Raw genomic sequence first — 72,089 nt, 5'->3', positions numbered from 1 at the left:
CTGTGCATGGACCCCCTAGTCCAACTCAGAGGCCTCTTTGGGGTTTCCGAGGGGGGTCCAATTCAGTTTGGACTGATTCAAGGTGCCCCCCGACTCGTTTTGGCCTACGAAGCCAAGGTGGGATTTGGACATCCGAATTCCACTTTGCCCCCCCCCACATGCTGCCCAGCCCCCAGCTCCTTATCTGGGCCCTTGTTCCATAAGGGGGGGCTGTCACCATCAGGGGAGTTACTGCCATGGGAGTCACTGCTGCTGGGGGGCGCTACTGCCACCACTGCCACCAGGGAAGCCACTGCTGCTGCCAGCTCCTAGGCCCTCTGGACACACGGCAGCAGCCATCTTGTTGTTCTGGAGGGGGAACCTCTCCAAAAAAAAATGGCTTCCCCTCCTCCAGAACAACAAGATGGCTGCCAGCTTGCATCCAGAGGGTCCAGGTAAGGAGCTGGAGGCTGGGCAGCGGCAGCATAGCGGCTGGGCTTCCAGGTTGCTCCGAAGTGCACTGAAGCTCTTCAGACTGACCCGCTTCACTTTGGGCTGCTTTGGGCCCTCTCTGCTTCACCTCGGAGATGGCCCAAAGCACCCCGCTTTGACTCGGAGCTTGGGCTTCAGGCAGAAGCAGTGCACAGCCCTAGAGAAAATATTTTGGGCCGGCTTTTATACTGAATACTCACACTTTTGGGCTTTAACTTTCTATTTACACTATTTCTGTTATGTTTCTCATGCTCTTTCTTCTGAAGCTATTCATATCACCAAAGAAAAAGAAAATGCATCACCCCCACCCCACACAAAAGTGGATACCAATTTGCATAAAATATGTACATGCAAATTCATATGCATTGATGCAAATTTTGAAATTTCCATGAAAAACCCATTGTGCCAGCTAGGGATACTGGAAAAGTATGTGATGGATTCAAATGAATTTCGGACTTCTATGAATCCAACCTGCGGATTCCACAGCAGACTGTTTTTTCCCCAAGTCACACAAATTCCATGGACCTGCGATTGCGAACCGGTTTTTCATTTTGGGGGTGGGGATTTGCACTAATTCACATTAGCACTAGTGACCACTAGTGTTAATTTGCATCAACTAATGCACATTAGCACATTTGCGAATTAGCTCAAGTAGAACAAAATTCTAGTTTAAAAGATCTGATTCTGTCAATGAGTGGAAAACAGAACAAAAGACACCTGACAATCCATGAAACACAAATGGAACAGATTTAACAAAATCTGTACATCCTAGTGCAAGGAGGTGCTATTTGGTGTTGTGCTAGAAGAGAGAGGATGCCTTCAAATAGAGGACTGTCCTCTGTAAAGTAGGATGCATGGCTATCCTAGAATGCCTTCAAATAGAGGACTGTCCTCTGTAAAGTAGGATGCATGGCTATCCTAGAAGGAAGGAATTATTTTGCAAAAATCAATAGACAGTCTTTTAGAGCACAATCCTATGGCTGCTAGTCAGCGGCTAGATGGCTATAAGATAGGTTGGTTCCTGGGAACCGACCTCAGAACCCGCACTTCAGGGTCGGTTCCCTGAGAACCAACCTCCACCCCCTCCCGCGATGCCTCCTAGCAGCACAGATTGGCCCCGCACTCCATGCTCAGAAGAGGAGTGTGGAGTGGTGAAAACAGGTCGTTCCTGCGGGTGGAGCAGGGCGGAGGGGGCAGAAGTGCCATTCCAACATTTCCTATATGTTGTCCAGCGTCCCCCTGCCCCCCACTCTGCCTTCCTGTGGCTAGACAGCCCAAATCAGCTGTCTAGCTGCAAATGCAGAGCGGCTGAAGCGCAGAGGGGACGATCCCCTCCGTGCTGCTCTGGCCCTGCATTGGATAGGGGGTCATCTCCGAGTCTGGAGGCAGCTGCCTATCCCGATAGGATTGCACCCTTATTTATTTATTTATTTATGGAAATTAAAAGGGAAAAAAGGCAATGATTGTTGGTGTCACAATATTAATCACTTGTCAGGAAACCTAACATTGGCATGCAGGGCTGTCTTTCCATGACTCGCCATAATCATTCCTATAATAATTGGCTGCCCTTGAATGCTTTGAAGGATGGCTTTTCAATGCAGTACTACATCACTAGTGATTTATGTTCATCTTTAATGTAAGGATACTGTAGGGAGAAATAATAGTTAAGCCGTCATGGAGAAAAAAATAGATACTACTTAATTGCAAGAACTTTTCCCAACCACTTTATTAAAAATTAAGGAGTGGGAATACAATAATGAATCATTTTAATCAGTCGCACTTATGGCGCTCATATACCAAATGACCATGGCAACTTCTAATCAACAGATTTATGTATTAACCCCCTGGTAACTGTAAACTACCTTGCTTTGTTGGTGGTGGTGGTGGTTTTAGACTGCTGGTCCGAATGCGGATGTTGTGAAGAAGCACCCGGGGTTTTTGTCAACCAGTGGCACTTTGGCAGAGAGGCTAAGATACAGCCCTGCTGCTAAAGAGGCTGTTTATCCTTTCTGTTCTTCCCCTGTCACCAGTCTCTAAGGCAGCAGAGAATCACCTTTGTTGCGCATGTGCATCCATTCTGCACGGGAGCTGGAGAACACGACAGAAATTGAAGCATCTTCGCTCAGGGTGAATGGAATTGCATAAACTCTGCTGTTAGGAATGTCTGTCTGAGGGCTCAGTCCTATGCATGTTTAGACAGAAAAAGGTTCTGCAACTTCCCAGCATAGCTGGCTGGGGAATTCTGGGAGTTGCAGGACTTTTTTCCGTCTGAACTTGCATAGGATTGTGCCCTGAATCATCAACACACTCTGGTGGGTGGGGTGGCAGGTCCAGAGAGGAGGATAAGTGAATGTATTCTGCTTTTGCCAAGCAAATAAGGTGGTTACAAGTGAGTTTCTATGGAAAGCATGAGAAGCCAATCTGCTTTTATAAGCTGAACAAATTTGTTTGAGTGGCTCAAACCTGTTCCCTGAAGAAACAAAATTGTTTTTTTTCATGGATATTAGCTAATGGCTTGGAGAGAAGCTAATGCAAGAATTTAACCTGGTTTTGCCCATATGAACCCACTCGCCACTTACAGGAAAACAGCCCTGCTATCTGAGCCATCCAAACAACTGGCTCAGAGTGGTGGTTATTAGGGGTCAAGCTTTTTCGGCAATAGCTCCAAACCTTTGGAACCACCTTTCAGAAGACAGGAAGTTTCCTCTCTATTTTCCCTTCAAAAAGGTTGCATAAGACCTTTTTGCCTCAAGAGTTTGAGTAGACCAGGCTTCTCCAACCTGGTGCCTTCCAGATGTGTTGCACTGCAATTCCCATAATTCCCAGCCAGCATGGCCATACTGGTTGCGAATTATGAAAGTTGAAGTCCAACACATCTGGACAGCGTCAGAAGAAGCATGGAGTAGACTATATTTTTTGTGGTGTTTCCATTTAATTGTTTGGTAATATTGTGGTTTGAAACATTTTCCTTCTGGGGTGGGTTTGGGGGGGGCATTGTTTGTTTGGCTGTACGGCTCTTTTGGGGGGAGAAGTGGTATAGAAAATGTTTAATTAATCTATTTAATAAATTAACAAATTGTGGCTTGGATCCTTTAATAATCTGATCATTGTAAGCATGGCCCATCCTGAGAAAATCATGCTCAACCCCTATCCATATACTGTGGCATGGATTTGCCATTCTCTCTAGCCCTATTTGGGCATTTAATTCAGGTGATGAATGATCATGTGGAGCAGGAGATTGGGGCCTGGGTATTTCACTCTCACAGTAATGTCAGATTCCAGAGGGGCAGCCATGTTACTCTGTCCCAGTCAAAAATCACAACGAGTCTTGTGGTACCTTAACATCTAACGGTTTTGTTGTTGTTCAGTCGTTAAGTCGTGTCTGACTCTTCGTGACCCCATGGACCATAGCACGCCAAGCCTTCCTGTCCTGCGCTCTCTCCCGGAGCGTGCTCAAGTCCATATTCATTGCATCGGTGATGCTATCTGGCCACCTCATCCTCTGCTGTCCCCTTCTCCTTTTGCCTTCAGTCCTTCCCAGCATCAGGGTCTTTTCCAGAGAGTTTTCTCTTCACATTAGGTGGCCAAAATATTTCAGCTTCAGCTTCAGTATCTGTAGTATATGCTTTCATATGCCTCTGATGAAGAAGACTCTAGTCCACAAAAGCTTTGTTGTTTATTTGCTCAGTTACTTCCGACCCTTCGTGACTTCATGGACCAGCCCACGCCAGAGCTTCCTGTCGGCCGTTGCCACTCCCAGCTCCCCCAAGTTCAAGACCGTCACCCACAGAATATCATCCATCCATCTTGCCCTTGGTCGGCCCCTCTTCCTTTTGCCTTCCACTTTCCCTAGCATCAGGATCTCCTCCAGGATATCCTGTCTTCTCATTATGTGGCCAAAGGACTTCAGTTTTGCCTTTAATATCCTTCCCTCAAGTGAGCAGTCTGGCTTTATTTCCTGGAGTATGGACTGGTTTGATCTTCTTGCAGTCCAAGGCACTCTCAGAATTTTCCTCCAACACCACAGTTCAAAAGCATCTATCTTCCTTCGCTCAGCCTTCCTTATGGTCCAGCTCTTGCAGCCATAGGTTACTACGGGGAATACCATTGCTTGAACTATGCGGACCTTTGTTGTCAGCGTGATGTCTCTACTCTTCACTATTTTATCAAGATTTGTCATTGCTCTCTTCCCAAGAAGTAAATGTCTTCTGATTTCCTGGCTGCAGTCAGTGTCTGCAGTAATCTTTGCACCTAGAAATACAAAGTCTGTCGTTGCCTCCACGTTTTCTCCCTCTATTTGCCAGTTATCAATCAAGCTGGTTGCCATAATCTTGGGTTTTTTTAGGTTTAACTGCAACCCAGCTTTTGCACTTTCTTCTTTCACCTTCATCATAAGGTTCCTCAGCTCCTCCTCACTATCAGCCATCAAAGTGGTATCATCTGCATATCTGAGATTGTTACTGTTTCTTCTAGCGATTTTAACTCCAGCCTTGGCTTCATCAAGCTCATCACGTCGCATGATGTGTTCTGCGTACAGGTTGAATAGGTAGGGTGAGAGTATACAACCCTGCCGTACTCCTTTCCCAATCTTAAACCAGTCCGTTGTTCCGTGGTCTGTTCTTACCGTTGCTACTTGGTCGTTATACAGATTCCTCAGGAGGCATACAAGTTGATTTGGTATCCCCATACCACCAAGAACTTGCCACAATTTGTTATGATCCACACATAAGCTTATATCACAATAAATCTGTTAGCCTTTAAGGTCCTGCAAGACTTGCTGTTTTTTACAGTTTTCTGGTGGCTCTCCAGTGATAATTGCCAAATTAATAGGGTGATAACAAAACATACTGCTAAAAATGAGATGGTACTGCTTTTGTCAATTTCTCCCACTGAAGAGAGGATGTAGAAGAAATTCTCCATGCAGTATGTAACACCTGACATTCCAGTTTCTAATCAATATCGGTACAACATGATGCTCCTAACCTTTTGGCATTACGTAGTTCTTTGTCAAAATCACAAATATTAAAAGAATGGAAGAAAAAGAGCTGCCACCTCTCTTATCAGGAGCTGAAACCAAATGGCTTTCAGATAAGATTTCTAGAGTACAATGCTTTTTCTGTCTTTTTTAAAAGAACGCCAGTTCACACATCAAGACGGATCTGTTCAGTCAGCTGGAACAAGAAATATTCTGTCTTTCCCCGCCTTTGCCAATGCTCTTTTGATCATATTCTGCTCCAAAAGGAGCAATATTGCTATTACAGGATAGACTGAGTGCATTTCCACTAAGGCTGCTAAGTGGTAGATTAATCAACTAAGCTTTTATTGATTAATTGTTGAGAGCCATTTTTAATTTGTGAGAGAAAATTGCATCACAGAAGGTAAGCAGTGGGGCTGAAAGTTAAAGGCATTCTAAATAAGAAGAAGAAGGAGAGAGAAGGAAAAGAGGCCATGGAACAAGGGCATTGCTAAGCTTGAGCCCATGGGGCCCGCAGTCCCATATTTATTTCCCTTGGCCCCAAATCTATTCCACAGAGCCTTGCGTGTTTAGTGGAAGGTTTTTCTTCTCAGCCTAATTTCCATGCAGGGGGCAATTTTCAAGGGGGATTACACTGGGGGAGGGAAGGGTTAACCATCCCCTCCCCACATGGTGGAACAAGCCCCCCCATGGCAATTAAACTTAGAGAAAATCACTTCTTTTGGTGTTAAGTGACACTTTTCTTCTAAGCTTAATTGCATGAGGTGAGGGCAGTTTTTCTCCAGGAGCGAGGAGAGAGAGAGAAGTCAGGGAAGAGACAGCAAGATCAGATGGCACTGCCATCTGTGAAATTTAAATAAATACTAGTAATTATTTCTTTATCTGCATATATAAATTAGCATATGAAAATTTTATACATATTTGGGTCCTATGGGCCTGGATCCCAAATCTTTTAAGTGCCTAGCAACGCCACTACCATTGAATGAGGTCCTCTGCATCTTGCAGGTGTTAGAACCGCAACCAATCAAAGCTGTCTTGTATTGAGGCAAGGGGGTAAACAGGGAAGCCAGCAATGGTCAGTCTGCATAACTGGAATGAACTGGGTTTGATGGCTTATGATATCATTAAAGCAGGATTCTCATTCAGAGGCTTCTTGGGAAACAGGAAGCTCTTCTGTTCACAAAACTGTAATTTCCAAGCCTCTCCGAGCTTTTGGGTTTCTGCTTACTGTGAACTCACAGCCTGAAAACACACACCTTGTGTCTTGGCTTGAGCTTCCCCGTCACCGGGGAATTCCTTCATCATCCCATTAGTTTATTGGAGGAAAAACAACAGAGTGCCTTGTGGCACCTTAAAGAGTAATCAGTGTATTCTAGCTCATCTTCCAATCTGATATATTTCACCTTCTGTCAGCAGTGTTCTCCTGCATTCTACATAGGGCAAGCAGGCCAGTCTCTGCCAGTGTGGTGTAGTGGCTAGAGTGTTGGACTGGGAGCCAGGAGATCCGGGTTCTAGTCCCCACTTGGCCATGGAAGCTCACTGGGTGACTTTGGGCCAGTCACTGACTCTCAGCCCAGCCCACCTCACAGGGTTGTTGTGAGGATAAAATGGAGAGGAGGAGGACGATGACCACGTAAGCCCCCTTGGGTTCCTTGCAAGAGGAAAAAAAGGTGGGATATAAATGTAATAAATAAATAAATAAATAAAATAGACACAACTGTGACCTCAGTAACAACAGTATTCAGAAATCAGTGGGAGAACACGCCAGCCTCCGAGGACACTTGGTCACTGACAAGTGGCTATTGTGGAGCAACAAAACTTCCAAAGGAGGTTAGAAGGAGACACTCCTGAGTTAGAATCCATCAACAGGTTCTCTTCTATTGTCAGAGCTTTGAACTGGGATAAAGGATTTTTATCGCACTGCATGTGTTAATTAGCTTACCTCCTACCGGGATGTTTGTGTTATCAGCAACAGCTGCACTGTAAATGACCACTGTTAATAATGGGATTGTCACCAGCAATACTTTCTGCACTGATTTTCCTTCTGACCTCACTGTTTACAATTCTCCTCCCCACCTCCCGCCTCCATCATATGGGGCATCCTGCTCCAAAATGGTGATGAAACTTCTGGAATGTATAAATGTATATAGTACATTTCTGTGAACTGCCCAGAGAGCTTCGGCTATTGGGTGGTATAGAAATGTAATAAATAAATAAACAAACCTGAAACTCTCAATAATACTCCATCCATCTGATGAAGTGGGCTATAGTCCACAAAAGCTTATGCCAGAATACATTTGTTAGTCTTTAAGGTGCCACAAGACCCTCTATTATTTTTGACCATCCTGGTATCTTGTCGAGCAATTTCCTGCTGATATCCATGCTTCCTGGGAAAAAACTAATGAAAAGATCAGCCATCTGGTGAACCACTGACAGTCTCCAAGCTCTCACCAGTACTTGGGCCTCCCTGCTCAGGGCTGTGTTTCCACCAGCGATTTACTCTAACTTGGCTGTGTGGTGAGGTCTCTGTGTTTCCATGACATTGTGACCATTCAGCACCAGCACCACATTTTATCACTGAAAAACCATTTCTTCTGAGACTGCTTATAGTCCAACATTTCCAGCTTACCACAGCTCCATTACTGACCTGTTTCCACAATCACACTGGGTCCGGTATTGTCAAGATTGATTCTGGGCGCAGGGAGATAGTTAGCAGCTCAGATTAAGAAGAGGAGCCGCCAGAACTGGGGGAGGCATTTTCACAAGCCGTTTCAGGTATGGGTAAGCATGCTTCTCAGGTTATCAACTCCCAGATGTCCGGGCATAAAGCTTCCTCCTCATCTCCCTCTGTGAGAAGCAGTGAGCAGGAGGAGGAGGGGCTTGAGGACTGTGACCTAAGAGATGTGAAGTGGCGACACAGAGCTAAGAGGGAAGCATCAGGGCGGAGCTTAGACAGTCAAACCGGTTAGCGATGTGTGAGAGGTTATGCAGGGAAGCAGCACGCAAGGGGCAGGACCTCCCTCCCTAAGTTAGCCTAGCCAGATAGCCACCCTTTCAAACCGCGGACAACTTTCAGTGATCCCATTTGAATCCCCTGGAGGTAATCCTTTGTGGCCAGAGAGTCTTCGAGGATTTGCATCTGTAATGAACCTGTGAATAATGAATTAAAGGCGTGAGACTGAAGCCTCTCATTTTGTGTGTGAGTGCTTAAGGAAAGAGGGGCCCAAGGGATTTGTGACAGGTATCATAGTCCTGCCCATGGGGTGTGTAGCCCAGCCTTTATGGGTGTGTCACTCTGACCTCAGTGACCCAACCCTTTCCCTCCCTGTTTTCCGGAAGTTTCATCGCCATTTTGGAACAGGATGCCGAGGGACCAGCTTTCAAAACATCATCGAAAATAAGCACTAGAACACAGCCCATGAAGCCAGTGAAGGGGTTTTTTCTCCCATTGTGCTGAATAAGGCTTGCCCTCTCAATGACCACAGAAATAACAGAGACGCCCTTCAATTGACATGGCACGTATCAAAGCCCAATTCCTTAAATGCAATTAAGTCTAGGGATGGCGGAGAAATCTGCCATGGACTCCAATGAGGCCGGATTCTTAGAATCCAGCCCCCAGGAGTCCGTGGCGGAACAGACTACCCCCCCCACCCCCCAAAATCCCCCTGGGACAGACCCTATCTGGCGAAGGCTGGTCCGGGTTGTCATCTTCATTCTGCAGCCATCCGCTGCCAGGCCGTGGAACAAAATGGCGTCCAGCGTAGCGGATGCCATTTGTGTCCCTGCCCTTGACCGTGATTGGCTACATAAATATTTATGTAGCCTATCACGGCAAAGAGCAGGGACGCAAATGGCGTAGTGGATGCCATTTGCGTCCCTGCCCTTGGCTGTGACTGGTTACGTATTTACATAGCCAATCACGGTCAAGGGCGGGGACGCAGATGGCGTCCACTACGCCATTTGCGTCCCTGCTCTTTGCTGTGATAGGCTATGTAAATATGTACATAGCTAATCATAGCAAAGGGTGGGGACACAAATGGCGCCCCCTACGCTGGATGCCATTTGCGGCTGCAGCCCGGCAGCGAATGGAAGTCCGGCTGCAGGTGGCCCTGGCTGGTGGCTCTGCGGACCTGCTGCAGAGCGGAGCCAGTCAGGCAGGATTCCAGGGGGAGGGATGGATCACCCCCACCCGCAGACGCCCGGACCAGAACAGGGTATTCCGTACACCCCTAATTAAGCGCCATCTTGAGGCTTCGGTCCATTGCCTTAGGATGTAATTCCTTCACAGCTTCCATATAGAGATCCTGTGTGTTAAAATAGGGGCTGGTTTCGGTCTCTTTCCCACAACAAACCCATTACTATCTCCTCAGAAGTAACTCCCATTGCAGTGGATGAGGCTGAGATTCCCCGTCAAATGAAATGGCATGCATTAAAGCTCAATTGCTGGCTCCAATGAATTGCCTTAGGAAGAAAGTACTTTGCAGCTCCGTTATTGCTATCCTGTGGGTTACAACGGGGGCTGGATTCCCTTGTGTTCGCTAGTATCTTTCCCACAACAAGCCATTAGTGTCACCTCAGAAGTAACTTCCATTGTGCTGAATGAGGCTTGCCTTTGAATGCCTACATAAGAACTTACAGAGATTCCGCCTCAACTGAAATGGCACACTTTTAAGCCCAATTCCTGAAATGCGATTAAGCGCAATCTCGAGGCTTTGGTCCATGGCCTTAGGACGTAACTCATTCACAGCTTCCACACAGAGATCCTGTGTGTCAAAATGGGGGCTGGTTTTGCTCTCTTTCCCACAACAAACCCATTACTGTCTTATCAGAAGTAACTCTCATTGTAGTCAATGAGGTCCTCTGGGTTAAAATGGGGGCTAGTTCCCTCTTTGTGTTCTCCCCCCCTTTCCCAGCACAAGCATATGTGTGTCTACTCAGACGTAACTCCCATTGTGCTCATTGAGGCTTGCTCCTGAAATGCAGGTGCATCTGGACTTTCAGGGGAAAGGAGGAAGAGGGGGAGAAGGGGAAAGCCTTTTTAAAAATCCCATACTTCTCCGTTAACTTCTCCTTCCGTTGTCCTGGAAACACGGCCGAGGAGGCAGGAACACTGATGAGGGAATCAGACCCAACCAGACACCACTCAGACTCCACCTGACCATCAAGAAAATAATTCGATTAGAGCTCAGTGGAAACAGCACAAAGCCCCAGGCTACAGCGATGATAAGCCAGGACTTAAAGCACTGTGGAAACTGGAAAAGGAGAAGATGCAATTGGAGAAACATTGCAACCAAGTAGCAAACAAAGTGAAGCCGATAGCATGGAAACACGCCCCAGGTATGGTTCCTGCAAAGTTGACTGTTCACATCCCACTAAGCTGTAAACATCCCTTACTACTTGTTATCCACAAAAGGACACTCCCATTTTATGTCATGAGCAATTAGGTCTTTGAAAGAGGCTTTGATAATGGAAAACCAACCACTGTTATAGCAGCAGGATAACATTCATACATATTAGTTGACCTTTTCAACATTCTGAAGTGTTATGGGAGGCATTAATTTGTTTTTCAAATTTCCATATTGACTGTTGCTCATTTACTGGAGCCTTTTCCAGAAGCCAGATTGAAGGGGGAGAAACATGGAGACCTGATCATGCCAATAAGAGAAGGGACCCTTCTAGTTGGCGGATTCTGCTCTGTTCTCCTCCCTGTCAACCTTTCTGCTTTCCTTCTAGGTCAGGGGTCAAGAGGTCCAGGTCCAATTTTCCACCCCTGGAACCCCCCCCACACACACACCTGTGGCCAACATTGCCACCACTGAATTGTCACTGAAATTCGGCAGCGATACAGTGGGGGCAACAACCACAACAAACGCCAGGAAGCTCCAAGGAAGTATGCCTCATTTAAAAGTGAAAATGCATTTTTTTTTTTTTGCCATCACTGCTGCGCTGCCAAAAATTCAGCAGCAATTCAGCAACAGTGAGTTGGGGGTGGTGAGGGTGCAAGAAAGTCCAGGGAGGTGCATGCACCCATAGGCTGCATGTTAACCACCTCTGTTCTAGGCAGTGCTTAACTGAGAAGTGTCATAGCTCACGTCTCCCTGAAAATTATAATGGTTGACTTGGGAGCTCTTCCAATGAATAGAATAGGGATGTACGAAAGTCACTTACCTTTTCGAAGGGGGACATTTGCAGTGGGGGGGAGGCGCTCCATCCCTCCCCCCGAAATTCTCTCTGGCCAGCTCTGCTCTGTGGAGATTCCGTGAAGCCGCCGGCTGGGGTCACCCGCAGCCAGACATCCGGCCGCTGGGCAGTCTGCAGGGACGCAAATGGCAGCTGCTGTAGCCGCCGCCATTTGCGTCCCTGTATTTTGCCTGGATAGGCTACGTAAATATTTACGTAGCCTATTATGGGGGGGGGAAAGGGAACGCAAATGGCGGCCACTATGCCATTTGTGCCTCTCATTTGCCGCATATATATTGTAAATATTTACATAGGCTATTATGGCAAAAAAAAAAGGGGGAACGCAAATGGTGGCCGCCGTAGCCACCGCCATTTGCGTTCCCTTTTTTTTGCCATGATAGGGTACGTAAATACTTACACAGCCTATCACGGCTTCCACAGGGACGCAAATGGCATCCCTGCATTAGCCGTGATAGGCTACATAAGTACTTACGTACCCTATCACGGCTATAGTGATGAAGCGAATGGCGGACGCAGCAGCAGGTAGGTGTCCCATTTCGCATGCCTTTCGTGGGGCAGGGGGGCTTCGTTCCGCCACGGATTTTGGGGGGCCGAATGCCAGTGCAGAATCCGAGATCCATGGCGGAATTCTCTGACATCCCTAGAATAGAAGAGTTATATGACTACTGATTGTGGCTACTCAGTGGGAAAACCACTCTGCTGAAATCTGTAATGATCTGGCTTAGGATATCCATTTGTCCAGCTCATAATGCTCATCTGTAAGGTGAACTGAGTGCCTCCTATACACACACACACACACATACACACACACACTTTTCAGCAGAGAATGTTGTGATATAGTGAACACACTTACACCTCTTCCAGCCCCACAGGCCTTAGCACTAAACACAGGTGCCTGTAGGCTTGGGGACATTGGGAGCATGTGCACCCTCACCACCACCACACACATTTTTAACTCTCACATGCCTAGGCTGAACACCTGCATAGGGCTTCTGGGTATATGTTGGACATGTGGAAGCCTGCAAAATCTGCTTGGGTTTACTACCAGAAGGTTATGTTTCCATGTGTGGTCTTAATAAAGAAACACAAAAAGAGGAAACTGTTTATCATCTTGCCCGAGTCTGCTGAGACTTGACACTAGAACCTACTGGGGGATGGAAACTTGAATAAATACTCCACCCCGGGACTCACTGGCAAAGAGGAAATATTATGAATGTGAAACAATGAATGTGTGATCAGTGTTCAGCAAACTAGGTGCCCAAATCCAGAGACTCTGTAGGCAAGTGTGTTGAACATTAACTCCTTACTCTTAATTAAGCCCTCATTAGTTGCAATGCTACGAACTACATGATCAGACTACGAAGTAGGGACTAAAGGAGTAATAAAAGAGGAGGCAGCAGCCAGTTCCTAAAACCAGCACCACACATCAGGTGGGGGGGGGCAATCCTACTGCCCTCATCAGTAAACCAAGTTCCAGTCCCCAGGACCAATTTTTGAAGCAGCAGTGGCTACCACCACATCTGGCTCTATGCACAACTGTCTGTTTATATCCATTTATCTACTCAGCCCAGCTGAGCTGGATCAGAAACTCTAGCTCATTTTGCCTTGCTGATCTGACCTAGTTTTGCACCAGCTGATTGTTCCTCTTAGCCTGGTGTTGCTGTAATAAATGTAGCTGCAGGTACTGCATTACTGCTTCCATCCTCTCCAACTTCTTCCCACTGCAGGGATATACTCGCAAAGTTCATGCATTTAATTAAAGGTACCCTTTTGTCTCCCATACATTTAAATGCTGAGAATGTTTTCAGACTCATACCAGTTCTGCTGCTGCCTGAGTTATCTAGACTTAATGTCCTTAATAATCTTTTATTAGATATTGTTCTAAGTGTGTTCCTGACTTCTGTTTCACTTTCAGTCACTTACATTAACTGTGTTGTCTGGACTAAACTGCCAGTCTGGGAAAACAGGAAGGATAGCATTTTTATCTCCAGTTTCTAAGAAAGCAACACCATTTATACCAGCTGGTGTTTATTACTACCTTCCCTCTCCATAATCAGAAAAACTATGATCTCAGTAGTAACTCCATGTACTCATATCAGTTTAAAGACAATACTGGACAAAATGGCCTTGATCTAGCTTGTTGTAAATTGGGTTTGGACATGTTTTTACATAACTTTGCCACTGTGGGAATAGGTTAGTATAGATACACTGTTATTATCCCTTCCATCATTCTTTGAATCTAAATTTGACTCTGTGGATTTTTTATGGACCAGACATGATTGATGCCAAAGATTTATGCTGGTCCCAATTCTCATTAATATTCAAACCATTTCACTGAAATTAATGGAATTTATGGCCATGTAACAGCTGCTATCCAGTTCTTAGTGCACATAAAGTAACAAGTACAATGGGAAGGATTTCTCAGTATATCAGTTTGTTCTGGAATTGTACCTGAAAGCTACTCAATGGTGAAGACTATATCTACCTATAAGAATGGAATAAAAGTGAGATAAATAACTAGGGCTGATCCAGAAATTTGCAAAGGTTGAAAATCATGTCAAAATGTGGGCTTTCAATGACAAACTTTTTTCACTAAAACAGAGTTTGCCATTTCAGCAACCACATTCCAAATCTTGTTTTCCTCAGGTAACTGGGAGCACAACAATGGAAAATGGTGAGGGGAAATCAGCCTTTCAAAACATTCAACCATTAATCATCAGCTGCATGGATAACCAAAATATCCTTTAGTTTGTTTGTTATGTGAGTCCCTTGATGTGCCCTGTAGGCTTAGTATAGGCTAAAAAAAGAAAAGAATCATTAAGGGAGCAATCCTATGGCCACTAGACAGTGGCTAGATGGCCATAGGATATCTGGTTTTCCTGGAACTGACCTTGGAGCCTGCACTCCGAGGTCGGTTCCTGGAGAACCGACCTCCCCCACTTCTGCGCTGCCTCCAAGGCAGCGTGTAACAGCCCCATGCTCTGCGCTCACAAGAGGAGTGCACAGCGGCCAAAAAGGGGTGTTCCGGGGCAGGGTGGGCAGAAATGCCTGTATGACACATCCAATGTGCCATACAGTAGCCTCCTTCCCCTCTCAGCCCTCCCATGGCTAGACAGCTGCAATCAGCTGTCTAGCCAAAAATGCAGGGCAAGAGAAGTGTGGAGGGAACAATCCCCTCCATGCTTCTCCTGCCCTGCATTGGATGGGCAGTTGCCTCCGAGTTTGGAGGCAGCTGCCTATCTGAATAGGATTGTGCCCTCAAGGTATGAAAGATAATGATAAACATAAAGTTTATTACAGTACAGTTTATTGCGCTGATAGTGATAAGTTACTTTCCCCCCCTGCAAGTTATCAGGAAGGTCATGGTTAAATTGGAATAGAACCTAGAGAAGCATACCAAAACTATTTTCTCTTATTCCAAATTAATTAGAAAGAATCACTATTTCCATCTGAATCTCCATTCAAAGTTACTAGCAGCAGCACTTAAAACACTCTCTACCATTAAGTGTACATTGAAAAAATGTGGAAATACAGCCCTTTGACGGCTTGTGTGAAGGAGTGTGACTGCTTGTGCCTGCTGTCTTGAAGGAGGGAGTACCTCCTTCATCGCTCCTGGAGAAGCTCTCCCTAGACCCAAGGATTTGTGATAGCTATCACCCGGTTGTGAACACCCCATTTTTAGGGATGGTGATTGAGAGGGTTGTAGCTGGGCAACTGCAGCAACATGCTAGAGCCATATGTAAGATTTATAAGCTGCTTACCAAATGGCTTGGCCCAGTCATGAGGGGAGTGTTCACACTAGTGAGTATACTGTCATGTTTCAAGTCATAATTTCCTTAGGATTCTTGGGACAAGCTATCCCTTCATAGTAATGAGAATACCTTTGACTTTGCATGCTCCACGCTGGCATATTTTTGGACTGCTGCTTAAATCACAAAATGCTCTTTAGGAAAGCAGACATGTCAAGAGAAAGTTTATGAGACCCGAGGCAAAAAAAATGGTTATTTGTAGTCTGATTTAACTAATGTCTTTTGGGATGAGAGCTTTTCCAAGATGGTAAATTAGTCAGAGGGAGCCCTCAGGAGAAAAATGACTCTATCATCAACATAAAGGTGACTATCACATCAAGGTAGATTTATTTAGATACTCTGTTCAGGCAGAAGAACAATTGCAGCCATTACAAACTAGTACTCTCCAGATTGTTTGCCAATCATGCCTGGCTTTCACCTTAATTTGGTAACCATTCTGCTACAAGAAAATAATTTTTAATGACTTTTGGATATTCCACCTGTGGTCTTCCCAAGGGCTTCCCGGAGGGCAGGTACCTATTAATCTGGCATCACCCAAGGACGGCAGATTAAATACTTCGATGGTCCCTTAAGAGGTAATTAAAAACACAAATTTCCCACAGATTTGAAGGGATTATGTGGAAGAGAGATCTCTCCACAGAATGCAGCTGAGCCTGCAGATAAGAGCACAACAACGGTAATGATCAATGCATGCAGGGCTTGTCTGTGAAGGAAAATCAGAAATATACTATGACAAAGAACTGTCCAGTCAGAATGTAACATTGCTGAATGAAATATCTACTTCACAGTTAACCAGGGGTGGGGGTGGGGAGTAGACAGGCCAGGTAGTAGCAGGACATGAAAGAATGCACATAAATTGGGTAGGTTCAGATTGGATAATCCATCTGCCAACCTTCTTGTGGCACCACAAACTTGGTTTAACGTACATTGACTAATGTGATAAATTGTGATAATGCACAGCCAGGAGATAGAGAGCGATAGAGGAGATGGAGATAGAGGAGAGAGGAGACAGGAGAGAGATAAAGGATAGATTGTAGGAGACAGAGGAGACAGAGGCTTTAGATAATTTGTCCCGGTTGGGCAGAATACAGCTTGAGAGCAAAAGGTTGATCCAACTTATTTTTATGGTAGAATATTTTAATATTATCTCCATACTTCAACTTTATTTAGGATGCAATCCTATGCAGGTTCAGATAGAAAAAAAGTCCTACAACTCCCAACATTCCCCAGCCAGTCAGGCTAGCTGGAGAATGCTGGGAGTTGCAGGACATTTTTCTATCTAAACATGCATAGGATTGTGACCTTACTTATGTTTCTCAGCAAAGTCACTGGCTCAATTTAGGTGATCCTCCAAACCACGGGAATGTGCCACAGACTCACATGAACCTCCTCCATTATACAGAGATTCTCCCCCCATCCCAAGTCCTGGTTTCCTCTCTAAACATAGTATATTGTGATGAATTAATCAGCCAGCTATGCTTAGTTCTAATCTCCAAACCATGGTTTGCAAACTCATTTCTTTTTTAAAAATGTGCATATTGTATTTTAATGTTTTAACCTTTGTAAACTGCCCAGAGAGCTTTGGCTATGGGGCAGTGTAGAACGGTAGATGATGATGATGATGGTTTCAAACCATGGTTTTAAATCCTGGGTTGGAGGTTAATGCTAACTATAGTTTGCCCATTTTGGATGTCACTGCAAACTATGGCTTGAGGAGACTAGGAAATGAAAGAGGGAACTGGTGCATGAGAGGCGGAGATCAGGGAAGGGAGAGTGTAAGCCTGCAGCACATTTTGAATCCACCAAACTTTGGTTTGGAGGATTGGAATATGGTGTCTGAAATGGATCATTAAGGCTGCAATCCTATATACATTTACCTGGGATAAGTCCCATTGAACGCCATTGGATTTACTTCTGAGTAGACATGCTTAGGATTGTACTATAAGGGTGTAATCCTATGGGGATTAGGCAGCCACCTCCAAACTCAGAGGTGACCGTCTATCCAATGCAGGGCAGAAGCATGGAGGGGATCATTCTCTCTGTGCTTCTCCTGCCCTGCATTTGCTGCTAGACAGCCGATTACAGCTGTCTAGCCACGGGAAGGCTGAGCAGGGGAGGAGGCTGCTGGATGTGTCCAGCACTGGACACATCCAGCATACATACATTGGATGTGTCGTACAGGCATTTCCGCCCTCCCTGCCCCTGAACGCCCCTTTTCAGCCGCTCCGCACTCCTCTTGCGAGCGTGGATCACAGGGTTGTTCCACACTGCCTCAGAGGCAGTGCAGAAGTGGGGGGAGGTCAGTTCTCCGGGAACCGACCTCAGAGTGCAGGCTCTGAGGTCAGTTCCTGGAAACCCACATATCCTATGGCTGTCTAGCTGCTGACTAGCGGCCATAGGATTGCTCCCTCTGTAAGTCAGTAACAATGTAATCCTATCTATCTTTACTCAGAAGTAAGTCATACTGTTTTCAGTGGGGCTTACTCCCTGATATGTTTAGAATTGTAGCCTGAGTAACAAGTGATAAGCATGCAGGTGTGAATCTGTCCTGACCCCTAAGTAAAAAGCAGAAATGCCCAGACAGCAGGCCTGCCACTGGCTTTGACAAAGGGCTTAGGTAAAGAGGCAGAACAGAAGGGAAAGTTATATATGAAATGCCTGGCTGTATACAGCTCAGCTGAACAGTTTGATTTCTGATCATTCTTCAGATTTCTTAACTCAAAAGAAAAAAGTAAGTTTGGATATCTCCTTTCACTAATGTTAAGGAAACAATATTTTATACAAGAAGAAATATGACAAGGAAACGTGATGAGATGTTCAGTTTTATTAATGTTATTATTAATGGATGACAGGTGAGATGCCTGGAGATTTGTTTCTGTTTATGTACTGGCTAGACAAAGTGCTGTGACAGAAGGTACATCTTTGGAATTACATTATATGTAAGATTTCTATAGATTGTATAAAATATAAATAATAGAGTGGATAGCTTACCAATATAATAATGTGTGATGTAATAAACTTAATTTGGCTTCTCTACAATATTCCTTGGAGGAAGAGATGCCCTAAGGCAGGAAATCTTATGAGCTGATTGTGTCCTTCGTTTCCGGGTTTCCCTACATACACACCCCATGGCAGCAAAAATATAACCTAAATAATTCACAATTTGCTACCTTTTAATTGCAGAACCCAAATCTGCCACCTGAAGTGTGTTGCCTTGCACAGCCTACTTTGATGCTACTTGTTCTCTTTCAAGCAATCTCTCTGCTTCCAGTTGGGCAACAGAGATTTGGCTACAATTTTGCTCCCTAAGAATTCCAAATTAATATTCAATAGTCAACCCTGACTGCTCATTGGAAGGACAGATACTGAAACTGAAGCTCAAATATTTTGGCCACCTAATGCGGAGAGAAAACTCACTGGAAAAGACCCTGATACTGGGAAAGATTGAAGGCAAAAGGAGAAGGGGACGGCAGAGGATGAGATGGCTAGATAGCATCACTGATGCAATGCATATGAACTTGAGCACGCTCCGGGAGAGAGCGCAGGACAGGAAGGCCTGGTGTGCTATGGTCCACGGGGTCACGAAGAGTCGGACACGACTCAACGACTGAACAAAAACAATGATAATTAATTAATTAATTATTCTTATTCTCCATTATAGCCCCATACAGCATGGGCAAGAAAGTGCAACTCCCCCCACCCCACCCGTCCCTGGATTCCAGTCATGACGTCATTCTGAGAGCAGCAACAGCGGCTGTGCTGTGCCTGCCCTGTCTATCTCTATTTTCAGTTTCCAACCACATGGGCAAGGCCCAGGACAGAACAGATCAGCAAATAAAACATGGGAGGGGAGGGGGGTGCCCTCGAGTTTAACCAGCGCTGCAGGAGCATCTCCTCGTAAGGCAAAGCGGTAGTACTTCCTCCATGCTGAAGTAGCTCCATTCTGAGAGTGGCAACAGCACCTTGTGCTGTCCATGCCTATTCCGTCTCCTCTCCAGTTCCCCACAACACGGGAGGGTGAGGCCAGCCAGGGAAGGTCAGTAAATTAAACCTAGAGTTGGCAGGCAGGGATTCCATCGAGCTAAGTTGAGTGGCTGTAATGCAAATGGTGGAACGTGGACCTGGAAAGGGCAGTGAGCGGGCTTTCTGGCAGGCCCAGCCAAGGAGCCATGGCCTGCTATGCCCTTGGTTTAGTAACCTGTGGGAGCATCTACCTTGTAAAGCAAACAGCATTAGTTTGACAGGGTCCCTTGCTGACTGTGAATCACTGGCTTCCCATCCAGTTCCACCTGGCATGGGCCCCTGGCTGATTTCACATTAATTTAAAATCAACTAATGAGTAACTTTCCAGCCCACAGGTGAGGTGAGGGGAAGTGTGGGGAGAACACATCACCCATTTGGGAAGTGTGTGTGTGGGTCTTGCTTGTAAGGACAATCCCTGCCAGTTCTGGAATCACAAGGGAAGATGCACTCCTTATGTACACTGGCTTTTGTGGCTTAACTCCCCCCACCCCCAGTAGACATGCATAGGATTGGGCTGTTAATGTCGGTATGTGAAAGCACCTTAAAACCCTACACTTTCACCGACAAAGGCTGGGAAAGGGTTGAAAGAGAAGAACATAAGGGAAAGGGAGAGATGGCTAACTGTCACATTATGAGGACAGCCATTGCAAATTTCATCCAATGCTCATGGACATCCACAGGTAGGGGCAAGGAAGGGCAATTGATGCCCTGGGAATAAGCCATAATCTCCAGATTCCCAGGTGTTTTTTTTTTAAAGCAAGTCTCTAGCTCTCATAGAACTTGAGGTACAAGGCAAAATGTGCACCCACTATTCATTTTGTGAGAAACTAGCCTGCTCCCGGGGAGGGTGTGTGTGTTAGCTGATGAATGGAGTCACAGCAATGGTAACATTAACAAACCCACTATCTGGGTGGGTTAAATCTTCTGGGTGTGTTAAACCTTTTTGTGGTCTTCCCCGTAATTGCTGTTGGCAGGACTAGGGCCATGGGTCACTTAACCTGAACTTGAAGGATTAATATGTACCTGAGTGAGATGGGAGGGGATCCCTGGAAGGTCCTTCTGCCTTTTTCCTTGTCTCGTCCCTCTACTTTTCTATCTTCTTCCTCCTGCAAGTGATGCTGACCTCAGCCAACTTACCTTGAGATGTAAGTTTGTTATATGTCCAGTAAAAGTCTGTCCTTAACCCACCACTCGAGTATGTTTTGTCTACATCCGTGGCTACTCACAGGGAGCTGATTCGGACTTCAGTTGCAGCCTCATAAAAATACAATTTAAAAATCCAAGAGTTTCCTGTAGCTGGATTTGGGCAGTAGAGTGCCTACCAAAAAACAAAAGGTAGCAGCAAAGACATACGTTCATGATCTTTCTAACTCAGATCTTGTTAATATATTTGTATGAGTTTATAAACATTTAAAAATTACCTTGACATTGTGTACAGATAAAGTTCATCATTATAATACCCATATTGCAGGAGGCAGGGCTGTGGCTGAGAAAGTGTGAGTTACAGAAGTCCTACAAGTAGCCCAGTGTTGTGGAGGGGTGTGTGTTAGAGTAGTGTATGACAACTCTGCAGTTGTCCAGTGCTGTTGGTGTTTTAGGGAAATGCAGATGGGACTGTGAAATTGACTGTAGCAGCAGTGCAATTCATTAAGGGTTAGAATGGCTTGGGGTATGTGTGTGTGTCAGAGAGAGAGAGAGAGAGAGAGGTTTTCTTTAAGGAAACCTGCCATTTTTTGCTCTCACAGGAGGCCCAAGTGGAACCCCTCCCCATCTCTCTCTTAGTGTTGGCCTTGCAGCTGAGACAGTGTGCCATGTAGCTCCACAGAAGTTAGTGTTTTCTCATGCAGAAATAAAGAAACCTCTTGTGAAGGTACCTGAATCAATTGTGCATTCCCTTTAGAGCAGAACCTAGCACTAGGCTGCAAGCTGAGCGAGTCATCCCCTCCTCCGCACCCCCACATCCCAATATTGACCATGTCCTTCAACCTTGTAATGGCCTCTAGCTGAAAGGGCCATTACAGAGGTGAAGCAAGTCATGGAAAGAACTGAGGGTTTCAGCTATGGGTGGAAAGCCATTACATGAGAACATAAGAAGAGCTATGCTCGATCATACCAAGGGTCCATCTAGTCCAGCATTCTGATCACACAGTGACCAACCAGCTGTCAACCGGGAACCCACAAGCAGGACACAAGCGCAACAGAACCCTCCCATCCATGTTCCCCAGCAACTGGTGTACAGAGGCATGCTGCCTCTGGTACTAGAGGTAGCAAATAGTCATCAGACTAGTAGCCACTGATAGCCTTCTCCTCCATAAATTTGTCTAACCCCCTTTTAAAGCCATCCAAATTGGCAGCCATCACTACATCTTGTGGTAGCGGATTCCATAGTTTAACTATGTGCTGTGTGAAGAAGTACTTTTATCTATCCTGAAATCTTTTACCAATCAGCTTCATGGGATGGCCCCTGGTTCTAGCATTATGAGAGAGAGAGAGAGAGAGAGAGAGAGAGAGAAATGTCTCCCTATCCACATTCTGAATACCATGCATAATTTTGTGCACCTCTACCATGTCTCCCCTTACCCTCCCTTTTTCCAAGAAATGGACATTGTCTGGACACAAGCTCTACCCATTGAGGGCTTCTCAACACCAAGTTTTTTATCCCACAATTTCACCAGGGTCTCTGCTTCCAGATTCTTTGTGAGATTACGATTGGCTCATTTACACACACCTCCTCATTTTTTCCCCCCTAGGTTGTCTTATCTGCAAATTTTATATGTTTCATTATACAGCCACTAGATGGTGCTACTGTTATAGCACAACTCTCTCTTTACACAGACATTAATTTTTTTATTACCTCATTATCTCTGTTTCAAATAAAGCCACGGAAATGGTTGGAAAGCACAGGAGAGGTGCTGCAGGTTGATGATGTCATGTAAGGGACCCACAAACCTCCATGAGTAACCAATCTCAGTTGCAGGATAAAAGCCCTGTGTGGAGAAGCCCTGAGAAACAACAGAGGGTTGACCTGGTATACAAATCTCTCAGAGGCTAGATCTACCTGTCTTGGTAGACCTGGTACCCAGGCCTTATCGCTGCTCAGTCACCAGATCTACCAGAAATAGACCTGTTCTCTGATGCTATTAGGGCTTTTTAATTCAAGGAAAAATATGCAATTCCAAAAGAACTTTAGTTCAAAATTCAGGCCATGCAAAAGTTGTATTGTTAACTGATATAAAAAGTGGCTGATAACAATGTGAAAACTAGTAAAGTGAGTAGTCCAGGCTCCACTAGAACCCTACACCCTGATAAAAGTATACACATACTTCCACTGCTAAAGACATTCCCCACAGACCCCACCGCTATTCTTTAGAGCTGCCTTCCCCAATGTTTAGGACTTCAATCATCCCCAGCCAGCATGGCCAATGGTCCAGAATGTTGGGGTTACAGTCCAAAACATCTGAAGGGCGCCAGGTTGAGGAAGACTGTTTGAGAGAGTGTTCATCACTGTTTCATAGAAATCATTCTAGGATGATTCATATGAAGTTGTTAATGTTATAAGAGCAATGATGCCATACAATATATAATATGATATTCTTAAGATAGCTGTACTCTGTGCATTTGGGTTTTTTTTTTCTCTTGTTCCTACGTGTGTATTTTTTCATCTCTCACTCCAAATGAAGTTTTGTTGAAGTTCATGGTGCTTCTTGAATATCACTCTCTTCTGCATTAGTGCTGTTCAGTTCCCAGGATCTTCTACTATTCTGTGTAGGCTTCTAAGTCTCATGGGATGTGATGCTAAGCAACAAAGAGAACACACAAAGTACACAGGTGTGTTGTAGCAGTGTGCACGCTATGTGTGCCAATTACAACCACAAACTGCTCTGCAGCTTTGCCCTCCCCCCTAGAAAAATTCCAGCTGAGAGGCCCATGCTATAGAGCATGACTGATGTCCTTCTTCCACCACATCCCCAACTGTGAGACAGTCATTAGAGTTCTGTATTGTCCGTTCCTAAAACAAACAGCCCAATAAAATATAAACCTTAACCTTGAAGGGCTTCTACCCTTACAGGTGGTGTAAAACTAATTTTAAAGAAAATCAAACAAATACATACATACATAGACAGACTTGTGATTCATGGTTTTTTTCCCCTCCCATATTCACCAGGCGTGTGGTGGTAGTGCCAGGCAGGAACTTTCCCCCAGTTTAGGACATTCTAGGTATACAACCTGCTTGGCTATACTTAATTTATTGCTGTTGTGGTAGAACAGCAACTAAAATTCCAATAAACAGCTTATATCAGAGCTATGTCGGAATCTCACATCAGACACATAAGGGGCTCCATAAGTTGACTGAACAGTGAGATGGGAAAAGCACTCTGCACGTGCTCTGCCCCCACCTTTCTACCCAACCTGCAGGTAAACAAGCTAACTGTCTTACACGTTTCCCCCTCACATACCCTGGTGCCGAGCTCGGGCCTGGAAAATAGATTCCGGGGCTGAGGCCAGACCTGTGGCCTGGCTTTCCTCCCCGCTCTGCACCCTCGGGGCGAGCGGGGGCGAGCTGGGCACGGACACGCACCCGCCCCCTAGCCCCAGAACCCCGAGGCGCCGGCCTCGCCCGCGTTCCCTCCTCAGTGTCGGCAGCGAGGCTGGAAGCCGCTGGAGGCCGCACTCGAGCGCAGGAGGCGGCCGATGCCGGGTCTCCTCGTCGCCGTGCTGGCGGAAGTGTGGCGCGCGTACATTTTGTGTCAGCCTAACCTGAGGAGGAGCCGGCGGAGACGTGGCTGACGGGGGCTGCCGCCCGCCCGCCCGCCATGGAGACGTGGAATATGAACCTGCCCCGGGGACCCGAGAACCTGTGCTTCGACAAGGACGAGTTCATGAAGGTGCGGGGGCCGCCCCACAGGAGGGCATAAGCGGCGGGGTCTCAGTGTCCGCGGGGGTCTGGGCCGCGGTCGACCCTGAAGGAGGCTGCGGAGCGGCGGCGGCGGCAGCAGCGGGGCTGCTCTGTGGGGCAGGGAGCGACGAAAATTATTTGAGGGGGTGTGGAGGAGACTGACTGAGCTGGAGTGAATTTTGCAGGCCTAACAGACCTAGGCGGAAGCTTGCCAGGCTCTCTCTCATCCTTCTGATCCCCTCCCTACAAAGCAAAGTAGCGGTATAACTCCTTTTTGTCCTTGGTGGGGTTCAGGTTGTAAGGTGAACATTGCATATGTCGTTGTTTCTGTTCAGCCTCCCCACCCCCCCTTTCTGGTAGTGAGGAGTGCAAGTAGGTAAATATTTGCACACATTATCGAATTCCTACAAGGAAATCACTTTGGTTGAGGGCAGCCTTCCCCAACCTGGTGCCCTCCAGATGTATTGGGTGCAAGTGCACCAGGTTGGGGAGGGCTGGTCACTGAAATCATGTAGTTCTAGCATGTTAATGTGTGATGATCTTCTTATGTATGTGTAAATCGCTGTAAATATACAGTAAGTATATAAGTGTGCCATGTTATGATGTAGATGCCAGAATCAGGGTATTTTCTATATGGATCTGATGCAACCATACAGTAGTGTTTTTATTTTTGAGTGCGGGTGGAAAGGATGATACACAAAGCTTTTGGTGATATGTTGCAGTTTACTTGTTAGCTTCTCATATTCCACTTGCCACAGTCATACTGTCATACCTGGAAAGTGGATCTTGCAATCATACTAACAGGCACTGCATCATGAAATTCTGGACATGTCAGTGTTCTTGATGAGCTACAATTCAGATAATGCATCATTATCTAATTACAAAAAAGTTGGTCTAAGTAAATACACAATTTTTCAAGAATTCTTTGTTTGCCACCAGACCGCATAAAAGTAGCTTGGTCATTTGACTTGACTTCTGCCATACTATGCATTTCCCGTTCACTGGATGTAAAACAAGTATACCTTTTAAAAATGCTGGAGGGGATTTGATGGTAGGCATCTGACAAAAGGACCACTTATTATGGCCTTAGATACTATCATATCTAGGGAAAGGGATATTCTTTCAAAAGGTCATCTAGCCACTCATACAGAGTAGTGGATACAGTGTAAAATAATTGCGATATGAAAGGAGATGATCAGAAAAAGGGAAGAGTGGCTCTTTGGATGGTGTTGCAACGTGCATCATTATTGGCCTTGTTTCTGTTGCTTTAGCTCATTCTGTCAAATTAATATATTGAAGGGCTATTTTTTGCTGGTCCCAGACTTTCCATCCTCGCCTATCTGGATCTGGGCCTGAAAGACCAAGGAAAAGTATGGGTGCATGATACGTTTTAAGCAAGCACAATTTGTGATATTGCACAACATCATTACTGATTATGGGGCATGTATGTTAAGGCATCAGCCTTACACTTAAATTCAGTGTTGCGCAACCAGACTTCCCCTTACTCTCCTCCCCACTGCAATCCTCTGTGTGCCTTCCATATCTGCTCCGGATGGGTCCCCCAAACTCTGGAGCAAATTGGAGTGGGGGGGTGCAGTGGGAAGGGGGGAACTGTTCTGCATGTGGATTCTGTGAGATAGGAACATGAGTTTTCTGTAAATCTAGTCTTAAACAGGCAGAGGTTTTTTAATCATTGAATTAGAGTTGTCTGGTTCTTGGAAGATGGATCCTATCATATTATATTAAGAATATTTAGCATCTATATGGCACTTCAAAGTGTTCATAGCCTTCACACGTGTGTCAGTAGTGCTTACAACAACTACAAAAGGTAGGTCCGTATTATTCTTTCCATACGGCAAATGGGAGATTGAGGCTAAAAGAAAGTGCCTTGCTTCTAGTAAGTTCATGTCAGAAGATGTGAACTGGGGACTTTCTGGTTCACAGCTCAGTATTTTAGCCACTTTCCTAGCACTAAAGAAGGGAAGGTAGAATTAGCACCAAAAGAAAGGGCCTGTTTCGGCAGCATTTCATCCCCAGGTGAAATGTGATAGGGAGCGTGTATGCTCCGGCCATGGGCTTCCAGAATTTAGAGGTGCCGAGAAAGTGATAAGTCAGGTCCGGGTTTTCTTACAAAGAGACTTTATTGATTACTGACAGCACACAGGCGTACCCAGTCATTGGATCAGACAGCAGCTCTGAACAAAGAATTATATCATACATGTGTTGCATGCATAGCAGTGAGATAATATGACAGATGCAAACATCAGTCATGTGTGTTGAAGTTATCTACAACTTTCTCTGCATAGCCTGGCAGTGCTTGGCAGCGCTTAATAACATACTTAGCAGAAGCAAGACTGTCATAACTTTCCCAGCACATACACCTTGTCCTGTTTAAGATAAACAAAGCTTCACTTCTCAGGCTCATCCTAGGTCCTGACAAGATAAATGGCGCCAGGCTCGTTAGCATGGAATGTGCTGAGAGGGGACTATATTGTCCTTTGCAGAGACACCCACTTGCAAGGGATTGCTACTAATAATGAACCAAAGCAGAGAGCATTATGGATCTCTGTGCCTCTGTAAAACTACTACAACCTTGCTTACAGGCCTGGGGCCTCACAGAGCCAGCTTCAGTTTTCTCTGACTGCAGGGAGAAAAGAAAAAACAAACCAGATAAATTCCCTGTTTATTTGAATGCACATTCTACCTGGTCCTGTGAGAAAAAAACTGTCTAGAAAGCAAATTTCCTGTTGTTTTTGTTCTTCAGATATAAGATATTTAAAGAAACTTGAATCATATTAGTAATGAATTTTTGAAGGAAACGATTGCATGGTGTCAATGTGCTCAGGCAAAGGTCAAATCTACACCTTGCGCATTTCAAAACAGTCTTCCTTTCATATCAAACATTGTATGATGTACACAGCTCATGTATGGGTACATATTGGGGAGAACCCATAGCTCAGTGGCAGAGTACCTCCTTTGTATGCAGAAAGTTCCAGTCAGTCCTCTGCATCTCCAGGTAAATGGTGTTGGGTAGTAGGCCTGGCCACTACCAGTCAGAATAAACAGTACTGAGTAGATGGACCAATGGTCTGACTCAGTAACAGGCAGCTTCATATATATGGGTTGGTTCTAGATGAGACTTTTATTGTGACATTGCACTGCCTCATTCATAGAATTTTACAGATGATCCAAAAGTTGTCATCTTCCACTGATAACCCTCCTGTGTTTTCCCATCACTTCCATCATTTTTCTTATCACAGAACATCTGTGAAAGAAAAAAAGATGGAATTGCTGCACAGTACCTTCTGACTAGTAATGCTAGGAGCTTTCTATCTGGAAGCACTCAAATATCAGCTGTTTCACACCCAGGAGCTATCTTTAATGCCAACTTGCAAAATGGAACCTATTTTTAGTTTTAGACTGTATTAATCAATATTTCTAATTGTTTCTCTCTTCCTGTCTCTGGTTTTCTTTTCTTTTTTTCTCTCTTCCTCCAACCCTTCTCTCTTTCCGTCTCTCCCTCTCTCTCTTTAAGATGACAAAATGGTGTGCATACTTGGTGTGATCACCCTAGGCTGAGCCTTAAACCAGTTTTGGTTCCAGCCATAGTTGAAGACCAACAGTGTATAGGGGAACAATCCTATGCATGTTTAGACAGAAAAAAAGTCCTACAACTCCCAGCATTCCCCAGCCAGCACTGGGGAATGCTGGGAGTTGTAGGACTTTTCTCTCTCTAAACGTGCATAAAATTGTGCCCTAGGAAATGGAAGTGTGTTGTCTAACTGCTTCCTGAAGAGTCTGTAGCAGCTGTCCTTCCTGTGTCCATCTGCCAGTTACCTAAAATTGTTATTTTCCCCCTGATCATCAGGTTAATTTCTCCTTGCTGAAGGCACGAATGTTCTTAGAAAACGCCATCTTTTGATAGTAACATATTTAGGTTTCTCTTCCATTTTCTGAGTTATGATCATTCAAGAGTTACATTTCAGTATTACAACAGGAATAAAACTGCCTGTCGAACCATACATCTTGAAGACACCTAACTTGAATTGCAAGGTTACAATTTTATAATAATGATAAAAAATTAAAAATAATATTGTGCAGTTGTGAACATGGCAAAACGTAGGACAGCTGAAATTATTCTACAGTCATGGTGGGTAATTTCTGAACGTTCAGGGGCCATTCTGTTCTCCAGGCAATGGTCTCAGGTGCAGGAGTGTGTTTTCCCACAGAAGCTGATTTCCTCCTGGATGATGCAATCCAGCAGTAAGGACTTCCCAGCTAGGAAGTACCTGCACTCAGCCATAGTTGGGACATTACATGCAAAATTCAAAGAGCAGGAACAAAGCAATATTCCTGTAACTGCACTATTATGAAGATGGAAAACAGACAAGCCAATCCTGAAACAAAATTGAAGTCCAACTGCCTCCCCAGCTGGTTTCCTCCTTCTGAAATAAAGAATTCTTTATTCTTGGCCTTGTTGTTGTTAGCGATATGCTCCCCAAAATGCTTTTTTGCATCTCTTATTGTCTGCTTTCATCTCCTTTGTGCAAGCTTGTGTTCCCTTTTGTTTTCCTCATTTGGGCAAGACTTCCATTTTCTGAAGGAAGGTTTTTTTCTCTCTAATAGCTTCCTTGACACTCCCCGCTAACTATGCCGGTGACCTCTTGGACTAAGTGTTACCTTTCCTAACCTGTGGTATGCATTCTAGCTGAGCTTCTGTTATTGTGGTATTGTGGCATCTCCAAGCATTTTGTAAGGATTTAACCCTCTTAACCACCACCCCCTTCAACTTCCTTTTTACCAGTTCCTTCATTTTAGAGAAGTTTCCTCTTTTGAAGTCAAATGTGACTGTGTTGAACTTCCTTGGCAATGTACCACATAAATATGTATGAAATCTGATAGCACTGCAGTCCTGTTTCCAATTGGTTCGACAGCATTCATATCTCATAGTTGGTCCTGGGCGACACCACTTAGGATTAAATCCAGGGTGGCCTCCCCTCTGGTTGGTTGCATGACAAACTGTTCTAGGGCATAGTCATTTAGGGCATCGAGAAATTTAACCTCTTTGTCGTGACTGGAACATGCATTTATCCAGTCTATGTGGGGGTAATTGAAGTCACCCGTTATTAAAACATTTCCTTGTTTGGAGACTTCCCTGTTATTTTCCATCTCAAGTTCACCCTGAGCATCCTGGTTTGGGGGACAATAGCTTGAATTCATATAGGGAGAAAGTAAGTACATTTCAGTTGTCAGCTGTTTCATTTCTTCTGCAAGACATCTTTTCAGTTAGAGAAGAAACAAAGTTTGTTTTCAGGGTAGAAGAAATATAACAGGAGATCTAATTAATGAAAAAAGTGAAATGATAGCTCAGCAAGTAAATAGAAAAAAGATTTGCAATAATTATTTATTTATTATTTTAAAGGATTTTTAGGCTGCCTTTAACATACAACTAGGGATGTACGAAAGTCACTTACCTGTTCACGGATTATGTTGATGGGGGGGGGGAGACGTTCCGTCCCTCCCCCCGGAATCCTCACCAGGGGGGAGGCGCTCCGTTCCTCCCCCCCGGAATCCTCTGCGGCCGGCTGTGCTCCGCGGCAGCTCCGCAGAGCAGCCAGCCAGGCCAGAGCTGTCCGCAGCCAGATTTCCGGCTGCGGAGGGCTCTGGGTAAAAGAAAAAAACCGTGTACGGAAATGGCGGCAGCTATGGCCGCCGCCATTTGCGTTCCTTCATTTTGGCTGTCTTAATCTACGTAGATATTTACGTAGACTATGACGGCGAAAATCAAGGGGAATGCAAATAGCGTACCGGGCGCTATTTGCGTCCCTTTTTGATTCCCTGTCTTAGCTTACGTAAATCTTTATGTAGGCTAAAACGGGGAATCAAAAAGGGATGCAAATAGCGCCCGCTACGCTATTTGTGTTCACCTTGATTTTCGCCGTCATAGCCTACGTAAATATTTACGTAGATTAAGAGGGCAGAAATAAGGAATGCAAATGGCGGCAGCCGTAGCCACCGCCATTTGCGTACGCGGTTGTTGTTATTTTTTAACCCACCCAGCCATGATAGGCTATGTAAATTTTTACGTAGCCTATCACGTCTTTCTTTTTCTTCTTTTTTTTTTACCAGAGTGGAAATGGTGGTGGCGGCAGCCGGTCGGAAGACTGGCCGCCGCCGCTGCTGCCCAGAAGATCTGCCCCAGGTGAATCTTGTCCCGGGGGGGATCCGCGGGGGGGCGGGGGGCAGGCCGTTCCGCCACAGAGTTCGGGGGGCCGAATGCACTGGCATTCAGCCTCACTGTGATCCGTAGCGGAATTCTCTGCCATCCCTACATACAACCCACTCGAAAGGGGGAACAAGATAAAAACTATACAACACTATGCAAAACATATATAATAGAAAATCAATCAATCAGATATTCAGTAAAATGCTATAAAATAGATTACACCAATAAAACCTGTGGCAAGACCTGCAAAGAAGGAGCCTGATGAATTGCTGATGGAAGCCAATTCCATTTGTCTGGGGCCACCAATGAAAAGGCTCTCTCCCTTATACTCAGCAGCTTAACTGCCTTTGGTGATAGGCAGGTGAAAAGGGCTTCTGTTGATGACCTCAGAGTATGGGCAGGTTGGTACAGGAGAAGGCAGTCCTTCAAGTAACTTGGGCCCAAGCCATTAAAGGCTTTAAAGGTTAAAACTAGCACTTAAAGTTGGGTTTGGAAGCCAATGCAGCTAGTGCAGTATTGGTGTCACATAAGCAGATTGCCCTGCTCCCACCAATATCCAGGCGGCCATGTTCTACGTCAGCTGACGTTTCCAAATCATCTTTAAAGGCAGCCGCACGTAGAATCCAGTACTGTAGTCCCCGAATGTCACCAGAGCATGAATAACTGAGGCAAGATCCTCCCTCTTCAGATAGGGTCATAGTTGGCGTACCAGCCTAAGCTGGTAAAAAGTACTCCTGTCCACCACCACCTCCTGTCCACCACCACCCCAGTTAACACCGATAGAAGATTACAACTGCACACTTGGTCCTTCAGGGGGAGTGCAGCCCCATCTAAGATCAGATGTATTCCTCTATCCAGATCTATTATGGGTTCGATATTTTCAGTTAAGACGATATGTAGTGAGTCTCATGAAAAAGAATATAATAGATTGGGGGGGGGGGAAATAATCAAATGATCAAAGGCATTTAATATCAAAATTATATAAAATACTGCTAGATGTTAAAGGCAATATTGATACATAATCCAAAGAATGACGATACCGGTTCAGAGTTCTTGGACATTTTGGAGCAATATTTATGGAAGAAATGTCACTGGAAAACTCGTATCGATGTTTCAGTGACATATCACTGGCATGTTCACTGGCATATTAGCTAAACTGTGGCTGCAGTCCTAAATTCAATTTACTTGGGAGTAAGTCCCATCGAATTCAGTGGGGCATTTCTGAGCATACAGGCATAGGTTGCCCTGTAAAAGGAGTAATAGTGCAATCTCACGCATGTCTACTTAGAAGTAAGTCCCACTGAGTTTAATGGAGCTTACTCCTGTGTAAGTGTGTATAGGATTGCAGCCTAGAGAAAACATACTCGTACAGGTCTTGGAAGTGTCATCTGGAAAGGGGGTTTCGTGAACACATGGTGGTATTGCAAACTGGTTAAGAGATACTGAATTAAGATAAATAATGTGTTGCAAGTAATTCTTGATTACAAAATCCTCTCTTATCCAAGCTTTATTTAAAGAACAAGGCAATAAAAAGGGCAATCGATCTGCTACACAATTGCAACAGCTCCACTTATTGTACACTCAATTTTGGAAACAAACATGTGCTGCAAGGGTGGGAAAGTAGCTAAAGAAGCTGTGGAAGCTGCTCGGATGGCAAAATGTACTTGTTATGTAAGACAAATAGGTGGGGTGGAGTGGGGGGAGATGCTACTAATGTTTGAATTATTTGTATCTATTTTTTGTATGTAATTTTAGTTCTAAATACTAAAGAAAAAAACTCAAGGAGAGATGTAACAGTAGATTGTAGGGTATTCCCATCTCTTTATAGCTTGATTTCTCCCCTTACAAATGAGTACAAACCTGTAACCCCACCTTGATTAAAATTTGATAGGGCCACCAGGGGATAGATGAAATTGATTCTGGGGCCTGGGACCCTAACTGGCATCCCTGCTGTAGTTCTAACTGATTATTTTAGCCAAAGTACATTCTAGAAACATTATTTATGTATTAAGAGATCTTCAGCATGCATTATTTTTCTCCCTCTTTACAGGTATTTTGAAAATCTATAGAATTGTACATGAACATTAGTTGATAGAACTGTGGTGGGTCATGACCCATAACTCAGTTCCCCCCTGGGCCATAGTGGGTTTGACTACTGGTGGTACTACCATTTTCTTTTTATTTGTGTATTTTGAAATGAGAAAGATGAGGGACTGAGGTCATATCTACACTACAGATGTGAGCTGTGGTATCATTAATTCCCTCTCCCTAGGGAAGCCTGTGAACTGTAGCGGGGTGATAGGAAACTCTAGCAGACTTCTTAACACCATTACGGTCTACAAAGGATTCTTTGTAGAAGCCATGTCACTCTAACAAGTATGAAAGTAGTATTAAATATGTAGTGTAAACTAGTTATATATACTCAGTGTGTATATACCCAGTGAGAAAGGAAGGTGGGCATCTACTACCAAAAATTAGAGGATATTGCAGGATGTGGTTACAGGTCAAAATGTTGCTGACTACTGTTACAGAATGTCTATAGATAATAAGAAATTACCTGCTGTCCTATCCCTAACGACGTTCCCTTGACAGTTTTTCTCTATTGGAGATCTGAAGAGTTTTTCAGTTTAGTGTTCTTTAATAAGTAGAAACTGCAATGAGTTGTCTCCGCTAATCTGTCACAAGGGTGCTGGTTATATTTAAGATATATCAACATTGGGTGAGATAGAAGACTACAATACCTACCCTGAACATACTGATGTAATGGTGAAGCCTACTGATTTCAGTGGAATGTAACAGAAATTAATGGGCTTTGGGGTTGGGGTGACTTGATATGTTTAGATCTTTGAAAATTGCACCATTTGCATTTTAAGCTATGAGAACCTGGATCACCCCAAAATGTCACATGTACTTATTCACACAGATGTATTTCTAGAGGTGCTGGCACCGCATAGTGTAGCTTAGAATATTTATTAGATGTTTGAACAGCACTAATTATTTACAGTACCAAACAAAATAACTTTAAATAATGAAATACTAAGAGTGCAATCCTAACTCCCTTGGTTGGTTGTCCAGGGGGGTGGGGGTGGGGGTGGGGGTAGGAAGGTGCAGAAGTGACCTTCCATCAGCAGAGAAGAGCTCTGCTGGTGGGTGGGTATGTCCACTGTGGAGACCCCAGCATGCCTATGGAGAGCTCAGTGGGCATAAATCTACCTCCAGCAGTGTTCCTGCAGCTGGATCCAAGGCCCTTCCATTCCCCTGTAAGGCCCCAGGTTCAGGTCCCTTGCTTAAGCCAGTCTCAACTAGCCCATGGACCTCTGTTTTATTTGTTTGTTATGTGCCAGTCTGTCAGGTACACTTGAAAATTATATAACCATATACTACTTTTAAAAGGAATTACAGTTTGTGTGGTGGACAGTTTCTTAAATCATTGTATTTCTCTTACCTGTTCCTTTTGCAGCCAGACTTTGATGTCGATCACTTTGTGTCTGAGTGCAGAAAACGTGTTCAATTGGAAGAGCTTCGGGATGATCTTGAGCTCTACTACAAACTTCTTAAAACAGCCATGATAGAACTCATAAACAAGGATTATGCGGACTTTGTTAATCTTTCCACCAATCTGGTAAATCTTCAAATTGAGTGGTTTATGTGGTCTTAATATAATGCTTAATTATACTACTAATATATACTCCCAAGATTTTAGTGTTAACTATACTGCTAGAAGGGAGGCACTTGACACTTTAAGTAAGCATTGGAAGTGTTTAAGAGAAGGACTTGATGGTGGGGAGGCTGGTAGAGATGGCTGAGCAGCCTGCAGTGTGCTACAGAGTAGAAGGGGGTGCCATACACCGCTTTGGTCTGTAGGAGGGAGAGACTGGCAAAACAAAGTTTGGATTGAAACCCCTGAGCTATAATATGAAGAAAATAACACTTCTGTTATTGCTGACAATTGGTAGGTGCTTGAAAGGAAGGTTAAATACGTCTGGGGTCATAAAACACTTTTTAAATTTATCGTATCACATTTGCATCCAACTCTTCTTTTGAGCAATAGAGGGCTGCACACAGATATGTAAACTTCAAATAATCCTGGGACCCAGGTTAGGTTGAGACAGTGGCTTGTTCCACCCCATCAAGTGAGTTTTCAAGCTGACTGGAGACATGGTCCAGGTCTAACACTGCCCATTTAGCTGGTTGTACGAGCAGACAGCAGTTCTGATCCAAATACATTTATGCTTAAGTCCCATTGAAATCAGTAGTATTTAAGTTAGCCTTGTGACTAACTGTCCCATTGCTTTCAGTGAGACTTTCCTGGCACCAACCCAGAAAAAGTTCAGCAGCCTGTCTGCAACTTGATAATGCACTCTTTTGGAAAGAATCATCCTGTGTCCAACAGAGTTAGGGTGCACAATACAGTACAGCCCCCACAAACCAGACATTTGCTCACAGCTTAAAACAAGCTATGTTTGCAGCCAAGTTTATATTGCCTGCTATTTGCCTGTGGGTAAACATTTCACTTCTGAAGTAGACAGTGAAAGAGATGCATTGCAAAATAGTTGTAACTGCATAGTAAGTTAGAAAGCAACAACTTTGACTTCCTAATAGATTTTCACTTTATCAAACAACATGACATGCAGCTAGTAAAACCAAAACATTCCAAAGCACTAAAAATAAGAGCCTTGTTTAAAAGTCTAGAAATATATTTGAATAAGAATATAGTAGTTGAACACACTGCCATCAGTTCATATCCACAGTTTATGTCCCCTTGATTTCAGCAGTCTTATTCACACATAACTTTGGGCAGGATTGCAGACTGTCCTTTAAAGGTTACAAGCTAGTGATTTAGGAGTGCCATTTCTTGTGTTGCAGCAATGGTAGCCAGCCCATAGGAAAATATATTTAAGTATACTAGCAAGAGAACTCACTAGCAGGGATATCCTTGTATCCCTGATTGTAGATTGCTGATTGTAGACAAGAGGGGTGGGGGTTCATTTGTTTTCAATAGAAATAGAATTTGTTACAAAATACATTTTACATACACAGATGTATTAGCTTCTGTATGTTTTGTTTCAACTTTTATTAACCGTAATATATTTTGGCAATTTCTTTAGGTTGGCATGGACAAAGCCCTTAATCAGCTTTCAGTGCCTTTGGGACAGCTGCGAGAGGAAGTTATGGTATGTTCTGAAATAACCTCTCTTGTCAAAGTCCTATGAAATAGCTAGTATTTGCGTATGGGGTTTTGCAGGGCAGCTTCTCTGATTTTTGAAAAAGAAATTAAGCAGTATGCACAGATTCTTTATGGTGCTGAAATCCAGGGATTCTATGTTGAAACAAAACACATTTCTTTGGAACAATGTTTTAAGAGCCATTCTGTATGGTAAAAAGAAAGAAGAATTTCACTAGTAGAAATGAGAGTTTACTTACTCAACTATTGACTTAATTTACGTCAAATGGGCTTTCAAGGTTATCTATAGACAAATCATTTCATTTTTTTCTATAAGAGTAAATACCTGGTTATTAAAATACTTTATTTGATTCATACCGCAATCCTAAGCTTACCTGGGAGTAAGTCCCATTGACCTCAGTGGTGCTTCCTTTGAGTACATGTGCATAGTATTGCACTTCAGTCGCATGATTTCTTTAAAACCTATTTTGGTGAAAGCAGCCAATACTGCTAAGCTGGGATTTAAACAGTATTTTGGGGTTAATTTTGCCCCAATAGGTTTATCTTATTAGAACAGAATAAAACAGCACTGTAGAATATTGTAATAGGCAAATGAGGTAGAATTTTCCTAGCCTCAAGTTTTCCCTAGTGAGAGTTTCCCTAGTGAGACATTGAGATTTCAACAAATATGCTCTGCGGTTTGGCTCTTCCAGTTTTGGGTCTTCTTGACTGGCTGATTTTTATCTATAGTCTCTCTGGTTATAATTTTGTTTGTAATTCTTTTCTTATGGCTAAGAAAACATCTGAAAACTAAAAAAGCTTAAAAATATAAAGAGTGCCTGGAGAAGACCAAATGTCGCTTGGAGTGTATAGGGACTATATCCAGTGGCCTTTCTGTGTCTTCTAGGTTGTGCAGAGACATATTTCATCTTCCATCTTGCGCTAGAGTAGACTTGAGTAAGTGACTCCATGAAGGGAGCCAGCGTTGATAACTGCTCTTCTAGGCAAGGGTGGGTTATTGCTGATTTTTGTTCATAATTTTGTCATAATAGAGACCAGGTTTTTAAAAAGAGAAATCTCTTTTTTATTTTATTCTTCTATTTATTCTTTCTATTTATTTTATTCTCAGATGTGCAAGCTTTCATGTTTAAGAATATAATAATGCAGAACTTAAAGGCTGCAAGAAGAGTCAATTAAAAATAAGCCTAAATTTATTATGTGTTGGGAATGAAAGTAGGACTATGTTGATTAAATATGCAAATGATATTAAAAATAGGATGTATTGTTAAGAACTAGCAAGGCATGCAAGATTAGTTGGATGACCTCATGAATGGAAATAAAAGAAACAGGATGGAATGTCTATGAACCACCAGTGTGCAAAGATAACTAAAGTAATTTCTAGGTATTAGGACATTTCTTATTCTACAGGGCCCCAATGAGATTAAATTGAAGGAAGAAAACTACTTAAAGGACTCTGTCTTTCTCATCTTTAGACTGAACTTTGTCACATTTAATTATCCTGAGTTCTTTTGTGACCACTTCTCCTCACCTGTTGGTTCTTTTTAGCAACTTCATTACTTATCTGCCCAGTGTTCCAGGAGCTGCCTTCCTTTCATCTGTCAGTCACAGCTTGGAAACTTAGAATTTACTGGTCCTGCTGGAATTTAATAGGAATGGAAAAATAGAATTTGTAAAGGATGACATTCTTCATAAATCATGCATCTAAGCAGAACGCCAGGGCAGACCTGCCATCCAAAATGTCTAAGGGGCCCTTCCCACATTACTATAGTAGTGGAGAAGTCACCACAACATGCATCACTCCAATAAGGATGATAGCCCCAAGCCACATGGGAGAACTCCACAATGTGGCTCCATCCCATGCCTCTGCTGACCAAGTTCCCAAGAACAGTGACACTTCATTGGCTGCTCTTCTCATATGACTTCAGACATTCGATGTTTCTGGGATGCCACTGAAAGATTACACCTTGCAGTAGTTCCCGAGCTGCTAAGATAATATTGGAAAGGGCCTTTAGGAATACTCACAGACAAATGGAAGTTATGCCAGCAGAAGGATATTGCCAGTTGTTCAGAGTCTGTCTCTGACCATGCCCATTTGGAAATTGTCTACCACCAACTATCACTGTTGCCTGTTCTGTGATTGCTTACCATGTCCACCTTTCTTTTCAAATGTAGCCCAGCATAGGTAAGCCTTGCCACAAAAGGTAGCACTATAGCAAAGCCTGGAGCTAAGCATCTCCCTGGGATCCATGTTTGGGCCGGGGAAGGAGCTCCAGCTGAAGCATCTATCATGAATAGAAAGCATCTATCAACTGAGATTTGGCTTTGGATATATTTCTGAGGACTTGAATACCCTTGTTCATTCCACTGTGTGAACAGAGTGCTGGACTAGATGGACCCTTGGTTTGATCCAGCATGGCTCTTCTTATGTTCTTGATAATGCTTTTTAAAGTGGTGTTAAAGAGATGTGATTCAGTGTGGGAGAAGTAGTAACTCGTACATGCATAGAATTTTTTGCTTATTTGGAAGGAAAAGTAGTGTGAAAAGTAGTTTTTCTTTTCAGTTGCTGTCAGTTGCGAGAACTATCATTTTAAAATAGTTGCAAAACATTTTAAAACAATAGTTGTTTTGTGAAGCAGAATGTTAAAAAGTGTATCCTTTTTATTTTTTCCAGAGTCTTAAGTCATGTGTCAGTGAAGGAATTCGAGCAATTGATGAATGTTTATCTAAACAAGAAGATATCAGAAGGAAAAAGGTACTGCAGGAAAATTTATTTCCATTTTTTTCACCAAAAGAGGAAAATGGATTTTAAAAAGCAAAATGTATATACCATGTTAAATCTTAATAATTAATTTGTGGGGGGCACTTTGTGCAGTCTTCCAACACAGTGAAATAAAAGGTCAGTTAATTATAATTCCAGATTTGCCTCATTAGAAAATCAGAGCATTCCTACTTCTTACATGTTGTCTTACTCTTAAACTATCTCCCACTTACACTTAGAATGTGCATTCAGATTTAAATTATGGTAAACCTGGGCAAAACCCATCATATTCTTAAAGTAAAGCATAGGATTTGGGGTTCTGATTCCTTGTATGCTTTGTCTTATGCATCCTTTTGAATGTGGTAATTAAGGGCACTGTCTTCAAAATGTGCTGCAGCTCTGACACAACTTATCTTCTCCTCCCTGCTAGCAAACACCAGGTGTACTTGGGAACTGGGTTCAATTACTAACTTCCTAACCATTGCTGTAGCTCAGCTGGCATGGAGAAGTGAGGGTCACTTTGGCACAGTAGTGCACTTCAGGGATCACATTGTAACATAGTACCTACACTTTTTAACTCTCATCTCTAGAAAAAAAAAGAAATGAGTTCCCCTACTCATTGGGTTGAATGATAAATTTCTTACATATAAAATAGCTTAGATTCAACATGATAAGTTCTGTTTGCCTTTTTTTTTTTAAACAGATGTGTGTGTTGAGACTTATTCAAGTTATTAAGTCAGTTGAGAAAATTGAGAAAATTCTACACTCCCAAAACTCTAAAGAAACATCATCACTAGAAGTAAGCAGGTATGGCATTTGAATTCGATTTTTTCATTCAGCAAGTTGTTTTTGCTTAGTTATGTATTTTCTTTAAGATCTATTTATCAGTTTCTTAATTGCTCTTGTTGTAATATTATAATGACAAAATAGCAAATGTCATTTTACAATTAGCAGATCTTTTTGTGGAGCAGATTATCATAGGACTTCTTTGGAGTAAATTAGTTGAAGGTTGAGGCTGTGGATCTCTTCAGTTGTTTTAATCTTGTGACCATCAATAAAAGACTGCTGTAGTCACGATGTTTTCCCTACATAGCTATTGCTTCTGTATATGGGAGACATATATAGGGTGGGCATCCCATCTAATAAATATGCATATGTCTGTTTCATCTCCTGTATACTTGGTGGAAAGCTATGATTGGCCCATTGTCAGTGAAACAGACATGTATGCCTTCTTCATGTATGATGGCACATACACTATACATGCTTTCATGTTGTGATACCAATATTAGAAAAATATAACATGTGAAAAAGACATAAGACTAGAACATTTTCATAGCCTCTGAAAGCTTGGGCTGTGTTATAAGTCAATCCTTTAAAAATGCAAAAGTCTGAAAATGTCAGTTTCCTTGCTTGTTTTCACAAGACCTCCATCATATCTTTCTGATTTGTACCAGTTGGTCCAAAACTAGTTTGAATGCATGTGACCAACCATAGACATGTTGCATGGTCCCTGTTGCTGGAGACTGGGCCACCCATTGTTGGGGGTCTTGAGCAGGGTTTTCCCTTTCTGTAACATTAAAATAAAGTGCTGCATTTGAGAACATTTCTTCCTTATATGAATGAGTGGCAGCCATCCATCTACATAGAAGAAAAAAACGAGCACGCTGAAGGATACTGTAATGGTGAGATCTGAACTTTTTCCCTGCCCTGATGATTTCAGCCATTAAGATTCAAGGTGGTTCCCTCCTAACTGCTTAACCCTATCACAGGACCTGTTCTTTGGCCATATGTAACGGTCATACCATTACGTATTAAATGTTTGGAGTTGGGACAAAATGTTCAGAACAGGTTTTGAGAGAGAGAGGGAGTAAAGGGATTAGGATTATGTACTTCCATTATGTATTAAAATTATGTCCTTATGTGTGCCCATTCCTTTGCAAGTCCACTTCTGACCGGACAGATTTTAGAGCGAATTGCTACAGAGTTCAACCAGTTACAATTTCATGCAGTACAGAGTAAAGGAATGCCACTCTTAGACAAGCTGAAACCAGTAAGTATGTTGCCTTGATTTACCACACACAGAAAAAAGTCTCAGCAATATAATTCTCTATTTTGCTGTAGATCTTATACATAATCAACTTTCTTAAACAAGTGTGAATGGAGCCATCTATATGAATGCTCATGCTCTTATTTTGGAACATATTTGAGATTAATATGCAGGGATCTTGCTAATAATTATTCCAATGCAGCTAATTATTCTTTTTTTAAAAAACAAATCATAGCGTATAGTTGGAATAACAGCAATGTTGCAGCAATCTCTGGAAGGGCTCCTTTTAGAAGGTCTTCAGACTTCCAACATTGACATAATACGCCATTGCTTGCGGACCTATGCAACAATAGACAAAACACGGGATGCTGAAGCATTAGTTGGTGAAGTGCTTGTGAAACCATACATAGATGAGGTAAGAGACGCTGGAGGTAACTGACTCGGAAAGGTGCATTATGTTCTTGAATGTGTGTCTAACTTTCCTAGTGCTCTTTCTGGTTTATCAGAAATCAGTAAATCATAGAAACGTAGAGCAGAACAGAACAGTCATTTGATATTTGTCACTAGATCTCAGAAATGTTTGGTGCTATAAGTATATACAGAGTACTGGCAACAATGCATAACAACATTGTGAGGCTGCGTATTGTGCACACATTTAAAATCGCATATAAAAACTGAAAGCTGATTTAGCTGTTGTACACCTATTTTAAAAAAATAGCATTTTGGGCATCGCTGTGCCTGTGCAGTAATTACTGACTTTGGGCTGTAGGTGCAAGGAGTCTTATTCATTTTTGCATTTGAACTCTTTTCTTGCATGGTGCTTGAATTTGATTTGAAAATGCTCTTTGACAGGTGATTGTAGAACAGTATGTTCAGTCTCATCCTAATGGCCTCCAGACCATGTACAAAAAATTGTTGGAGTTTGTTCCTCTCCATTGCCGCCTCTTACGTGAAGTAACAGGGGGAGGTATCTCAAGGTAACACAAATTTTCTTTTGCTAGATGTTGTGAACCGCTGTTGTAGGGTGTGTTTTTTAAACAACTAGATACTTAAAATGATGTGAGCAGAATCCCTGATTCCCATGGTGAAAACTGCAGTAATCTATATCCTGCAGTGGGGAATAAATATGCTGTGGCCTGCTGAGAATATTTTTATTGAAAATGTTGCTATTTTTAACAAATGAGAACAATAATTAGTCTAAATATTCTTTTCACATCCAGTGTAGCATTTCAAAGACCATATTTATGTCTGTGGTGTCTCCAAAAAAGCCCTAATAAGTTAACCACATCACATCTTGAAAAGGTCTGATTGCATTCTTGCTTCACTTAGTTTAGGGCACAATCCAGTGGGATTGTGATGCTTTTCGTCTGACTTCATATTTTGTGAACATTTTAATTATCTTAATCCCACAATAGGTTTAATCTTAAGAGAAATTTCTTAATATTTGTGGTGTGATAAACTGGTACTATATAGGATTTATTTTTTCTCACCCTGCCTTCAAATGTCCGAAATAGCAAATACAAAATAAATTCTAATATTTTATTTGATGCTAAATACATTTAAAAAAATAGAATTCTGGCAAAAAGAAAAGTTCCTTCTTCTCTGTCGCAGGAAAAACTAGATTTAATTGGTGCAGCTACGTTTTTGTCACTAGGTTCTTCCATTCATATAATAAGTGGTGTGCATCTAATTTGAACATCAAAAGGGGCTAACCCAGCTCTGTCCCCCAACACCTTGCTGCCTCCCTCCGCTCCTCAGCCTTTGCCTAATGGTACTGAGATGGGTAACGTCTTCCCACTCCATCTGACTCACTAATTTTCTAAACTTGAACAAGTGTGTTTGTGGCTCACTTGACCAAGAGAGAAAACTGCAGCTATAGGGACAGACTCCACTCAGCAGCAGATTTATGAATCCAGCTGAGTGTTTTGGGCATCAAAAATTAAATTATACGAGTTGCAGTCTCTGAAACTTCTCTCAAGCCAAATACCACAAAGTGGTACCACGAAATATATTTTATTGCTCAAACAGTATTAGAAAATAACAAAGCTATGTAATGATGAAACAAACAAAATACAATACTACATAGAATGCAATTAGGATGATTAGAAGCATAATAGAAATTGTGGCTAGCGTATTCCTTAGTAAAATTAAAGTTCTATTCCTCTCAACCAACAAAGCAGCCATCATTAAGATCTTATAGTTACCTATCCAGCAAGCATGGTTTGCAGGGCTTAGGTAATCATGTTTGGTAGGCTTCTCGTTCTCCCAGGATCTCTCTGGGCAATGAGATCAAATGCCTGCTGTTATAACCCCTATGATGTCAATGACCTCATCTTTGGTTTCGGACCTGTTCATACTGCTATTATTTTTCTCAATGTAGCCAAGTCTGGTATTGACACCAGTAACACCTAGATAAGGGCTTCCCTGGTAAGCTAAGCAACTTACTGCATTCTGTACTTGACCGACCCACACATGGTAGCTTTCTTTCATTTCCAAGAATACAATACATTACTCATAGTTATCTCACAACACACACATAGAATTAGTCACATTTATTACTGATCACTTACAGTTGGCATACTGAGATTAGTAGGAATAACATTCCTATGAAATACAATGAATTCTTATCAGTTTCACTCACTGTAACACATATTCCGTGGCAGTAGGGCTGGCTTAGCTGCCCCATCATGTCTATGTCCTGGCTTGGTTAAAGATTGAGTATGGCATCCCTACACATCCGTCTATTGAGAAGAGAAGCCGCACTCATGCGCTTGCCTTGTAGTGTGTTCTCCTCACTGTTAATTATGTCTTCCTGGAGTGTCCATGATTTTCGAGTACACAGTAGACCTTCCTGCATATCCAGTTCCATGCTCTGAACTGAGGGTACTTCCAAATGCGGTGTTTTCTCTGGATTTGCCACTTCTTGTTCACTCACTTTTTACGAGGCATCCACACAATGTTGTCATCAAATGATTGACCTGCTGTGTTTTCCCCATGTTCCTTCTGTGTCTTTTTAGATCTCAGAAAATCCAGCTTAAAAAAAAAAAGCAACGGAGAGCACCACAGCCTCTACAAGTGTAGACAGCCTTAGTGCTAGTTTTCCGACTTTTCAAAGCAGCGTAGTGTTATATGTGCACTTACATACTGGATAGGTGAACCTATCACCACTTTGCACACCTTTTCCCCTATCCTTTGCTCTAGTGCCTAGAACCAGCTTGGTGCCTTTTGTGCAAGAATACGTCTCCCATTTTCGCCTGCCCTCTTCCTATGAGATCCTACCCTGAGGGTCCCCTCACCCCCATTTCAAGAGCTGTTGTGGTTAGAGTCACTAATTAAGCCTCTCCTCATAGTGGAGATATGGGGCTTCCACCTCTGTCTCTGCCGTCTCCAGTCTCCCTTTTGCCTCATTCTCCACTGGCTAGTTAACCCATCCCAAGCCACCTGCAGACAGAAATCCTGGCTCCTGATTTAGCAGCTGCCCACATAAGTGTTTTTGAAAGAGGACTAGAGAAATAGTTCAAGGAAAGGTCCTAGGAAGGGATCTTAAAGTATTCTTTTTAAATTTCCTTTATTACTTGTGCAATTTTGATATTTGATGTGGGTTTTAAAAAATCAAGCTGTTTCTTAGTAATAGTTATACATTAGTACTTGTTTGGGGACGAACACAAGTATTCCCTTAACCTTGTTTTAAACCGGTGAATTATCTGTCTCTGTCACCTCTCCCACTCTAGGTTTTTTGTTTGTTTGTTTTGCTTTTGGGCAGGGAGCGGAGAGAGAAATAGCAGCTGGGGCCTCTTTAAATCTCTTCTTGTTTTTGAGATCCTTACAGAGGAAGCTGCCATATGCTGAATCAGACCACTGGTCCATCTAGCCCAGTATTGTCAACAGTGCCTGGCAGCAGCTCTCCAGGGTGTCAGGCAGGATTCTTCTCTAGCTCTACCTGGAGATGCCAGGGATTGAATCTGGGACCCAAAGTAGGTGATCTACCACTGAGTTATGGCCCCTCCCATTTTTGCAGGCTCTCCCCCCCGCCCCATACTTACACACTCTGTTTTGTTCCCTGCTGGTGCAAACAAAAGTTCCTCTGCACGGAGTAGAGAAGGAAGAGAATTGCTTCTTCCAGGCAGCAGCTCCTGCCTTGGGCAATCCATATAGTTCAGCTGGGATTTCTGCCAGCACAAGGCCCAGGCTGGTCTAACCAACTAAGGAAGTAGGCAGAGTGGAGTCTGGAGGTAGCAGAGACAGAAGCGTGATTTTAAAAAAAAGATTGAACAGGAAGAAAAGAGTAAATAAATCGTACCTTCCCTTCCCCTCCATGGCTATGTAACATTATCTAAGGTGAATGGAATAGTGGGGGGAGGGGGGGTTCACACGAAAAGCACAATACCTCTGGTAGTGTAAAAAGTCAGTTGCAATTTCACATGTGACCTGTGTTGGAAGAGGAATAAATGGATTAGGGTCTAAAAGCACCCTTAGCCTTAATTTTTGGTGACAATGCTCACCAACACGTTTTATTTAGATTTCTGGGTATTATTGGCTCTGTCCTGTTTTTAAGACTATTTGAATTATTGGTCAGTGACCTCTTCCCCATAAATTATCCTGTATTTGCATTAAGAGTAGTATGTGGCGTAATATGGCCTAGCCATAAACTGTGGCCTAAATGGTATATGCCATACACTACCTACACATCTGCTTTGGCTCTTGCTTTCCCTCTGCCCCACATGCCTGCTCACTGCTGAGCCGAAAGTGATTTTAGAGTATATTTTCTAGGTAAAGTAAATCTCTCTAGTCCTATAAAAACAATACACATACATTAAATAGTTATGCATTTTGTAGTAGGAGAGATTAATTGGTTTTAATATGATGATACTAGCAAGTATCACAAATGGAAAACATGGTAACACTCAACTGGTAGAAAGATTCTACTGTTGAAATGCTATGAAGCCTTATGCGGTATATGGTGCAAGACACTTTAGTATAATTACTGCTAATACTGTTATTTTCATTAATCGTATTTATAAGAGAAATATCAATTTAATTTTGCAGTGAAAAGGGGAATACTGTTCCTGGATATGATTTTTTGGTTAATTCCGTGTGGCCAGAAATAGTTCGTGGTTTAGAAGTTAAATTGCCTTCACTATTTAATCCTGGGAATCCAGATGCATTTCATGAGGTAACTTTAAATATGTATATTGACTATATCTTTGACACAATGAACCAAGGGGTACAAACCTTCTAGATTAGTAGATAAATTGGAAAAGGAAGCTTTAATACAAAATGTTCAACCTCAGCAACTAACAACCGTGTAATAGCTTGCAATTTCTATGCAGATACTCTGATGTAAGGTGTATATTTGGTAACATAAAGTGATCCTGAGCAAACATTATATGGTCTGCCTCAGTACCAGGCTATTTACCTAATCTGTTAATGCAGAATCTCCACTCTTAGATAATTCGTCATCAAGCTCTTCAAAAGATAACCTCAAAGAGGTGCACAAAAACAGAAAGATATGATGAAGAAAAATGAATTAAGATGTGGGGGGGCGGAGAGACTAAAAAGGGAAATAAAGACAAGCATGTATCTTTTGGTTCCACACAATTTGCCCTACAAGCCCCCACAGTGATCTTCCTTGCTTCCATTTTCCCATTTAACTCAGTGGAACTTAGTTTTGCGTAAATATGTATGGGCTTAGAAATAATTAACACTGGAAATTGTGTTTTCCCTTTATTATGAAAAATAAGCTGAGTGAATTTTCCAATTCCGTTCCTAATTACTCATGGATTTCAAAAGAGGATAAAGTAGATAAATGGCACTATGTTAAACACCTTCCCCAACCTAGTGCCCTCCAGATGGGTTGGACTGCAACTCCCTTGCTGCCTGGGATTTATAGGAGTTGCACATCTAGATGGTACCAGGTTAGGGAACGCTGCACCATGTTATTTCAGTATCCATCTGTTAAAGAAGTTTGGTATGCAGCTTATTGAATACTTTCCATTTTCAGAAATACACTATAAGCATGGATTTTGTAAGAAAGTTTGAACGGCAGTGTGGTTCCCAAGCCAGCGTGAAAAGACTAAGGTCGCATCCCTCCTATCAGAGCTTTAACGATAAGTGGAATTTGCCTGTTTATTTCCAAATAAGGTCAGTATGTTGAGTGTTATTTTAAGGGGTCTTGAAGTGCACATTTTGACAGTTGGAACCCTTCAGTTAGGGTAAAAAGATTTGTCTTTTGAAAGATGCCCTTGCTTGCTGCCTGCTGAAAACATAGTAAGAGCCAAAGATTTCCACATTTTAGGTGTTATGGACTTATGCTACACCATCTTGCTTATCAGGTCGCCCAGAACTGGTGTGGATCAGTTTTCAAATCTTATAAAACTTCACAATTGTCTTAGTTCTTTGTCAGTTTTTCTACTATGAGGGAGAATGTGGTTCGTTTCTCATATTTGGTTATTTGGTAACTAACAATTAATTTTACTGTGATGAGCTACACCTTTAGAATGTGAAGAACTGGTAAAATTCTGTATATTTTTGTGATAAGCCATGCATTTTTACTTACTTAGATTTTTTTTCATATTCATTTATTTGTGCATTTATATCCTGCCTTTTTTCCGTACTGGAACTCAATGCAGCCTATTTAGAGTTCCCACGCCTCCCATCCAGGCATTTTAGTAGCATAGTATCCCAACCGCCTAGGATGGAGGTACCAAGAATTGTATTTCTTTCTGTCTGATCTAGTTTTTTTTAATTAGAAAATACTATAGACACACGTGCTCTAGACTGGATAACTGTGAAATATTCTCCTCCCCCCCTCTCCCCTAGTGGTCATTATGTAAATGTTTCAGGGTGCAATCCTATGGGGATAGGCGTCTGCCTCCGAACTCAGAGGTGACCACCTATCCAATGCAGGGCAGGAGAAGCACGGAGAGGATCATTCCCTCCGTGCTTCTCCAACCCTGCATTTGTGGCTAGACTGCCTATTTCGGCTGTCTAGCCCCGGGAAGGCAGAGCGGGGCAGGAGGCTGCCAGATGACACATAGGATATGTCTACCAGCATTTCTGCTTTCCTCGCCCTGGAACGCCCCCCAGAATGCCCCATTTTGGCCGCTCCGTGCTCCTCTTCTGAGCACGGAACACAGGGCTGCCTGTGAGGCAGCACGGAAGGGGGGGAAGGTCAGTTCTCCAGGAACCGACCTTGGAGCACGGAATCCAAGGTCAGTTCCTGGAAAACCACATATCCTATGGCCGTCTAGCCGCTGACTAGCGGCCATAGGATCACTTCCTAAGTGTTGTAATTTTTTGGAATTATTATTTTTTTCCTCTCATGAGAAAGTTTATGAAACTTGTCTGATTATTCTTTCATCTGTCTACCCCTGCCTCCATCTCCCTCTCCTTCACTTTTTGTTTCACCAGGATAATAGATGGTAATATCTACTGGGCATAGATCTGTCCTCTTATAAGGCACAATCCCATGCATGTTTAGATAGAAAAAGTCCTGCTGTCAGCATCCCCCAGCCAGCATAGATTGATGGGGTATGCTGGGAGTTGTAGGACTTTTTTCTGTCTAAACATGCATAGCAGTGTGCCCTTAATCAATTTACAGACCACTTGACTATTACTAAAAATACATATCAAAGCAGCTTACAACATAAAAATTTAAAATTCGTTACCAACCACAGTTAAGCATTTAAAATCAGAAAATACAAAACATCTCAGATAAAAATATTTAAAATCAAAAGATAAACATCCTCAATTAAAACATTAAAATTGTAGAGTTAACAATCAAACTAGTAGCACAATCAGTCAGGGAAGGCTTGGTTGAAAAAGTAGGTCTTTAACTGGTGCCTAGAACATGCCACACTCCCCCATACCAAGGGAGAGGGCATTCCACAAAGTGTAAAGTACCATGGGTGTTGTGCAATATATAAATATTAAATAAGTTCATGCATACAGCATTAATTCAGAGATTCCCTGCAAGACCTTCTAAGTAGAGCTGCAATGATTAATTGGTTAATGGATTTAAAAAATTCCAATGATTACAACGGTGTCGTGTCTTCCCCCTCCATTAAACGGACAGCTGATTTTAAATGTTTTTATGTTCGATATTTTATATATTTATAAAATACCTAACATAAACCTGCAGTTGGCAAGCTACATATTTTCAGATAGGAGGAAATACTCTTCTAAGATGGTGTGTCCTTCATTTAAAATTAAGAAATGATGCTTCTTGCTTCAGAACTATTGTTTTACCCATTATACAAATTTAATTGATCAGTTGATTGAATAGAACTCATATGGCTAACTAAGTTTTTCTAATTGGGTGACAGTCCAACTTAAAAGAGAAATGAAGCAGTACTTATGAAAAGTAGCCCTTTAAATAGTTAAATCTAAGCAACAAGACCTATGTAAGGGTAACCAAACCTCCTGCTCGAAGGAAGAGGTCTGAAACTCTTGTCTTTACTGTGGGCTTACCTGTGCCATTTGTAGTCTGTGGCTTTCCTCCAGAGAAATTGGTAGTAATTACCATATGTTTTGTTAAACAGAAGTGAGCTTATAAGCTGCTTATCTTGAATAATTATATTTCTAAGAAAATTGGCTGGTTGTCAGCCAGTGTTTGTGGCAGTACCTTTGGAAGTTTATGTTCTTTCTTTTGTTAAATGTTCAAGGCATCAATAGAACTATTGATTTCTATTCCTAGAACTGTTTGCAGAACTTTGTGCCAGTGTCTATTAGCAAACATGTTGAAAATCATTGGTACCACGGTCATAAGACCTAGCCATAGGGTAGGGAAAGCAAATCTAAGAACTAGGGCACACATCCAACTTGTAGGCTTCTCACAGGCAGCTGGTTGCCCACTGTGTAAACAGAACGCTGGACTAGATAGACCTTAGGGCTGATTCAGCATGGCTCGCCTTATGTTCTTATATTCTCTGCTTTTTTCCGCTCCTTCAGTGTAAAAATAAAAACTCATTTCTTGAGGAATATAGGATGTTATCTGCATCTCCAGAAATTAGTACTTTTTTTCACTGTAGGATTCTTAACCGTACTATATTTGCCTCTTATATAACATTACATTTGGTTGCAGTTTGAAAAAACCCACAGTTCTTGTTTTTTAAGTAGATAATGAAAGTTCTGATGAAAACTGGAGAGACTAGGAAAATCTGTGACCACTTCTGTTGGGTTGACAACCTTTTCCAGAAGCTTGGTGGGATTCTCAAGGGGCCTCTTGAAGCCAGGCATCCTCACTGCCCTATCTCCACCAGCCCCATCTGTTCCCTGGGTGTTGCAATCTACCAGCATTAATTTTTACCTTAGCAGCAAGAACTGAGATTGGCAATAAGGCTGCAATGGCCTGGCCCTTCAAACAGGTGGTGATGGTTCCAGGATCTGTTTAGCAATGTGCATGCATGACTTGGGGTTGACCAGATGGGGCCCAGAAACCCCATCCCAGGAGCCTCTTGTGGCATGGCTATCAATTCCGTACTCCAAACCCCCACCCAAAGAGGCATGAGGCTTGGTATGCTTCAAAAATGGTAGTGGAGGGATAGTGGGGTTTATTTATAATATACACATTTTATTTTATTTACAGTATTTATATGCTGCCAAATAACTGACATTCTCTGGGCAGTTAGCAATAAAATTCAAACCCATCAAGATTAAAACAAGTGAGAAATAAAAACAGAATAAAACACAATGTAAACTAAAATAAATAAAACCAACACCAGCAAAACATAAATACAGCAGAACTAAAGGCACCAAGAGGTCTTAAGATTAAAATGCCTGGGAAAATAAAAAGGTCTTCACCTGGCATTAAAAAAGACTATCATGTGAGTACCAAGTGAGCCTTTCTGGGGAGAGCATTCTGCAACCAGGGCACCATCACCACAAAGGTCCTTTTTTCTTTTATTGAGACTTCTGTGGTATTTGAGTTTGAGATGTATTTGGGGCAATTTTATCTCAGTTGCCAGACAGAAATTTAAAGTAATACTTTTTACTGGAGTGTCACAGAGGATACAATTTTATTTTTTTAGGTTTAGAGAAATAGCAGGGGCCTTAGAAGCAGCCCTATCTGATGGCTTAGAAGAGGCTCCAGGTAAAGTTCTTCACTGTAATTAGCATACATAGCTAATGCATTTAGGTTTTGCTAATGAATGACAAATATTCATTTTCTATTATAACATTAAAGGTCTTCACAATTATATCTGTCATGTTGTAGTAAGGAGATCTTGGTTACTTCAGTTATGCTACAAAAATAGAGCAGCGCCTCTGCTTCTTCAGTCTCTAAGGAGGAACAGAAGGGAATAATTATTTCTCCTCAGGAATATTTTCTACTTTTAGTCAATGACATCATCTGTAGGAGAAATCTTGTCTACTGCAATGGCCAGAAATTGGGTAGTGGTGATGAATTTATGTGTAGCAGGATTCATCAGAAGGCAGAACATCTCAGCTCCGAATGAAGAAAAATGAATTGTACTGGAAAGGAAAATGCTTTTAGACATAAACCTAAATGTTGAGTTAGCGTTGTTTCTGTTAATGGGGTATGAGTGGAAGGAGAATTGACCAGCAAGGTTTCCCACCGGTTAAAAACAACACTATCTCCATGTAGATCCAATGAAATAAGAGAAAATGTGCCCCATCTGTAGCTTAGCATTGTTTTGCCTGTGGCTAGTTTCAGACAACACAATAACCCACACTCAAGGGTTGAGTTTGGATTGAGTGTGGGTTGTCGTTGAACCATGGGTGATTGAAACGTGGGTTATCATGTTGTCTGAACCCAGCCTCACTAACAAAGCATGGCTTGTTAACCACAAACAACCCATGAGGAGAACCCAAGATTTGTTGTTAGGTTGTCAACTATGTGGTGTTCATAGTTAACAGCCATGGTTTGTTAGCATAGCTGGGTTCAGACAACATGATAACCCATGTTTCAGCTACAACCAGTGGTTCAATGACAACCCACACAACTCATATACCACTCTTGATTGTGAGTTATCATGTTGTCTGAACCCAGTCACTGAGAGGCAGCCCTCTCTATCAAAACTAATTGGTTATTAAGGAAACAAGTACCTCCTTCCTTTCCCCTTCCTCAACAATATGAGCCCTGCTAGCCCATATCCATAAACTGTGCCTACCGCTTACCTGCAGTTAGGTGCTGAGTATGATCCATCAAGAATTGGTGCTGAGCAATGCTTTCATTTTGGTGAGGCTTGTGCAAGGCTTTGGTGCAGACTGCATTGAAATATACAGAGGTTATGAGGCAACTGTGGATGTTGGGCTGGATATAAGAGAACAAAAGCAGCATTGTATTCAAAGACATTGGTAATGCATCTTGTCTAATATCAGGTTAATTTGGGGGTGGGGGCGAACAAAGTTGTAATGCACAAAAATGTGTATTTAAAGTACAATCCTGGATCATAACTACTAATTTAGCTATCCCTGTTCCTTCTTTTCAGCTGGAAGTTCATATTGTCTCTTGGCTACACACATGGCATGGGCAAGTCTGCAGAAGTGTTGGTCAGCTCAGATATTTCTACCATTATTAGCACATCGCCTGTGGAAGCTTTCACTGCAGATTGTAGCACGCTACTCATTTTTTATTAATGAGGTGAGAAAAACTACCGCCTTCTCTCATGGTTCTATAGCTCTGCTTCTCTCAAGCCTCATACTGGGATTTTTTAAGAATTTGCTTAAACCTGTTAGGACAAGCCCAGTAATATGTAACTGTAACTTTATCAAGTGAGGTAATCGTCTTGATGGACTGAGACACAACTTGGTTTGTATGTCAGTCATACACCTCTTTGTCACTGCTGTGTGTGTTGTGTTTTTTACGGAACAGCTTTTACTCAGGCCCATCTCTAACAAAAGTACAAAGGACTATAAGAAAACATTAACAAGTAGTAGCAAAGAATCCCCGCTGAACCCAAGCTCTGTTGAAGAACAAGGGAATGACTCTTGCCCAGATGCTCAGCCTTTGCCTTCCATATCCACCACTCAGCTTGGGCTTGTTGCTGCAGATCTGGATCACCTTCAGGAATGGGTTAGTATACTTCATTGTTTTACATAGGGTTCTAATTCAGTAACAGATACCACTCCCAGTGCCCCAAGGATTAGCATGGATGTTCTGGGCAGTCCACATAAGAGTGTTGATACCAACTCTATAAATGCTGCATAAATATTCATTGCAAATGCAGAAAGTACCATAATGTCTTTGGTATTAGTGGGAGACTAGATTTACGGAGGTTTCTTTTGCCTCGATTAAAACATGAGTAGCTGCAGGAGAAACCCACAGATCAATTCAGTGAATGCAGTGTGTCATGAAGATTATTATTTTCAGCCCCTCAACAGCCACCAGTTCTTAACGCTCATGGCTCCTGCTTCAGTTTTTCACAACACCTTATAGAAAGCTGCCCTTTATTTTGTGAAACTTTGGGCTGGACATGTTGGAGCTATGTGTTCAATTGGCAGTGTAAATTTTGATTGCTTAGCCTTTTCAGCCTCAGCAAGATGATAATCTTCCAATTTCAAAACCCAAATCTCATAGCTTGTTGATGTGCTATACAGTCTGTTTTGAGTGTGATTTTACTTTTTAATCTGTTCTTCTATTGAAAGTTAATAAAATGCTTCAAGGAGCAAATATGCTATTTTGAATAAAACTGTTTCATTAATTCTAGAAGTTTTGCCTGGAGGACTGAGGTGGTATAGGGCATTGAATGCAAAATCCTTTACTCGCCTGGTTGATTCCCTGGGTGGTTTTGTGTGGAGTGGAAGTGGCAGAAAAATTATGTATCTGTTGCACACAAGAAACTTCTCTTTAAAGCACGGGAGACTTGAAGATCTTGAGAAAATGTATTCAAATATACACATAATGGTCTGCATGTTGTTTTTCATTCAGCTTCCTGAACTGATGGAAATTATCAAACCAAAACTAGAAACAATGGGCTTCAAGAACATAGACTGCATCTCAGGTAAAAGTGAATTCAGTTATTTGCATATATTCTTGTTACATATTTAGAATGTATTCACCTTCCAGTGAACATATTCTACCAGGGAATAATAATAATAATAATAATTTTGCAAAGATCTAATAGAGCGAAACTGGTAAGTAGAGAGAGGTTTGAATTCAAGAAAATTCACCAAAATTTGAGGGAGTGGATTTGAAGGTAATGTTTGTGGTTTCTCCCATCCTTTCTATATGGTACTGAATTTCATGCCTGTGGCACCCTTCTTTCAGCAGTCTGGGGTTTGGAAATTGCGAGTGCTCATGGGCTGGCTTGCTCTTCTCTCTCCCACCTCCACCATTGTGGAGGAATTCCCCGCCCCCTTCACTTTGGGAGCAAACTATGATGTAGCATTACACCTGCACAGGTAGTTTTTCACTACCACAGTTTGCAAATCTACTTCTGACCATGGTTGCAAACTGGTTTAGCTTTACTGTGGGGTAGCAAAAATGCCAGTGCAAGCATAACATCACACTTTACCTCTAAAATGAAAGTGAGTTCAGATGTGAGAGAGGAGGGTAGAAGAGTCATGAGCCCATTGGATACTCAGGTCAGGAGCCATTTTAACATCTGCACCAAGTCTTTATGGGAATATGAAATGTAATATTGTAATATACATGCATCCTAAGTTGTAAATGTAGCATAATAAATAGTATCTGTCTCGTTTGTTGTTCATTACATTTTGTGGAAGAAATGAGGGAGTTAAAAAATATATGTAGATTTGGGACTGAACTGGAGCTCAGATTTTATCACACTTTTTTTTCTTAATAGGAGCACTGGAAGACTCAAAGGATTCTTTACTGGGTTGCTGGCCAACCTTAAACAATAAGATAATTCAGGATTTAACTGACTCTTGCTTCAGTTGCCTGAAAAGTGCTCTAGAAATCCCAAGGCTGTATAGAAGAACCAATAAGGTAGCGTGTTTCACATTTTAAAAATAAATTCTCACATGGATAGTGTAGACTGTATTCCTCACCAACTGGCATCTGATGGCCCCCATTCTAAGGGAGCACAGTAGCTTCATCTATATCAGTTCTTTCGTCACCTTTCTGTAGGACAGAAAAAGTCCCCTACATCTCTTCCCACTCCATCCACAATTTATTCCCTTAGTAAATTTTGTATTTACTAAGCAATGCACTCAGGGCCCCCTTCATAGATCACTGCCTTGTTGTGGTGAAGGGGCTTGCGTAACTCAGTGAAGCCATAAGCTATGCCGTGCAGGGCCACCCAAGACGGACAGGTCATGGCAGAGAGTTCTGACAAAATGTGGTCCACTGGAGAAGGAAATGGCAACCCACTCCAGTATTCTTGCCAAGAAAACCCCATGGAACGTATCACAAGGCTAAAAGAGATGACGCCGGAAGATGAGCCCCTCAGGTCGGAAGGTGTCCAATATACTACTGGGGAAGAGCAGAGGGTATTTCCAAGTAGCGCCAGAAAGAGTGAAGCGGCTGGGCCAAAGCCGAAAGGACACTCAGCTGTGGATGTGTCTGGTGGTGAAAAGAAAATCCGATGCTGTAAAGAACAATGTTGTTTAGGAACCTGGAATGTCAGATCAATGAATCAAGGTAAGCTGGAGGTGGTCAAACATGAGATGGCAAGATTGAACATCGACATCTTGGGAATCAGCGAACTCAAATGGACAGGCATGGGCGAATTTAATTCAGGTGACCATCATATCTACTATTGTGGGCAAGAATCCCTTAGAAGAAATGGAGTAGCACTCATAGTCAACAAAAGGGTGGGAAAAGCAGTACTGGGGTACAATCTTAAAAATGATAGAATGATCTCAGTACGAATCCAAGGCAAACCAGTCAACATCACAGTAATTCAAGTCTATGCCCCAACCACTGATGCCGAAGAAGCGGAGGTTGATCTGTTCTATGAAGACCTACAACACCTTCTAGAACTAACACTAAAAAAAGATGTCCTCTTCATCATAGGGGATTGGAATGCTGAAGTAGGAAGTCAAGAAATCACTGGGATAACAGGCAGGCATGGCCTTGGTGCACAAAATGAAGCAGGACAAAAGCTAATAGAGTTTTGCCAAGAGAACACGCTGATCATAGCAAACACTCTTTTCCAACAGCACAAGAGACAACTCTACACATGGACATCACCAGATGGTCAGTATCAAAATCAGATTGATTATGTCCTTTGCAGCCAAAGATGGAGAAGCTCTATACAGTCAGTAAAAACAAGACCTGGAGCTGACTGTGGCTCAGATCATGAGCTTCTTGTTGCAAAATTTCGGCTTAAATTGAAGAACGTAGGGAAAACCGCTAAACCGTTCAGGTATGACCTAAATCATATCCCTTATGAATATACAGTGGAGGTGAGGAATAGATTTCAGGGATTAGACCTGATAGACAGAGTGCCTGAGGAACTATGGACGGAGGTCCGTAACATTGTTCAGGAGGCAGCAACGAAATCCATCCCAAAGAAAAAGAAATGCAAGAAAGCCAAGTGGCTGTCTGATGAGGCTTTACAAGTAGCTGAGGAAAGAAGGGAAGCGAAAAGCAAGGGAGAAAGGGGAAGATATATCCAACTGAATGCAGAGTTCCAGAGAATAGCAAGGAGAGACAATAAGGCCTTCTTAAATGAACAATGCAAAGAAATCGAGGAAAACAACAGAATGGGAAAGACTAGAGATCTCTTCAAGAAAATCGGAGATCTCAAGGGAACGTTTTGTGCAAAGACGGGCATGATAAAGGACAAAGAAGGCAGGGACCTAACAGATGCAGATGAGATTAAGAAGAGGTGGCAAGAATACACAGAAGAACTATACAGGAAAGATCTTAATGTCCCTGATAGCCATGATAGTGCGGTCACTAAACTTGAGCCGGACATCCTCGAGAGTGAAGTCAAGTGGGCCTTAGGAAGCATTACTAACAACAAAGCTAGCAGAGATGACAGTATTCCAGCTGAGCTATTTAAAATCCTAAAAGATGATGCTGTTAAAGTGCTGCATTCAATATGCCAACAAATTTGGAACACTCAACAATGGCCGCAAGACTGGAAAAGGTCAGTTTACATTCCAATTCCAAAGAAGGGCAACGCCAAAGAGTGTTCAAACTACCGCACCATTGCGCTCATTTCACATGCCAGCAAGGTGATGCTCAAAATCCTACAAGCTAGGCTTCAGCAGTATGCGAACCGAGAACTACCGGAAGTACAAGCTGGGTTTCGAAGAGGCAGAGGAACTAGAGATCAAATCGCCAACATTCGCTGCATCATGGAGAAAGCCAGAGAATTCCAGAAAAACGTCTATTTCTGCTTCATTGACTACGCTAAAGCCTTTGATTGTGTGGATCACAACAAACTGTGGCAAATTCTTAAAGTGATGGGAGTACCAGACCACCTTACCTGTCTCCTGAGAAACCTGTACGAGGATCAAGAAGCAACAGTAAGAACCAGACATGGAACAACCGAGTGGTTCAAAATTGGGAAAGGAGTACGACAAGGCTGCATATTGTCACCCTGCTTATTTAACTTATATGCAGAGTACATCATGAGAAACGCCGGGTTGGATGAATCACAGGTCGGAATTAAGATTGCTGGGAGAATTATCAACAACCTCAGATACGCAGATGATACCACCCTAATGGCAGAAAGCGAAGAGGATCTAAAGAGCTTCTTGTTGAGGGTGAAAGAGGAGAGTACAAAAGCTGGTTTGAAATTCAATATTAAAAAAACTAAGATCATGGCATCTGGCCCTATCACTTCCTGGCATATAGAAGGGGAAGAAATGGAAGCAGTGACAGATTTTACTTTCTTGGGCTCCAAGATCACCGCAGATGGTGACTGTAGCCATGAAATTAAAAGACGCTTGCTCCTTGGGAGGAAAGCTATGGCCAACCTAGACAGCATAGTAAGAAGCAGAGACATCACCTTGCCAACAAAGGTCCGTCTAATCAAAGCTATGGTTTTCCCAGTAGTAATATATGGCTGTGAGAGCTGGACTATAAGGAAGGCTGAGCGCCAAAGAATTGATGCTTTCGAACTGTGGTGCTGGAGAAGACTCTTACGAGTCCCCTGGACTGCTAGGAGGTCAAATCAGTCAATCCTAAAGGAAATCAACCCTGAGTGCTCACTGGAAGGACAGATACTGAAGCTGAAGCTCAAATATTTTGGCCACCTAATGCGAAGAGAAAACTCTCTGGAAAAGACCCTGATGCTGGGAAAGACTGAATGCAAAGGGAGAAGGGGACGGCAGAGGATGAGATGGCTAGATAGCATCACTGATGCAATGAATATGGACTTGAGCATGCTCCAGGAGAGAGCGCAGGACAGGAAGGCCTGGCGTGCTATGGTCCATGGGGTCACGAAGAGTCGGACACGACTGAACGACTGAACAACAACAACAAGCACTCAGGGCAGTCAGTAATAAAAATAGTAACATTTGTACAGCAGCAGACCTCTTAGACCGAAAAGGCTGTGCAGGTGCCCCCCCCCCCCCACTTGCAGCTTAATCTCTCTGCATGGAGAAAGGAAACATGGGTGGGGTGGAAGCAGATGATGCCAAGAGGGTGGGGTGTCAGGGGCCCACCCCTTGACATCATCCAACCTGCCAGATTGGTCCAGGGGGGATTCTGGCCCCCAGACCAAAGAAGGTTGTCCTCCCCTGACCTAGCATGTTTGAACACCTGACAAGCAGCAGTGAAATGGCTGGGATTCTCCCCACCCACCCCCAGCACTGGATGCTTATGTCATACCCAGTGGGAATCAACTCATAGATTTTCTGAAAGAGCCCAATATGTGGATTCAAAAAGGAACCTAAATTGAAGTTTTATGGTATGCATATTTGTTCAAATGTTAAAACCATATGATTAATCATTTAACATCGCTTAAAAGCTTTTTTTCTTTGCCAATTAACTTCTACTTTATGTTTATACATGTTACAATAATACTGATGCACATTGTGATCATGCTGATAATGTTGTAGAAAGGTGTTTACTTTGGAAGTCATGTGGGTGGGGGATGCTATGCCACATTTCTGGGGAAGCTTGTGTTATTGTAAATCACATCACAAGCTTTCTACCTGATAATGTTTTTCTGCTAATGAAGAATTCCAAGGCTTTAATGAGCAAATAAAACTATACCATTTCTAAATTGTCATGTACTGGTTATGTGTCAGCATGTTAAGATTTGCTAGCTCTGGACGCTAACATGCCCAGCTGTTTACTCTCTTGTTTCTCCCTCACCTCATATGTCATTAACCAGGAGGTGCCAACCAAGGCATTGCCCTATGTTGACACTGCTGTTAAACCTTTCTACCAACTGAAGAATGAGTACAAAGATACATTAAAGCCAGGTATAATTGAGCAGTGGCTTGAAGGAGCCCTCAGTACAAGCACACAGAAGTAAGTGAAAACTTTAATGCAACTACCTAAGTCAGAAGGTATATAACACCTTTGGCACGTAAGCTGATCTGCTGTTGAATGGGGTTTTAATTGGTGCTGTTTATTTCTTTTATGAATGTATTTTTAATTTTTTTCTTTCAACATTATGTTTTAATTAAGATTTTATTTTTAATTCATATTTTATTGTTAGCTGCCTTGAGTGCCATTTTTTGGCAAAAGGCTTGATATAAATCAAATAAATAAATATTAAGTTCAGTATTAAACAAGAGAAGACACGATGACTGCCTCTTTGCCCCCAACAACATGATGAATAGGGAAGTTTGATTTGTGATGACCATAGTGCTTTCAGTCAGTGTAGACAAATACAGAGCTAGATGGAGCATCTTCCAGTGGCCCTTACTGATTGTAGCTGTTTCACAGATTTTCCAGTGCTTAATCCGAATTTACTCTCAGAAGTTCCTGTAATGTTGAAACAAAGTAGTAATGCTTTGTTGCTACTGTTTCCTGTGTGCTGTATGCAGAGAAACCTGAACTTGTCATGCTGTTCTGGGAGCCAGGTGACCTTAGGAGAAACACAAAATGTTCACATGCCACAGCTCCAGCCCACTTTAAAAATGCAGTCAAGCAATTGTCAGTATATGTGTCAGTGTCTTGTTTTATTGAGCCTCGTGTGGCACAGAGTGGTAGGCAACTGAAACTCTCCCCATGACCTGAGTTCGATCCCAGCGGAAGCCGGGTCTCGGGAAGCCGGCTCAGGTTGACTCAGCCCTCCATCCTTCCGAGGTCGGTAAAATGAGTACCCAGCTTGCTGGGGGAAAGGTAGTCACAACTGGGGAAGGCAATGGCAAACCACCCCACTATAGTCTGCCATGAAAATGCCAGCATAAGCAGCATCCCTCTAGGGATCAGTAATGTCCCGGTGCTTGCACAGGAGGAACCTTTCCTTCCTTGTTGTATTATTTCATCAGAACCTACTATAAGAATATAAATTGAATTTTCAAATGTTTCTTAAGTTCTGAAACACTGTATATATCCCATTAATTTTGCTAAACCTTAAGCACCTACCTTGCTGATCTAGTTTAGTTGTAGCATTTACTAAAACCCAGTACATTATCGGGTTACATATCTCTCATGTACAGAAAAAAAATTATACAGCTGTCCAGCACGAATGTTTAAAAGCAATTTCAATCTCTTTTGTTTGGTAAAAACGCAAGTTCTGAATATAACACAAGCAAAAAAAAACCCCACCTCCATTTGATAGTAGCCATATTTCTTTTTCTATTTAATCATCCAATTATTGGTTCAGCCATGTACATTCACCAAACCCAGGTTCAGCATTGGTGATTTGCATGGTTGAGCATTTGTCAGGATGCTACACTGAGGCTGGATCTGGAGAAGAGCTTGCCGGAGGAAAGGATGATTAACTACTTCAGCTCCGCTCCCAGGGCTCAGTATGGGAAAGGGCTCTACTGGAAGGAAGGAGATTTGTAGTCAGCCCAGAACCTCTTCCCTCTCCTCCTCTCTGGCTCTTTCTGAGGCCCCAGGGCATTCCTGCATTGTTGTTTCCTGGATGCTAACAGGCCACATATGCCTTCTGCTCCCCAGAGTCACAAGAAATGGGACTCTCTTGTACTAATTAGAGGGAAGGTATCTGTCACCATGGCAATGGGCCCAGCCTCTGCCACATCACCTTAGCCTGCAGCAATTCTGGAGTGCGTTTCCCTTCCTCCAGCCTTGAGGCCAACACCCATCCCTGGGCCAGTTCCAGAAGTGCTGGGACAGTGCATGTTTATCACTTGGGCAACCAGGCTGACTTCTCCCTTCTCATCCCACATGATCACACTGCTTCTTTGTCCCATAGTTTTTGGACACAACCACACTGGTTCCACCCTAGCCTCCTGGCCTTTATCAGCATCTCATTTCCCATTGCTACTGATGCTCCTCCTTATCATTATACCATTGCCACCAACAGCAGGCAGCCCAGCTCTGCAATGAGGAGAAGCTGCAGATGGAACAGGGTCAGTGTGTTGAGGAACTGAGAGGAGCTCGCTTCAGGGCTACAGCCTGGGACCTACAGAAACCTGGAGCTGGTCGTGCATGAACTACTAACCATCTCCCACATAGGATTTCTGGGTTTTGCTGCAAAGTACCCATTTTTGTAATAGATGTCCTTGAGGTCTGATGACTTATGCCCATCTTTCTGTGTAGATAAAGGCTGGGTATTACTAAAACCGTTAGGGCATGTTCCAACCAAAGTTCAGCACTTTATCCCATTAAATTCAGTGAAAGGCACAAGCACACTTTGTTTATATCCCATGAGTTCAGAATGGATTACAGCAGTTTCTTCTAAATGTTAATAGTTCTGTCTTCAAGGGGCTTATAATTTAATCCATTTGTTAATTTCTTTATTCAGGTACTTTGAAACAATATCAGACATTCTGAATTCTGTAAAAAAAATGGAGGAGAGTTTGAAAAGGCTAAAGCAGGCCAGAAAAACTGTGACTGCGAATAGTACCTTTCCAAATGGAGGCATGAGTGATGATAACAAAATCCGCCTGCAGTTGGCCCTAGATGTGGAGTACTTTGGAATTCAGGTAACTTGGTTGCAAACAAAACTATATTTTGTTACATAAACAAAGGTAATGGAGATGGCTAGATAGCATCACGGATGCAATGAATATGAACTTGAGCACGCTCCGGGAGAGAGCGCAGGACAGGAAGGCCTGGCGTGCTATGGTCCATGGGGTCACGAAGAGTCGGACACGACTGAACAACAATGGAGCACCTTTTGCTCAGCCTGAAATAAGTGATTATTTCTCTTTCAAGTGATTAGGTAGTTATTGCTCTTTCATATTTCTCTATGATGTTTACATGCCTTTCTGACACAGACTGGGTTTGGACGACATGTTAACCTATGATGGGTTAAATAAACCACGAAGGTTTATTTAACCCATGATGGCATAGTGTGTCATCTGTGATCTCTTTTCCCATCCACAGTGAGTTATTTCCCCCAAATAAGCCACCCAGGAACCAATGGTCTGCAGTAAGTGTTTTACCTATGGTGGGTTAGCATGTCATCTGTCACTCCATCATGGGATATGGAGATCGCCTATGGAACCACTTGACAAGATCAGCCGCCGCTCTGCATTTCTTGAGTGATCTCTGAGCAAACTTGTTTTCCTACCACACTCAGCTGTGTCTCCAGCTCCAGATGAGTCGTCCCCCCCAATTGACATGGTTCCCAAACAGTTTCACGTGTGGATAAATCCTCACTTTTCCATGAAAATGCAAAGTCCTGCTTTTCTCTAGTAGTGCATGTGGTGGCTCCCCATAAGGGGAGCCTGTATATTACATTTAATTCAATTTCTGCAAACTTTCAAGGAATTAGAGCCCCCCTTTTCGTTGCACCCAGGCAGAGAAAGGAGACCCAGTAAAGGCTTGAAAGTCTGCAAAGGAAGCTGAGATACCTGCCTGGCTGGGCGGGAGGTCTACAAGGGGAGGAAGGGGAAAATATACTGTGTAGCTTATTTGTCTGATTGTCTGTCGGGGCACAGTAGGCTATTTGCAAAATAAACTAAGGGCATAGCTTATAAGCCACCATGGGTTAACATGATCTGTGGATAGGCCCACAGAATTCCTTTAACTCTACCTGCATGTTCTCACAGAGGACATTGCTGCTTGCCTTCAGCAAGCAATGAACACCTGATAGTGTACCTCTACAGTTACCAATTATTGCTTTCAATTGCAGCTTATAAGCTTTTAAAAACATAACCAGGATACCTCTGTATAAGGTACATAAGCCCCTTTTCATTAAATAAGCTTCAATTACTTCACTGAAGATGCCACACCCAGGTTCAATGGTGGCTCCTTCTAGACTCCAGTTACATAAGTTCTTTTTCATGATCTCTGTGCTTCACACATATGGGCTCTGTGCCTGCATGGAGCCTCGATTCAAGAAACTCCTATAGCTGAGGAGTTTTGGCGGGATCCCTTCCCTCACCATCCCAGTGTGCATGTCCCTAGTGGTTTCCTGCTTATTCCCTCAGTTCTCTTTTGACCACCATTGTAGTCTCATCTGGGAACCTCTCTTGTGTTCACTTCATCTGAAAGCAAAAAGTCATGTTCTTCCTTTCTCTTCCTTTTTATATATTTCTGCCATTATCTTCTGTGTTATTTTGTTTTTCACAATCCTGTGATCGTCCTTGCAGGCGTATGGCCTTTAAAGCGCCGTTTAGAATGTGTTTCTGTTGTGGGAGCAAGTTACTGCCATGTGATGAGCCCTCACTGTGTCTTTTCTGTCTCTGCAAAGGACATATTGTTGAGGCTTGTCCTCACTGCCAGGCATTCTCAAAACAGGCTCAGCGAAATCATGCTTACCGGCTAAAAGCCGCACTTTGGAAGAATGTGCATGAGGTGTTTACAGACCCACTGACAGTTCAGGTCCCTGACCTCCCAGCCAGGGATATTCCTGCCTCACCTACACCTGTACGAGTGTTGGGAGTTACCTTCATATCCCCCCACATCCTGCACAAGTTTCCCTGAATGCAGCTCAACCCCCCACTCTGGGGTGGGTGCTGACACTTTTGTTGGCCAAGAAGTTGACCAAAACGGCCAGAATGCCAAAGCAAGAAGCAATCTTCTTCAGAAATAAAAAAAGAAGAAAAAGGAGTCAAAGAGACTATCAGGTTTCCCTCAGGAACAAGTCAGGCCACGCTCCCAACCTCGGGATCAGTCTAAGTCTCCGACACTGACAGTCATTGCTGACACTCCGGCAAGGCCTTGGGATCAACCGGTGTCCCTAGTATTGAGGGCGATACCTGCTGCTCCACCGGTGCTTCTTGCTTCTATCCCGATGGCAATACTGACACTGAGATCAGACCCAGTTCCGATTACATCTACTCAGAGGGTGACATCCAGGACTTTTATCTGCTTGAACCTCCTGCTTGGCCACCTCGTTTTCATATGGACCCTGAGATAGACACACAGGTTCTCCTGACTCCCTCCTCTTGGTTGCATCCGTCAGGCAGAGTCAAGGTCCTACATTCTGTGCACGAGAGCGGTCCAGGTCTCTGGTTTCGGAGTGGGCAGACACTACAACTAGGACTCCCCATACAGGAGACCACAAGATTGGGATGCGCAGAGGTAAGATCCTTATGGCCAGCACCGGTACTTTCCACAGGAGAGACATTCAGATTGAGCATGTCCTCAGTATCGAACCCAGCTATCGGCTATGGTTTCAAGACCTCCTGAAACCCAGGAGACGTTTCTCATTCCTCTGCCAGTCACCAGAGAGCTGCGCAGCCCACTAGCTCCTCAGATGCCACCGCCTCATCCACCATCCAGGAAACATTTACTGGCCCTGGCCATGCTATCTTCTCCCACCCAGACACTGCAGTGTCCAGAGGGCCAGGCTATTGCACAGACCGCCCTATCACTGCCTATGGAACAATTACCACCACTGCCTACAAAAAGGTCGCCACTATCTGGCACAGAGGGCCACAAGTCCGATTCCACATCACTCTCATCGCAGCATCCTTCTCTGTCATGTCCAGATGCAGCAGTCAGGGCTCAGGATGCAACACCTTCAGAAGATCTCAGGCATTTCTCAGACCAAATTATGAGGATAGCTCAGTCATTGGGGCTTGCCACCCAACAGGCTGCCCCAACAGTACAGGACCTGATTTTCAATTCCATCAACACGAATTCAGCCAAACCGGTAACAATCCCGCTTTTATCCGCACTGCGGGACACAAACGGTCATGCAAGGCCCCCTCCACTATGCCTCCCATGTCAAAGCATCTGGAGGGGATGTATCAGCTGCAGGAGGTGGATGCAGAATTCTTATTCAACCATCCTGCCCCGAATTTGATTGTGTCAGTGTGGCTCAGGGAAAATCCTGCAAGGCTCACTCCTCATCAGTGGATAAGGATGGCCAATGCCTCGACTTCTTTGGATGGAGAATGTACTCCTCTGCTGCACTTGGCCTTAAAGTTTCCAGTTATCAGGATGTTATGTCCAGTTACCACTTGTTCCTTTGGGACAAAGCAGGGAAGATTTTTAAACATCTACCCGAGGACAAGAAAGCTTTAGCCTGCATGTTACAGAACGAGGCAATGAAGCTGTTCAAAGAGTAGATAAACACCTCGAGACACCAGGTGGACTGTGACACCGAACTCCTGGTAAGCTCCATTGTACTTCAACAACACATGTGGCCCAGGTCAGTGGGACTTTCTCAGGAGGCTCATTCACGAATAGAGGACCTCCCCTTTGAAGGCCAAGGCTTATTCAACACCAAAACAGATGAGGCATTGGATACAGTGCAAAAAGCCAGTACCACAGCCCCCAAAATGGGTTTCACTTTTTAAAGGGGATCAGGAATCTGGCACCACCCGTTTGCTCCATGATACTGAGCTGGAGCCTGTTGGAAATGCGAAAGGTATTTTTGTCCAAGCCCTTTGAGCCACCGTAGACCACAAACTTGCACCTCCTTTCTTGGAAGGTTGCATTTTTGGTGGCTGTTACTTCTGCATATCATGCCAGTGATCTCTGTGTGTTCAGAGTAGACCACTTTTCACCGAGACAAGGTGGTCCTCAGACCTGACCCCTCTTTCTTGCCTAAAGTCATGTTGCACTTTCATTTCAACCAGGACATTTTTCTGCCTGCTTTCTTTGCCTTCCCATCTACACCTCTGGAGCCAACATTGCATACACTCAATGTGTGCCATGCTTTGGCTTTCTACAAATTGAGGACTGAGCAGTTCAGACTTTCACCTCCCCTCTTTGTCTGCTACGGTGGCAAATGCAAGGGCCAGCCTCTCTCGACTCAGCGTTTCACCTCCTGGGTTGTCAAGACCGTCAAGCTATTGTATAAGCTGACTGAACTCGAACAGTCTGCGCCAGTCCGAGCTAACTTTACTTGTGTGGTAGTGCCATTGGTTGCATTTGACAGAGGGGTTGCCATCCGTGAACTGTGCCAAACTGCAACCTGATGGACACCATCTCCTTCTGTTAGACATTACAGACTGTATGTTCAAGCTAGAGCTGACTGTACCTTTGGTCATGCCATCCTTTCCTCTGCTTTGTGATAGGACACTGACCCACCACTTTGTAAGTTAGCTTGCTACTTGCCCTTATGTGTGATGCACAGAGACCAGAAAGGAGGAAGACAGGTTGCTACCTGTAATTGTAGTTCTTCAAGTGTGTCATTCATACAACCCACCCACTGTCCCTTCTTTGGTGTCATACTCGAGTTCGATGTTGGGTACCAAAGGTATTTCTTCTTGGTTCTGAGGCTACAGTGTCTGTCTCAAGGAACTGAGGGAATAAGCAGGAACCCACTAGGAACATGTGTAGTGGGACAGCAGGGGAAGGGTTCCTTCCAAAACTCCTCAGCTGTAGAAGTTTCCCAAATCAAGTCTCCACACAGGCGCAGAGCCCATATGTGTGAATGCACAGATGACCACTTGAAAAACTTCAGTTACAAGTAGCAACCTGATCTTTTTTCTTCAGACTATGTGGGAAAAAAATGGTACAAAATGCAACAGCAAGGCTGCTTGTGGGAGCTAGACAAATGGAACATGTTACACCTATTCTATATGAGTTGTATTGGCTGCCTATTGTTTCCCAATTTCAAATTATAGTTTTAGACTTTAAAGCCCAAAACAAGTTGGGACCTGTCTATCTGAAGAATTGCCTGCATTCATACAAGCCTGCCTGTGCACTGACATCAGTGTCCTGGGCCCTGCTCTTGGGCCCATCATTAAGAGATATTAGGTTGGAGGGTACCAAGAGCAAAGCATTCTCAGTGGTGGCCTTGCATTTGTGGGATTCATTTCCTCCAAGATGCATGGTTATCCGTTTTTTAAAAAAAATATTTGAAGACTTTTTTTTTCAATCTTAATTTTATTAATTACTCCCCTGTGTATTTTTGGTACTGTTCATTTTGGAGGTATTTATATATTTTAAGAATGATTGATTTTATATTTGTATTATTGCATTCTTATGTTTTAGTTATTGTTTGTACACTGCCTTGTGAGGGCTTTAAGTCCTGAAAGGTGTTTAGAAATCTGCAGATAAATAAATATGTAATTAGACAAATAGGAAGGCTCAGTATTTCTACTCAGTAACTTGTAAGTGCAAAACTCTCTTTCAAGTTGTAATCTAAAATGATAGCCTTAGGCTAGTGGCTCCTTTATTCCCATTTTATCTGAACAAAATGATAAACTGCTGACTTGTAATTAATTCCCTAGAAAGTTCTTTGCTGTATTAGTCTCTATGATTTGGAATGGTAGACTTGATTGTGCCAAACAGCAAATTAATAAAGGCATTAACAATCAAAATTAATACAGAATTAATAGGACCGATAGCATCAATAACTACATTAACATAGAACAAGTAAAATCCCTCAGTTTTAAAACTCAGAAGATCTAAAAGGCCTTGGCAAATAAAAATGTCTTCACCTGGTGCTGGAAAGACTTCTGACTTTGCACCACATAAGTTCCCTTGAGGACAGCATTCCGTAATCAGGACACCACTATCAAAGGGCCCTGTCCTCGATTACCACCTGCCCCACCTTCAAAGACAGGAAGAATTAGTGAAGAGTCTCTGAGGATGATTGTAATACTTGGGCATGATGGTGGTCCTTCAGGCACCCCAGCTCCAAGCCAATTAGCGCTTTAAACATAAGAACCTGCACTTTGAATTGTGCTCAGAAATGGACCAATAGCCAGTGCAGTTGTTTTAAGAATAGCAAGATGTGTTCAGTACAATGACTCCCAGTCAGTAATCTAGCCATTGTATTTTGTATCAACAGAAGTTTCCCAAGTAGTTTTCAAAGGTAGCCATATGTACAACACATTACAATAGTCCAAACAAAATGTCACCAGGATGTGGATAAGTGTGGCGACACTATCTCTGTCTAGGAGGAGATGCAGCTGATACACCTGCCATACCTGGTGTAAGGTGTTAATGCCACAGAAGCTACTTGGGCCTCCAAAGATAAGGCCATCTCCAAGAGCACCCCAAATGGTGGACCTGATGCATCAGGGGAGTGCATAAGCATGCTGAATACCACCTCCCAAGTCAGATGAGCCATTGTACTAGCTCTTATTTAGTCCGTTGCTGGCTCTGAGGCTGATTTAGTTCATCCATAGCCTCATCTAAATCTAATGAAAAGAAGTAGAGTTGGATGTCACCCACATATTGATGACCTCTCACTTGAGAGCTTTGTTTTCCACAATTTATTTCTCTGTGTGTGTGTGTATGTAGTACATATAGTATATATCATTCTTTAAGCATAATACTTATGATAGAAAAAGAAGCAAATTTGTAGAGATTAGATTTTAAAAATATTTATAGCACATTTCAGTTGTATTGCTAAACTCTTATTTCTCAGCACAATCTAAATTCACTTACAAATGAGAGCATTATTTTAATTTTTTTAGAAAGCTTCTTTACAATTTTACAATTGCTTTCAGGAATCCAGATGCTTCTACCATTGCCACAGGAATAGAGATTTCCTAAATAGTTATTTGCAAATCTGAACTCTGACTGCAAATATTCAAGTTACACACTTCATCAGGCACCGTTGTCGGTCGTCCACACAAGATATTACTTCACGCTTAGTAAACATCAAAATAAATCCTATAATGAAAGTGATTGAATTGTTAACCAAGTCTGATGATTGGGTACAACTTATTCTGGCTGCCTAAAAATAGCTTGTCAAATGCATACTTAGGTTACAATCACACTATGCATGTTTAGACAGAAAAAAGCCCTACAGTTCCCAATATTTTACAGTTCCTAGTTCCTGCAGTTCCCAGCATGGCTGGCTGAGGAACGCTGGGAGTTGTAGGACATTTTTCTGTAGAAACATGCACAGGATTGCACCCTAAGTGAAAGAGGTGGCTCCAGGTGCTCGTTTTATGCATCTTCAAATCATACAAGAATTAAGAGCTATCTGCTTTTGCTCACAAAAATAGTAAAGAAATTTATTTTTTTGTTTTAGATGCAGAAGATGGGATTGCAGTTGAGCAACATCAAAAGCTTCTCAGCTCTTTCAGAGCTTGTTCAAGCTGCCAAGGATCAGATATCAGCAGAACAAACATAACATGATTTCCAGCTGTGTGATGAGAGCAGGCCTGGCTTCCAAAAAGAAGAGGGTTTATTTTTTCTTTTCTCTCGCCAAATACTGTGTAGCAATGAAGTGCTTCCTAATGCAGCTTCAGCAGCAAGTTAAATGTGTCTCAAGATACATAGGAACTTGTTTCACCAAAAAGGAGAACCTTACAGAAGAGAGCATTTACTCTAGTTTTCCATTATATGGAAAACCGTTTATATATTTCTACATATTCTACCACAGAGCTATGGAAGTCTTTTTTATTTTTATTGTAAATCTTTATCATGCCGAAAACTGATTTAATATGATTAAAATAAACAAGAAAAGCACTGTCTTCCTTTGTAACATTTTTAGCATTGGGGATAGAGATGTATTAAATATGTGCATTCATGTTGCTTTTTTGTTATTACTGATCTTTAGACAGTGAAAGAACAGTAATTTACTGGCATCTAAGCATATCTTTTATTGTATAACTGCGCTATATAGAAGAGACTAAAACAAATGAGAACTATTATTTAATTTTAAAACAAACAAGAAGAAGCATGCTTTTGAACCTTTCCTCAAAGGGGTTACACGTGTTTTTTTCTGAATCAGAAAAGTTTGCCTAATTCAAGAATGAAGGCCTGTAAAAGCCACAATTTGCAACAGGGTCATGTGGAGAAGGTCAGTGACATCCCAAGTACATTTGACGATAGGAAGCTGCACTTGTGTTCTTGTCTGCAGTGTTAGCTATAAGGGCTAGAAACTTTTTCTCCAGCAAAAACAGATTTTCAGAAGTCCAAATGGTGTGCAGAGATTTCAGATTCTGCAGTCAAAGTTCAAATATGAATGAATATAGGAGGTATTAGGATTATCATAACCCTCATGGGCTGGGCACATAAGTTATGGGATGTTAATTCTGGATATGTAAAATCCACCAGCAGAATTCCTTTGTTAATTCTATTTTCCCAACATTTCATTTGTGGGGAATGAGATGCCCACTTTCAAAGCTTTACATAGTCTGATCTATGTAGGCTTGTTACAAGGGTAAGCAAAGATGAATTGTAACTTTTGAGGGGGGTTTAATAGTGTGGGATAGAAAATGATTTAAATAAATGCCATAAAATTATACAGGTTTTCAATCCCAACTATGTTTGCAAGATGGTAGGTAGCATATAACTTGAACCCTATGAGGTCTGCTTACCGCAAAAACTAGAGGGGTGCAAGGAAATAAATCTATCTCATTTTAAAATGACCCAATGTGCTTGTTTGTCATGGGATTTTGCTTTGGGGGCTTCATAAAGCAAGAAGCAAATTAATGCAAATTTGAAAGAAAAGCATTCTCCTTTTTGAGAAATATAAGGAATCCTTAAAAGAGCACCATAAAGTCAGATAGTATCATTGCCCATAATATATATTATTAAATTTGTTTTTTTTTCACCCTGTATAGTAGATTCTAGTAGAATCTATTCCTTCAACTTTTTAGTTCAATGCCACCTGATAACCAGAATATTTTTTTGCCCTGGAATTGCATTGGTACCTCAAGTGAGAAGGCACCATGCAAATTAATTGTGCATTATAATATACACCCAATATAGTTACTGTGTGAATCCAAGGGATTTGTGGAAATCTAATAAAAAAGGAATACCCCAGTTTATTAAATGTTGAGATTAAATAGCATCTGCAGTAGGGAGTGAATCTTGATAAGTGAACAGGAAATGAAAAAGAAGAAGAAAAAAGTGCTAGGAAGAATAGAAAAATCCTTTATTCTTTATAGTCCCATTTTAATAATAGATATTTGTATTTAGAAGAAACTAACCTAAAACTATGTTTCTATTAGTGGTTGCTTAAATGGCATAGTGAAGTTATATGTGCTGTAAATACATGATTTGGTGGGCATATATAATACTAAGGTAACAAGGCATTTGAAGTGAAAAGCAGCTTGATTCCTGAAGAGTTTCAAGGATTACTCTTTGCCATGCTAAAAAACAAAAACCCACCCTAGATGCACTTGGGCATCTACTTCCATTTGCCCCATTCTTAACATCTAGTAGAACTTGCATGAGTCCTGATATTATGACTTTGGAAATGCAAAATATCATGACATTAGGAGATAGGTAAGTTCTACTAGATCAGAAGTGGGTTACCTGCCCCCCACCCCCCACACTCCATGCAACCTCTGTTAATCAAGTTGCATCAAGATGAATGGAGTTCAATAGCAGCAGTGTTCGCTAGATTTGGGCTCCAATTTACCTGTGGGGCCAATTGAAAGCAGTCATGACTTAAAGTCTTCCATTTGTTTCAGAAGCCTTCCATTTTTGCTGGGCTGGATCTTTAAACTGAAACGGAGACAGGGGATAGTCCTTCCCTCTCCATCTCTGGGTATACTCCTACCCATGTGGTTAGATTTTTTCTTACGGGATTCACTACCACTGCACTAAATCCTAACAAATGTATAAGATTTACTACTACCAGTAGTGGTGTTGGCCACTAGCTTAGATAGCTTCAAAAAGCATTCGTCAAATGTATGGAGAAATCTTATCAAATGCTATTACCCATTAGCGCTAAATGGAGCATCTATGTTTCAGAGCAGGCTTTATGGCTCTAATTACCAGAGCCTGGAAGCAAAGAAGATTAATATCACCATAGCACTTTTCTGGTAAACTTCTGGAATCAACTGGATGGTGACTGGACCAAATGCTATCTGATTGAGCAACATAATTCTCATAGCTTGTGGAGCAGCAAGCAGGCTAAGCAGCTATATTTTCCAATGGCCTTCCCCATTCCTTATGTCACTACCAGGCTTTGGAGTGGGGTTCAAGCACATAACCCCAGGAAGCTATAAAATGGGATGAATACCATTTATCAAAAGGTGACTTACTTGGAGAACTGGTCAGTTCTATTGTCTTGCCGAGTCATGAGGACAATCTCTTCGCTTCCCTTAATTTCTGATCAGGTGCAAAAGTGAAGTAAAAAGTCTTCACCATTTGACAGGACAATACAGATGGCTGGCTTACCAAATAGTAACATGCATGCTGGCAAT

General features: G+C 42.7%; 2 protein-coding genes across 3 annotated transcripts in view; one reads left to right on the top strand and one right to left on the bottom strand.

Moving 5' to 3' along the window:
- The first annotated feature begins 24,147 nt into the window (after positions 1-24,147).
- Positions 24,148-69,401, top strand: COG2 (component of oligomeric golgi complex 2). 2 transcript variants are annotated; one of them, XM_084828110.1, is made up of 19 exons: positions 24,148-24,365; positions 34,063-34,224; positions 35,711-35,776; positions 36,674-36,776; positions 38,459-38,539; positions 39,249-39,352; positions 40,487-40,595; positions 40,828-41,007; positions 41,445-41,569; positions 45,639-45,765; positions 46,594-46,733; positions 50,621-50,682; positions 52,043-52,194; positions 52,426-52,626; positions 53,482-53,554; positions 54,359-54,501; positions 58,811-58,950; positions 61,364-61,544; positions 68,957-69,401. In XM_084828110.1, exons 6-19 carry the CDS (start codon positions 39,249-39,251, stop codon positions 69,056-69,058), a joined length of 1,839 nt encoding a protein of 612 aa, XP_084684236.1. In that variant the 5' UTR covers positions 24,148-24,365; positions 34,063-34,224; positions 35,711-35,776; positions 36,674-36,776; positions 38,459-38,539; the 3' UTR covers positions 69,059-69,401. The 2 variants fall into 2 exon arrangements, with proteins under 2 accessions (XP_084684236.1, XP_084684235.1); XM_084828109.1 differs by lacking the exon at positions 36,674-36,776.
- Positions 69,402-71,373: 1,972 nt separating this feature from the next.
- AGT (angiotensinogen) overlaps positions 71,374-72,089 on the bottom strand; it is a 16,863-nt gene continuing 16,147 nt past the window's right edge. Inside the window, exon 5 of the mRNA XM_084828111.1 lies at positions 71,374-72,089. This exon is cut by the window's right edge and continues 716 nt beyond it. The gene's annotated coding sequence lies outside the window, so the exon portion shown is untranslated.

This window comes from Heloderma suspectum, chromosome 1 (assembly GCF_057233095.1).
Source record: "Heloderma suspectum isolate Gila_16-S chromosome 1, 16-S_ref, whole genome shotgun sequence".
Taxonomy (NCBI): domain Eukaryota; kingdom Metazoa; phylum Chordata; class Lepidosauria; order Squamata; family Helodermatidae; genus Heloderma; species Heloderma suspectum.
The sequence above is the reverse complement of the archived record's forward strand: the minus strand, read 5'-3'. Positions and strand labels throughout refer to the sequence as shown.

What these genes read in the sequence shown, in the direction of transcription:
- COG2 (XM_084828109.1), top strand. Translation starts at nt 24,294, where the DNA reads ATGGAGACGTGGAATATGAACCTGCCCCGGGGACCCGAGAACCTGTGC. An exon ending in TTAATCTTTCCACCAATCTG is followed by an intron (nt 34,225 to 35,710) that starts GTAAATCTTCAA and finishes CAATTTCTTTAG; the next exon opens with GTTGGCATGGACAAAGCCCT. An exon ending in TGAAACCATACATAGATGAG is followed by an intron (nt 41,008 to 41,444) that starts GTAAGAGACGCT and finishes GCTCTTTGACAG; the next exon opens with GTGATTGTAGAACAGTATGT.